Raw genomic sequence first — 72,089 nt, 5'->3', positions numbered from 1 at the left:
ATAAATTTTAAAAAATTCAAAATATGAAATACATCAAAAGCAAAATTTGAAAACCTAAAGTAAATGATCAAGTGAGTTTATTTAGCACCAGTAAATAGAGATTTTTTATTTACAATACCTTAATGACACCGAGTGAATGTGTAGCTTTAGAAATCTGTATGTTTGGTTGCAAAGTGAGTACTGTGACTCATAAAATTTTGTTGCTAAAACCCGAAACTGCAAATATTATAAATAGAGTGCTGATATAAACTATAACAAAATGACCTGTTTGTATTTTTTTGTTAAAGAATAAAGCTGTTTATTTTCAAGCAATACTACTCTAAAAAATCTAAAAATATGATATTTTCTTGTGCCTGAATAGCTACTCAAAACACAATCAGATAAAATTTTGTGAAGAAAATGACTCGAAAACTTCTATATTTTACAGTAAAATTCTTTGTTGCAAAATTTTGCTACAAATTTTATATGGTTACTTTTTTATAAATAACTAGCATATCTTTATTGAAGAGGCAAAATGTGTTTGTTGTAAGTTACATAGTTACACAATTTAAAAATTACTTGAAATGATCAATCATGTTAGGTAACTCACCTCAAAAATATAAGTGTATGAAAACACAAAATCTAAACTCGTTCGATGCCATTTCACTTTGCGAAATTTGTGCAAAGCTCATAGAGGACTTTGACATCAGACAAATGCTCCCTTCTGATGGATTAGAATTTGATCTGATAAACTCGGCTAAACTCTTTGCAGTCGAGGTAAACATCTTCAGCACCCTTCAATACACAACCACATGGGTCTCTGTTATGAAAATTATTTACTAATTTTCACTGCTTGCTCTCGCTCTGACGCGCACTACAACTTTTCGCCTTTACATTAGTATTTACATGTCAAGGATGGGTTGTTTATACAAAGATGATGAAATGAATAGTTTTTATTGTAACTAGTTGAATACGCATGAATTGAAAAGTGATAGAAACCGAATTTGAGCTTACTTTAACAAGTTTTGTTCAGAGGGAATCATCACCAATCTTGGAAAGGTCATATAGTGCAATTTCAAATCAATGAAACGGTAGAGAGCACATTATTCAAGAGTGGGCAACTTCAAAGCCATTCAAAACATGGAAACACAGTGATTGTCTATAGTTCAATGTTAAATGCTGCAAATCATTTTGTGGAGATCTTACAGTCAAGAGAGTTGTCCTATTTTTCTAATATCTGCTCACATTTGCCAATCAGGCTAGAGAGAACAATTCCAAGCTTCAACTATCCATTACCCATATACTTATTTGAAATATGACGTGTTAACTTATGCTATACTGAATGACAAATACATGTACATAAAAATATATATTAAACATTTTTCTACAATTGTAGATCATTTATATCAGTAATTATCTCTGTAGTAAGTTTTCTGCTCAGCGCATAACGTACATATACAAACATCCTGTTAAAAACCAAACCATGAACTTTTGTTGACGCACCTACAAATAAAGTTTACTATAGTAGTTGATCCTTAAACATTTATGATGCCACTAAAAGTTTAAGTGATTGGTTAAAATTTTATTTTTGGAAGGAAGATGTGACTAACATTGAATGATAAAATTTAGTCAACAAAGTTCGCACGCTGCTGAGATGAAAATTTTAAGATTGTTTTAGCAATATAATTTCAGACTCATAAATTATCCTTAATAACGTTATGCACAAATTAACAGCAAAAATAACAAATGTATATATTTTATTATCAAGGTGAACAGACTGATAAGTATAGATAAACTAAAGCATAGACCCAATAAGTATTTATCACCATTATATCTGAATGCATAACAACATCTGTAACACCATTGTGAGCATATTCAATATAATACGCAACTAGCTAACTCAACAAGCTCCCAATTATTAAATCAATAATACCATACTTTAGTTTTTGAACAAAACAAGATCCATCTATTTTTAAAGCTGGTGTGTGTAAATTTATTTATTTTGTTGCTGAAAATAAATTTTAAGTCAAGTCAGAATTGAGATGATATGCTTCCCGTCAACTAAACTTAAATGTCAAGTATCTAGCATTAAACATCCTACAGGTGCGAGTTGTATTACCCTAGCTGTAGAACTTGAAACAACTCTTTGAAACTAATTCACAAAATGTTAATAAGTTGTCATTAAAGTATTGTGCATCTAGCAAACTCATGTTTTTGAATAGCTTCTACAGATGTTCATTGTGTATTTCCTGTTAACTACAAATGTCTTGTTGTACATAAAAAGAATATTAGTTTGGATATCTAAATAATGCATTAATTTTTTTCAGCTGTCTGATAGTTAGTAATGTCTGATATAAACAATGGAGTTTAGTAAATGTGCTGACACTCATCCCAAACAGTTGCAAATCTTTGTTGTACCCAATTTGCATGAAAATTCTAAAATGTTTGTTTTGGAAACAAACTTGAGACAACCTTAAACTGGCTTTGTTCATGTGCCAAATCCTATGCGCAGAAGGTCACAGTATACTTAATTCAAGGCAAAGTCTGGTTCAGAGTAAATTTCCAAACATGCAGTTAAAAGGAAACAAATCTTGATAGTGAAAATCTTTAAAAGATTTTATGCACTGACGAGTAGCACAATACTAGTAATAGCCGCCACACAAGTTGCATGAACCAACTTTAAATAGATGAAGCAATGTTTGAGGTAAAACGATCTTAGGCTAAGGAACAAATAAATGATTTTACTTCAAGTAATCCTTATCTTAGACAACTCAGACATTCAGACAAGTTTTGTAACTATGTATTTTGGTTGTTTGTTTACCATAGTATTGTTTATGGTAAATAGGAGTTCAATTAATATGATTTAATGCTAAAAAATTGAAATATGCATATTAAAATTAAATTGATTAGTTCTAGGTCAAACAAAATAAACTCCAACTTTCAGCAATAAATAAATGTGATGGTAGCTTGTGTCAATGTCAGTCCTTTGTATAGAAGCTGCAGTTATAAAATTGAGGTTGGCTTGTTTTATTTACCCTATTTAATAGATTTTATCCACAATATGTTAGCTTTTGTTAAAAAAAATTAAACGTGTTCATTAGGCATGTATTTTATTTGCGTCCAAATTTTGTCCTAAAGCAGTTTTGACAAGAACAACTCAAAAAGTTGTTGTCTGTAGTTTTATTCAAATACTGCCTTCTTCCGTATGGTACTAATCATCTTCATTTCTGAAACAATTAAACTGTTTAGCAAAGAAGGTCAATCTACTATGTTTTAAATAATTATTGAGAGAGAACATGGTTTACTTGGTTGGTGATCTTTGATAGCTAGCAAAGACAGCAAACTAGTATTACAACAAAATTAGAAAAAACTCAAAGTTGTAATAATAGTACTAGGAATTACCCTGTCATACAGCCCACGACCAAAGTGATATCGGAAAAAAGAAAGGGTACTGATGGTTGAGAAATGCAATATTAGCAGTCAAATGGCACTGCAGTGCAATAGGATAACTGCAATGGTAGCTGTAATGTACTGGGTGTGGGTGTTATTATATACAACAAACAGCAATAATGAAAGGAAAATATTATATGTTTATATCTCTCCCCTGCAATAGGAGAAATGCAATATTGGCCAATATTAGAAGTAGAATGCACTGATATTATTAGAATAACCAATATTATTAATATAGTAATACAGTAATAATAAAAAACCAATGCCCAACTTTGTTTACATTTTAAAACGTCATGGCTAACAATATCAAGAAGTTGTGATAATCTCATAAGAACCGTTAGAGAATAAAATCATTGTCATTTCCTTTACTTTCATTGCTTTGGACATCAGTTAGAATACCAAAGTACTCAAGTTTCCAAAATGTCAGTTACTTTGAAATCGGCAAAAAAGAAACGATTTCTGTACTTCTACGTTAATTACAGAAATCTTTGGCAATTCGACAATGCTATAGACTGGTAAAATTTGCCTGTTATTTTTTTCATGAAACACGCACAACTTAATGGTTCTATTCTCTGTCACTCGACGTTTTGTTTGCAGGTCTTAATTTTGATAAAAGTAAGGCTTGGCCAGTTTTAATAAAGATTTTCGGCCAAATTAATCTGTCTATTTGTGTATAATCTGATCAGATGGGTAAGGTTTAGGAATATGTCGACAATTTTCAACGACTTGGTAACATATTTAAATAGGCTTACTATAATATGTGTTTTGCATAGTTATTATACTTTGACGACTCTACAAAAAAATGGTTAAATTTGTTGATGAGATTTTGATACAAGGATTTGCGACGTTGTTGATGAATAATTTTCGTAAGTTGTGTGCACATGCATTTATCATAAAAACTCTCAAACTTCGCTCCCGCTCATTTGGTCGTTGGATAAAAAGTATTTAGCAGTTTGATTGAGAGTTACATGGACTTTGATTTCTAATCAGCTTGCTAACCTCCAGTCTAATTTTAATCCATAATAGTTTTAATATACCTTCAATTATATATTACAGCGCTTTGTCAATTTACAGCAAAAAAGCTTAAGTATATGTCTAGCCAAAAATATGAACACTTTGAAAATCAGATTATAAAAATCAAATTCACTTTCTTTAATTTTGCTAAACATCTCAACCTAGTAAATTTTCGTAAAGTAAAAAATTATTTAAGATGCAATATTTAGCCTTTGAAAAACTTTTTAATAGCTGTGTAATATAGCTGATCAATTATGTTCTGCATGTGCATTTAAATATATTTAATTACTGTTGTAATGAAACACTGATTTAGTCAACACAGTTTCTATAAGTCAATAAGTGAGCAGCTCATCGAATTGTTATTATGACAAATGTATCGCATCTATATTCACAAAATCATCTGTCATGAATCTTTATCATTTCGGTTTATTAATTTTCAATCATACTAGCATCGGTAATCTTATTCACACCCGCCTTTATATTTCTTTTCATATCTTTATTTATAGCCTTGAATAAATTCATTTCTAAAATACGTATGTATAAAGCTTTTGATAGAATAAACAGACCCCCCCCCCTCAGCTGGTCTTATTGGAGTAACATGGATTTTTTGTAAATTCTGATTGTTCTGAAAATAACATGTAAAAAAACAGAAAAAGAACTAACCTAAAACCGCCACAATCAGCTGTAATCTGAAAATATGTTTAACATTTTTTCTGTGATGATCTGTGAGAATATATATTTAACTCGTCAAATATGTTTAACTCTTTTTCTGTAATGATCTGTGAGAACATATATTTAACTTGTCAAATATTTTCAACATTTTTAATAGATGTTGCAATTCAAAACTAACTCTTTACTACTTTAAAAACTTTACAGTAACAAAATGTCCAGAAGAAAAACAATAAAGTTGTCCCAGACATCTACCAAATGCCACCATGAGTTTAAAAATATTTGAATATTATTGCAATACTTGCTACTACATTACTTGATAGAAAAATTGTCTCAAACAGAAATATGATATTCAAAATATGCATTAAATCTTTACTATAATAAGCGCCATTTCTGTTCGAAGCCACATTAAAGGTGTTAGGAAAAAAGATTGTCTCACACGGGAATCAAACTTGAGTATACAGGTTTGCCAGCCAAGCACCCTACCTGCATTACAAAACTATCTTGCCAATGTTTACATTTTTATGCACATAGCTGTTGCACATGACGATCTCTCATGATGCAGCAGACTACTAGGGTCATAGTATTAATAATTAACATTTATAGAATTTATCTAAAGTTTTTTAAACCTCCAAGTTTAGTGTACACTAAACTAGTTTTATACTAAATTACATACCTACATATAACTTTGCTGTTGAAGTAGACCAGAATTCAAAGATTTTTGGCACTTTTTATAGACATAGACTTCCATTCATCATAGAGATTACACTGATCTAAAACTCTGATCATAGCTTTAAGATTCATTGTAATAAGCAACCGAAATAAATATGAATCTAAAATATATTAGAAAATATTTGCAAGTCGGAATAGAAAGTATGCAAAAAGAAATTTCAGTTGTGTTTATAATGCAACAATGTGGCTACATTCTTAAAATTCATTTGTTAAAAGGAACAGCTGAGCAACTAAAATCAAAGAATTTTCAAGAGAAAGTTAAAAATAATGATCATTATTATTCCAAAGGGATGAAGGTTTAGCCTAAGTTTGTACATTCACTTGGGTGCTGCACTTCTAAAATAAAACCAAGGTAAGCATATTTTGATTTTCGATAACATGTAAGAGGTTTCTGAATTTAAGTTGAATTTGTGTTGAAGACTTTTCTTCTCTTAGCTGTTATACATCTGGAGTTTCAGTAGGCTTGCGAAAAGTTGTAAAAACTTACCAATTAATACAATAGCATGTATTTACAATTTATACTATAATAATGCAATGTCCGTCTGTTCATTTATCTATCTGAAGCCACTCCAAGAGCGCTAGAAAAAAAGTTGCTTCACGTGAGAGTTCAACTCAGATACTCCAATTAAAGATCTGCCTAGGAACCACTAACTCAGTAGCTTTGCCACTTCACAAATTAATTATACACATTCCGATTACTCATTGTGATCTCTCACGGTTCACAGGACTGTAAAGCGTGCTAGTGCACTTGTGATTATAAAAGACTTAATAAGGACTCAGCATAACTTGGTTTTTGAGTCTGTTGTGAACTAAGCTTTGCTTTGATCAGCGTTTAAGCAGTGAATAGTCAGAAACTGTTATTACAAGCCTAAAAGTATCAGTCAACTACTAGAAGTACTTTACATAAATGAAATATAAAAATAGTGAAATGACAACTTCAAATTTCAAGAATGTTTTAATAATTATGAACTAAAATGTGAATCCCACTTATGCCAAAAATAATTTTGAATATCATATCAATAATATACTGCAGATATATTCGGAATATGTGCAATAATATGTCTTGTGCATGTTTATTTGACTGTTCAACTTTGACCTTCCTTAAATATTTCAACTAGGAACTCAAGAACTCGGAATTTAGAAGCTGTGTGAGCAACCTCTCAAAGATCAAGTATGTTGTCTACTTAGCTGATGACAACAAGCAGAGGCTGTGATTTTAAGTCTTTTTGCACAAATGTTATCTCTGCATTTTGGGTGGACATGTTTTGGCCCAGTGACATGGAAATCTTGATGACTGGAGCCATACTCAGTTGCGGAGGGCAGTTTAAGGTTGGATGTTATTCCTGCCACCACCAGTGTCTGTCTGTCAGTCTGTGCGTTACTACATTTTTAGCCAATTTTTTTCCAAACTTCTTACCCATATACACATAGTTCATACACCTACCAAATTGTAAAAATTTATTTGGTTTAAAAACTCCCTCTGGTTTCTAAAAAATCTTACCTGCAGGCTATCTGATCAAAGCTGAAATAACTCCCAGGCATAGCCGAGCTTACAGTTAGTTTGTGATAGAGAAATTAACTTAATGCGATTTGACGACAGGCCAGCAGAGCGTAGCGTTTAGCAAATAAGTAAGTTGTCACTGTTAACGTTGAATCCTTATTTAAGTCAGTCTTACATTGCTGTTGACGAACTTGGTTAACTAAAATTTTACCAATGGTAGGTTTAATGTAGATATAGATAAACACACTTCATATAACCATAGCTACTGGCAACTTTTTGATTGTAGGTTTCAGGGTGGTGACAACTCCACTCTTGGGAAAACTTTTGCAGCTTTTTCACTTTTTTAATATGCCTAGCCTAGTTTCTTCTTTGCAACTACAAGTGCAATTAAATACAACGCAAGGAAATAAAACTGTTCACTTTTACTCAAAAACATAAGCACAAGGTCTCAACAATTGATACATGAACTTGTAGGCAGGTCAAATCAAGGTCAAGTTCTCATAGCGTTTGCTGAAGTATGTAAGGTCAAGACTGGCTTGTTGTATGCGCAATACTCAATAATTTTTTGTTTTCAGAGAGTAGATTTTTGTTAAGAAAGCCAAAAAGTTGCCTTGGGCTATTCAGCAGTTATGGAAAAACTAGCAAAAAAGTGGTTGATTTGGTTTTTAGGTGACTAATATTTCTTCACCTGTGGTGGCAGAGCACAGAGACCAGGGCATCAGTTTTGGGATCGGCTAGGCAGCTGATCCCAAAACTGACGCTCTTGCCGGGCTGAGTTCTGACACAGCAAAAGACTTGGCCATACGTGAGCTGGCCCAGCCCACCGAGCTGACCAAACAAAAAACCAATAGGACCAAGACTATAAAAAGGGTGGAGCCTAACGCATGAGCTCACTTATAGAAGGAGCCCATATGAGCCAAGGAAGGCAGAGATAGCTGGCAGCATAGAGTTATCTCCCCCTAGAGTGATAACTGTGCCTTCAACAACACGAGCGTTTCCGGTGCCAACAAGGAGCGTTTAGGCCACGCCCCTTTTTTGTGCTAGTCAGTCGTAGTGATTGACAGAACAATAACATCAGCCATGAGAATGATCATGAATTTCCACAGTTAAGATAGTAATTATTGCTCATATTAAAGAAATGATGATTATAGTTTACTACTCTAATATATGCTTATTATTTAAAGCAATTCAATACCTACATGCCTTGCAAAGGCACTGAATAGATAGTGTAAGTAAATGAGTTAATGCAATCAATGATATACAGCCCCCCACATGGGGGCTGTAAATCATTGGTTACTCATAGATAAGATAGATAGTCATACTGGGGTTGTATTACATTGGTGTGATGAGAACCCAACTAACAACGACATTCCTGGGATGTTCCGTAACGTTACGCTGAAATAACGTTCCTAAAAAAACATTGTCATAACGTTCTACAAACGTTATTTGATGATCATTGTAGAATTATGTTCCAGCAATGTTGCAGGAAGGTTGCATAGAATGTTGTGCAATAATATTATCATAACGTTCAGCAGAATGTTACAGGAATATACTTTGGAAACGTTATCATAACGTCGTTAGCGAACATTATTAATGAATGTCCCAGGAATGTCCCAGCAACGTTACTCTGGAATGTTCGAGTGAAAACATTCATATAACATTGGCTTGAAATGTAACTGGAATATTTTGGGGTGACATCATATTTACATTCAAATAATTGTCCCAACAATGTTTCAGGAATGTTACTTTTGAATGTTCGAGAGTTGATGTTCATATAACATTGGCTTGTAATGTAGTTAGAACATTATGGTGTTACATCAATTCTACTTTCAAATGAATGTCCTAGCAATGTTACAGAAATGTTACTTTTGAATGTTCGAAGGTTAACATTCATATAACATTGGCTTGCAATGTAACTAGAATATTATGGTGTGACGGCATATTTAACTTCAAATGAATGTCTTAGGAACGTCCCAGGAACGTTACTCTGGAATGTTCGAGTGAAAACATTCATATAACATTGGCTAGCAATGTAGCTAGAATATTATGGTGTGACATCATCATTAACTTCAAATGAATGTCCCAGAAATGTCACAGGAACGTTACTCTGCAATGTTCGAGTGCTAACATTCATATAACATTGGCTTGCTATGTAGTTGGAATATTATGGTGTGACATCATACTTACATTCAAATGAATGTCCCAGGAATATTCATTAAATATTACCTTTGAATGTTCCAGCGTAAACATTTATATAACATTGCCTTGCAATGTAGTTAGAACATTATGGTGTTATATCGTTTTTACTTTCAAATAAATGTCCCAGCAATGTTACAAAAACATTACTTTGGGATGTTGGAGTGTAAAAATGTGTATAAAATGGGCTTGCTATGTTGCTATAACATTATGGTGTAACATATGTACATAGTTGTATAACTGGTTCTATTAGAGCTTTTGTTGGTAGTTTAATAAATAGGCGAACAACAAACAATTAAAAAAAAGATTAATTTTACTTTTACCCATTTTGCCATCCTCCTATGCAAATATTGTTTTGACTAAAACCAATTGATAGCAATCATTTGTCTTTTTCATCATAACAGCTGTTTGCAATCATTTTACTTTTCTCATTTTTGTATGGGAATTATTAATAGCTCTATCGATATTCATTATTTTGAGAAATCGAGCACAATGGTACAGAGAGTTTTAGACATTAGCCAAATGTGATTAATTATGAGTTGCAATCAGGAACATTATGGTCAGGCAAGTGTATCCTGACCATGACGGTTTCCACCGCTAGTGGTCGCTTCTAGATCCCAAATTTTCAACTGGGATATATGCAATAATATTTAGAAAGAAACCTATTTAAACAAATTAGAAGCTTGCATCTAAAAGCAACAATGCTGTTGACATATTTGCTCGGAGCACGCCACACAATATTTATATTTTGCATACAAAATTACATAGAAGTTACCTTCTCATTTTGCAGCAAGATACAGTAACTTCAAGTGATGTTTTAATAATTTGGGAGTTGTACCACTACGCTTTAACAGAAGGACAACTTTTAGTTTCACATTAACTCGTTTTTATTAAATTGCTATAATAGTTGGTGCTTGCAGTTTTTTGAAACTAACATAGTTAAACTGCAGTAGTCAATAAAATGGAAAGTAAGATTATTGACTTGCTAAAATTCACGAAAAGAAAGACACTGTATTCACTTTGCATACAGTTTATAGATGCTATTAACTGAAGATCCTAAATACTAGGTATGTAAAATAATACTACAAAGTTTATAGCAAGAATGACAGACTATCGCTGTATGCGTTTTGACCATAAACTCATTAGTAATGTAGTTAAAACCTCATTAGTAACCTGTTAAAAATTTGAGATAAATGCAAATATAGTTGAAAAGAGCAAATTTCAAAAATAATACCAACTGGTACTGGTACTAACTTCAGAGAGCGCTGAAAAAGTAAAACATTGGCTAATTTGATAACAGGCCAACGCAAAGAAGTTTGAATGCAAACAAAGAGTTTCTAAAGAGGAAAGTGTAGCAGTAATATAAATGTAACGAGGTTATAAAGCTGCAGCACTTACTAGTTCACAGTAGTTGCATCTGTTTAGACTGTTCTACATATACATTTGGTAAATAGGCATAAAGCATTCAGCTACAATTGTAGTTCTTAGAAGTAATGATGATGCAAAAAACAGTCTTTATATAAATTGACAAACGACATTTTATTAACAAGTACTTTGATTCTATGCGTGTAACATCAACTGATATGTTTTAGGGGAATTAATAATACTACGGCAAAGTTTTAAAAATTGTAGCATTAAGTTTTGAAATTCCAAAAACGATAATTCAATAGGCTTGCCAGATATTTGTTTTTTCATCATTAAAAGCTTTTACAAATTATATAGACGAAATACAAGTAAGTTTAATATGTGTATTAGTACATTTTAAACAAATTTTTCATGTTTACATTATGTTTTGTAAGTTAAATGTTTTCAACTAATTGATTAAAAATGTATTTTGTTGAAATTATTTCAAAAGACTTGAGTCTGCTGTTGTGAGCCTGTGCAATATTTTTAAACATTTTTGGTTTGAGTTTTGATTTATTATACCAAAACAACATTGTTTGAATACTTTCAAATTACAATTCAATACTCGATTTATTCATACATTTTATTTGCATAACATAGTACCGAAAGTATATACCTTTCATTCCGCTAAATAATTTAGTTCTGTCATAATGTTAGAATAATAATAAATGATGATTTTACCAAATATGGCAGTTTTCATCAATTTAGTAGTTATACTAAAGACCTGGTAAGGAGTTGTTATACTGTGGTGTATTTTATCAGGATGTTTCATAGCTTCTGTTGTTGTCAGGTTTCAACTCTTTTGCAGAATCACATTGTACTAAGCATAAGTTTTAGGGTGCAGTAAGAGAAGTTACCGGAGGTTGTATCAGATAATTGCTAGTAATTCTAGAGAAATGCTATGAGGCATGATTAACACCTCATAGATGCAACCTTCCAAGGAGGGAAAACTCTAACTGGAAAAAACTGGGTAATCTGTTATTGAAATAGATTGCAGCTGAGTACATGCTTGAACTGAATCAGTGTTTTTGCATTACATAGAAAAATACATGTGCATGTAGAGAGCTCCAAGTCAAGTCATGTTTATGAAAATCTTTAACAAGTTCACATTAAATTAGTTTAAAAAAATTCATTTTTATCATGTTGCAGTTCAGATCCCAATAGGACCCTGAAGGATAAGCTAGATTAATTTGGCTTTAGAATTGTTAAAATACATCATATATAGATTTGATACTAAGCAAAATGGCTATAGTACAATGCAACCACAAATGGTTTTTCTATTGTCTGTTTGGGTAATAGGGTTTGTGCATTTAAAGTATATCATAATCCATTTACCATAAAGATAATGTTCAAGTAAAATGTTTAGACTAGCAGTTAGTATCGCTACGGCTCAGTAGTCCACATCAGACAGCTCTTAGCTTTAGGAATCAGGGTTGTATATTAGAAGACACAACATCATTGTTCAGGCTTGTCGACACATTTGGTTTTTGCTTGCCTACTTGCTATCATTTTCCATGTGATTTTATTTGCGTGTTTTATGCGAAATTTTGTGTCAACACTATGTACATAACCATAATCTGCAAATGGAGCGTTTATTTTCTGTTTTTTTTTTGCATATCTGGCTAGTTGATGTTCTAAACCAGTCAATCACAGATGTCACTAAAATAATAGACATGGGCTTACATGTGATTCTTGATAGACTACAAAAGTAAGCTGAGCCTAATGAATAAACAACAGTCTATATATATATATATATATATATATATATATATATATATATATATATATATATATATATATATATATATATATATATATATATATATATATATATCATATTTAAATATCTCCCTTTCTTCTCCAGAAAGGGAGATATTTAAATATCTCCCTTTCTGGAGAAGAAATTGAAAAATGCTGGAATGTAAGAACAACTGTAATCCCAGTAGTCATTGGGGCACTGGGCGCAATAACACCGGCGCGTAAAATATGGCTTGCCCAAATACCAACAGCAATCAACTCAGGTGAGTTGCAGAAAAGTGCGCTATTGGGAACAGCTAAGATCTTGAGGCGAGTGCTCAAACTCCCAGGTCTCTGGTAGGAGACCCGAGTTAGAGCAGAATTTACCACCCAAACGGGATATCCGGGGTGAGAAAACAATTTTTTTTATATATATATTGTGGAGGACTAGACAAATGTATTAACTATGCTCTTATCCTTAGATATCAATGTTCTGTATTACAACCTTATGTGTGCTTTTCTATTATAGCCTGTTATGTAACACTGCATGCCTCACAGGCCTGCCGCAACGTAATTAGGTGTTATGTAATTATTATGTAAGTGGGCGACGCTGTGCAACATGTATTCATGATTATATATAATAAATAGGCTAAATTCACTCACACCGACTGATCACGTTTATGCCTGCCTGGGTGGCTTAGTCAGGACCATTCTACCAAAACTGATCTAGCTTCAAGTAAGGACTGCTTGGGAGATACCTAAGGAAGGCTAAGGGTTGGCTACGCTACAACAGGACCTGATCAGAAATGCCATAGCATTAGAGATCAGGCCCTACAGTAAGCTAGGCCGGAACCTAGACTAGCCTAGATAGGGTCTCAGAGAGCAGGCTGTGTTAGCGTTCCAAGTGAGCCTGAGATTGGGGCAACCAGCCGTGGCCTGATCAGACTACTAGGTGTGTCAGGCAGGCCGACGAGGGGAAGGCCCAGAGTTCAGGCTGCACCGGCTTGTTAGGATAGTAAGGCTGGCTCAGCTACCGGGCCAAGCCATTACAATATATACATATATATATATATATATATATATGTGTATATATTGTAATGGCTTGGCCCGGTAGCTGAGCCAGCCTTACTATCCTAACAAGCCGGTGCAGCCTGAACTCTGGGCCTTCCCCTCGTCGGCCTGCCTGACACACCTAGTAGTCTGATCAGGCCACGGCTGGTTGCCTTGGCCTGATCAGACTACTAGGTGTGTTTGTGCAAAGCTCATCACTTTTGTGATTTGAGCACTCTGGTGCCAGCACATTGATTTTCTTAAAGTCTGTGAGGCAACCTAGTTGTTTCATGGCAGGAAATCAACTCTCATTGGTAATGGGATTTGTGTCCCTTGCCTAAGCTCTGAGCTGCACTGATGAGGCTTCAATAGCCAAAACAGTACTGTCTGTAGCATGAGTATATATATATATATATATATATATATATATATATATATATATATATATATATATATATATATATATATTAATCTGTGTCCAAGTGTAGTCCTGTTATAGCAATGATAATAATTACCATCTAGCTTCAGGGCTCATAGCCTCACTAGCTGAATGCCTGGCATTGCAGGGGTAATAAAACAACTTATAAACAGTTGCAGTTAATGTACTGTAATTGTAATGTAGTAGGTAATGTAGTGTTTATAAGCAGTTCTATTACCCTTGCAACGCAGGGCATTCACCTAGTAATAAATGAAGCGTTGTGCATGTCTTGACAATGTTCTAATGAACTGGAATGTTTTGCAGAGATAAATTAATCATATTAGCAATGAGCATATTAGTCTTATTAACAATGAACAAGATGAATGTTTGAAATATGTGACATATTATCTGAAAACCTACCTCAAAGAAGAATAATGGCTAATTTTGTGAATACTTTTTACAGAAGCAGCGGACCATTTTAACCTTAGCTCAAGTGTTGTTTTTGTAGGCCCAAATTTATTTTGGCTTAGTGTAACTTTAACTTAAGTGACCTCATAACACCTTTCAGAGGTACATGTATATGGTTTCATTTGATACCATGCTTTCAAAGTTTGCTCCATAATCGAATTAAGGGCAAGTCAGTTAATGTCAACTCATGCATACCTCAGATGTTTAGATTTGTCACTCTGTAGCTTTTAAATGAAGTAGACGTATTGAAAGTGATTGTTAAGTATCCCTACCATAACTTTGCTAGTAGATGAACTAGGAAGCCTCATACTAAGTCATACACTGTGAAAAGAAGAAAAGCGATGAGACATGATCAAAGTCAACTAGCATTTGCAATGATTGGTGAAACATGTTTATTCATATAGAAGAGCAATAAAGGTGAAAAATTCAAACAGCAAGCAGTAAGCGCTGTAAAATAGTCAGCTTGTCTGAGGTTGGGTGAAAAAAATCTTCCATAACATGACAAAAGCAATCACAAAGATTCTGTTATAAATTCTGCTGATGTTCCAAGCTTTAGCTGTGGGTAACAATATCTGTAAAGGCAAAGGCTTACAAAGATGTTTGATGTCAGAGATAGTCATTGACTCCGCCCAATGCACTCGTGCAACTGCATCAAGCTTTGAAAATATAAATTCTAACTGTTTACATGTTTCAAAAAACAAATAAGTCTGGTAAATCTAAAATTTTACTGTGCAATCATCGGTGGAGTTGTAGGAAGTTGCAGCTATGTGATTGCAGCCAATTTCATGCGCAACTAAAATTGATAGTAGTTGCTGCAGTGCAAACACACCGTAAGACATTTCCACTGTAAGCTTATTGAGTGATGTCATAGCGAAGAGGCAAACTGGTAAACATGACTAAAATAGTAAACTTTTGATTGATTACTGTTCATGCAGTCATGGAGCTTACTCCATGAATAATACCTACTTTGGGACAGCCATAGCATTGCTCAATGAGCGAATGATGGAGATGCGATGCACATGAGACTGGTGGGTTTAAATATACCATAGTCATCTATTTTGGCAGCACAACTAAATGTCTGGCCAGGTGTTTAGTTGTTAAAGGTTGACTTGCAACAAAATTCACATTACCGTTATTTGATATGAAAGTATTCACTATGTCTTACTCTGTTGTGTTGTAGGTGCAAAAGATGTGGAAATGTGATTACAAGCTCTTAAAAGCTCAAAAACGAACATAAAATCGCAGCCCCACGAGACCGCCGTAGTTTGGATTCCCTTTCCAAAACGGCTCAAACGTGATGTAGTTGTGAGAGATGGATTCTGTTTACACTTTCATGCAATCTTATTCGTCAAAATGTTTTCGCAAATATACTTCACGCATTCAATCAAACTATGTCTATTGTTCTTACGCGTCAGTTTTATCGTCATTGTAATGCTGTCACTTTTAGCACTGATATCTTATAACTTATCGCAAAAGTTCATTAAATATTTTAACCTTACCCCGAAGGAGTACATATCATTGTCTGATAATCATGACGAGCCTGTTGGTCACCTTTGATGATCGAAAAGCGCTGCAAAATTTATTTGCGAAGTGTTGGGTCACATTATCAGATTATGACTTGCCAAATAGACCAGGCCGAAGCAAAACTGTAAAGTAGTGAGCATCTATATTTGATATGCGGTCTTTGGTAAAACCCAAAGTGTTTGTCATAAACTATTGCTACGATAAGTTTTATATTGAGCTTTGTATTGGCCTTTCCATTCACGTGAGAACATACGTGACAAGACAATAACCAAACTTCGTGGTTACGTCATCGAAATAAAGAGATTCTAAGCTATGGCGGCTTTTCGTTTTTGAGCTTTTAAGAGCTTGTAATCCCTTTTCACATATTTTGCACCTACAACATAACAGAGTAAAACATGGTGAATCTTTTAATACCAAATTACTGTAATGTGAATTTTATTGCAAGCCAACCTTTGACACAGCTGCAACTATAATAGAAGACAGCTTCAAAACAGTGCCATTATATGTTGTAGCCACATAAGTATCAAAATGATTAATAAAAATTTGTGTGTATTTCTATTTTCAGAATGGCTGTAACATATATGCAACATTCCAAAACATTATGGTTAGGATGATGGCCCATGCGCCACACGGTGAGATGGCATAGATAGTCAACGCATAGATAGTCAACGGAGTGAGCTCGTGTTAGCAGTCAGACATCCTCAGCCTGTGTAACAGTCCTTGACAGTGAGACCGTCTACTGTCGTGCTATTTGAAGGATGTGATTAATTCGCTCATCTCTTAGAGCTCAACTAGAGAAGAGTTCAACATGCTAGAGAATTAACAGACAATAGCTGCGTTTCCATGACGCTCATAATTTGCAAACTGAGCCAATCCACAAGTTATCTGCGTCATGGAAACAGCATAAATCCGCAAGCTAAGCGAGTTTTGCGATATAAAAAACATTATCGAATCCATTGTTCTTGCCAATTATGGAAACGGCACTAGTGTTATTAATGTGCATTAGAATACCGATGACAATCACATTAAAAACATTTTCACGATTCAGTCGTTTTTATTTCCATTTCAGCAGTCTCAATGTGCCAACCTTCCGAATCATTGCTGCTAAGCTCAGCGGGGACAAGACTGCTTAGCTATTGATTGAGTCATTAATTAGGCTAGTACTTGACCTCTGAGGTCAAGCCTGGTGTTAAATCCACATCAGCAAGTGTTTATTGAAACGCTTGATTGCAGAGTACAGTGTGTACATAGCAAAATGCTTAATTATTCATATTCTCTGATTGTAACACGCAGTCACTCGTACTAATTCCTCATTGAAGTTGAGAGCACTTTTGCAGGATTTTATTACATTCAATTTACTCTTTTCTACATTTCAAGTGAACTTAGGTACAATATACCAACATTTTACTCAATCGAGGCCTGCATTTGTTTCACCTATGTTGTCATTTAAGTTCCTTCTATTTTATTGTTTGCATGCAAAACTTTAGCACAGAATAGAAAACCATTTTAATATTTAACAAGGCTCTTTAAAACACAAACAAAATTATTATTAATGAAGTATCCTTATTCAGCTTTAGTCTTGCTTCATGCAATGAAAACAACTTCTCTATAAGATATCACTGTTTTTCTGCAACAATGCTTTATTCAGTTGCAGAATTTTTAAAAAACTTTAGCTGTTTTATGGTTATAAAATACCTGCAAATTTTCCAAATGTATAAAAGGAAACCTTATTGCAAATATCGTTCACAATAAACGAGCTGCTCTGTTTAAAGATCGGTCTATTGTTAGGGCAATGTTAAAAGGACTATAACTATGTTTCCATGGTGCGCAGTACTGCGATGCAGCCCCCTCCGAAGTCGAAGGGATTGACACGTTACCATGCTGCGCAGTGGTTTTCAGCAAATTAGCCAGAGAAGAGACATTGTATAAATCGAATCGCCTGATGGAGAAATTGAATCGATCATGGATACCGAACGTCAGAAAAGGTCTTTTTATGCTTCTGTCATCATTATACTTTTATTTACAATACACAATCACAATGTTTTACAAAACTTGAACACAATTTTTACAAAGTAATATATTTTTAATAAGAATTTTTTAAGCAATATATTATTTAAACGTTATTTAGGACGTGCCTCCTGTTTTTCGAAAGGTGTTGGCATCGATAACAAAGTCTGGGAAAGTAACCACCTCATCCTTGTGGGCGCAGACCATAATTAAATATAGGTGAAAGAAAATCAGATTAGAAAACAAGATTAGCAGGATAGCTTTTGTACTATTTCATGGCGCTCGAAGAATCCGTTTTCATGGCATGGGAGATATGTGCAGCCACCGCGCAGTTGCTGTTTCCTTGTTGCAAATTTGCACAGACTTCGCACTGATCAGTGCGCAGTGATTTCAGTGCGAAGACGCCGTTTCCATGATTCGGAAAGGGCGCAACTCCGAAGCACTGCGCATCATGGGAAAATAGTGTATGTCAAAAACCCTCCTAAGAAGGTTGAACTGGCTAATTTTGAGCACCTAATATTACTGCTGCAATATTTGGGTAGCCCTTTTGCTAGATTAATTAAACGCTCATGCTCTAATATTGTTCGATTCATTTTGGTTCAGTAAATGTTTGTTCCAGCTGTCTCAAGCCATTTTTAGTCCTAATAGTTCTATAAAACCACGGGTACGGGTACGCTGTAAGCCTCATAAGGACACAACAGAGAGCATTTAAATCCAAATTGTTGATTACAGCTGATGTCTGATCAGAACTTTGCAGGATAAAAATAAACTAACTTGAATTGCATAAAATTTGCAAAGTTCTCACAATTGTATTCACATAGTTAAACAGCTGCAAAATGGCTGAAGACTGTTTTGCCATAGATATGTTGGAGATTATATTCATGACCAGGGGAGTGTCCTACTACATGACTGACCCTGACACTATATTGAACTCATAAGTGATGTTACCACTTATACCCCATACAGAGTGAAGTAGCAGAGATAGCTCAATATGTATGTGTGCCTGTGTGTGTTGGTCTGCGTACTGCTACTCATGTTTAATTCTCAGCTTGACCTTTGGTGTATTTTAAATGCCAATGCGCTGGCTGAAGCTCACTACCCTTTCTTGAAGGTGACATTTACGAGCATATTTAAGACCTATTAGCTATAGGAGACTGGGCAATGCAAAGCAGTGATGTCCTACATGAATAACCGCATGCTTTGTGACAGAAGGGCAATGCTTTGTTCACTTGCAGCTGGTCAGGCAAGTGAGTCATCATTGTTTACACTGAAAGAATCAAGAGACATTTTTGTTGCTACACGTAATTTGATATAACTACTAAAGCACACAAGATATTTGTTTCAAATTTTAGATACAACGCTTATACACTATGTATTTCCTACCCTGCAAATTTGTAAACATGAAGTTGAATATTTCATATAAAAAATGCGAGTAAAAGTGTATATTGATGCAAATGTATTCCAAAAGATATTGCAAAATTATCAATGTTGCCATATGCTATGGGCTAACATGTCAGATAGCTAGGTGTACAAACTGATTTCAAATGCATACACACTGGTACATCGTACGCTGATTGCAGTCTGCCATGAATATAAATGTTGGGTCTTGGGTGTTATGCAAACAGCATCAGCAAACTCGTAGAAAACAAGCGACAAATGGTACACTTTTCTAGACATACTGTGAAAGGCTACACATGACTAAAGACGACCAGTCGGCTAAGCCTTGATCTGAGATTCCCTTGTTAGCTGCTACCTTTGTAGCCTCCTGATGAATTATAATCCTGAAATATCTGGAGGTGATATTTTAACTAACGTTGCGCTGTGCAGTGGAACGAGCATGGAAATCCCTGATGCAAATTGCTTTGTAAAACCGATGAAAGAGTTTTAGTGACCACCAGCTTGTGTATGTCTGCAGTGATTCCTTGTAAGTCGACACCCTGCCGTATGCTCAGTTCTGAGCCTAGACATATCTTTGTGATGACAGGATGAGGTGGAAACATACCACCTCTATCTTTTACACTGATTAGTATCGCATCAGGGGATGATGCGTAAACCTGGACAGGAGGCTATAAAGCTGGTGCAGTCATTGCAGTTGAGTTTTAAGCTCTGTACCTCATAACCTGCTAAATAAATATCATATGCTAATATTATTATAAAAAGCATATGTATCAACCATAAAATAAATTTAACTACATATCGCTGATCTGCTGCAGTATTATTTCAAGCCACTCTGCTTTCTGTATATCTGCTTTATACACTAACAATAAGTGAAAGTAGCTAATACCAAAATACATTTATATACCCAAATTATGCACCACAATATGAGCAGCCATGCAGTTTAGCATATGCAGCGAGGCTGCAATGTGTGCCAGATATTTTGTTTTGTAGAAAACCTGGAAATATTGGTCATATTTACCTACCGATGCACTCCACTATGTTCGAGCCAGACCTTGACAGTTCGATTTCCAGCTGTTCGCTTGATTTCAAATCATCATGGAAGTCATTGTCACCTTCTACATGACTCTTTCTTGGTTTAGATGAGAGAAGTAGAGGCAGGAGCCATCTGTGTCATTAAAATCACGTTTTAATTGCATAACACAATTGCAAAGAATGTTATTTTTAATAAATTTCGGTAGGTCTCAGGATCTTTTCATGAGTGACATCGGAATACTGTGCCAAAACTTATCCAAAGTTTCCAAACCAGCCATTGTACTTACCACTTAGATTTAATAGCAATTAATTTTAAAAATATTATTAAATTCACATAAAAGCTTTGCATCCATAAAGCTGGTTGCCGTATGACATTAATTAATACTCAGCATTTAGGTGACTGAATGGCATGTGGTAGAGTCGCAAGTGGTGATAAGTGAGCATGCTAGTCACAGTAAATGTAATAAACATGGGCTAGTTAAGTTGAATCAAAAAGCACTAGAAACAGTATTGCTGTTTTTCTAGCAAAAAAGCCATTTTAAAGCTGATCCAAAAAATAGGTGCGAGCTTAGCAACAAGGGTAGTTACCATTTTTAGAACACATTCTCCTATTCTGTAATATATTTGATTGTTAATGTGTTTGCTTGCAGATTTCGATGCCATCTACCAAGTCCAGCATACTAATAAGTTAAGACGAAGAATCATAGACTTTTAAAATACTATACTTTTAAAATTATAAAATAAAACACATTTGTCTACCTTTGGGTTGTTATGTATAGAGTTCCATTATAACATGTTTTATAGAGAAAACAAATAAAGCAATTGAGGATTTCAGGCCTATGCCAACAATAATAAGTCTGACAAATATACTGATGCTCAGCAAACCAAGCCAATCAATGATTAACCAGATTTTTGAGAATACAATAGAAACACTCATGAAGAGATCTGCCATCTTACAATATTCAGTTATGAGATACACAGTTTTACAAGCAACTTGTGTGGAGTATAGTATGGAAGTTAGTGATGTACTTGCGGTTATTATACAATGTATATAGTTAAAATCAATACACTCAGATTTTCAACAGTTTTGCTGGAAACAATTTGCTGTTAGAAAGTTGCTGGCAGCAAAATCACAAACTACTATCTACAACCACCACAAACATGCTGCTTCAGTAATGAACTTGTCAATTGAATAGTTCACTGATGACATAGAAATTGTAATGACCCTCTGTTTAAAGGATTATTAACTATAAGTGCTGGATTGGTGGTTCAAGTAGTTGGTTTATGATTTGCGAATTTATAAAGGACTGTATTTTAGGTGTAGATTTAATGTCAAGAATTAGACTGGTTTGTTTTAGTTAAAAAACTTTAAAACAGAATATATTTATTAAAAATTCAAACTTTCAATTGCAAAAACATGAAATATATGAAGGCTAATCAAGTCAATGGCCGATGCTCATTGCGCAAGTCTAAAAATATAAAGAGTGATACAAGAGCAGAGTGATACGTAGAGCGTGAGTAAAATATGGAGTTCGAATTGTTTCTGATCTACACAGGCTTATATATGTTTGCCTAATCAGTCAGGCAATCGTCACATCCGTAGATCACAGACGATTGGGCGCTGCAAAGCTTCCTAGGCAGTAAGCGAGTAAGTACAAGGAAGCAGATAACATTTATGCTAAGCAGTAAAATAGCAGGTGCTAGGAAGTTGGAATAATAAATCTGCAAGTAGCCTGGGCATGGCTCTCGTGGGGATTGGGAGAGAGAGCCTGGGACACATCGCAACACGCGGGGAAGACAACTCTAAAAGCCGACTTCTGAAGTCGCTAATATCACAATGGTTATTTCCGAAAGAGTATCATGTGACGGTCTTATTTATGATCTCCGCGAGTATTATGTATTATTTTTAATCTGAATTGGCAGCAAACAAACGCTGGTTAGTAAGTATGAAATGTTGGTTGCATAATAAATCAATAACGACAGTTATATTATTTCATATGTTCAATTCATTATGTTTTGATTTAATTATAATAAAAAATTGAATCAATTGAATAAAAAAAATTCACAATAACAATACAAACATAGCAAACGAACAGCAATAGAACAACAAAAATGAATTGCACGCTGCTAGTAAAGAAAAGTTTATCTAGTAAAAAGTAATCTCAGTTTTATTTTACTCACGAGTATTATTATTCGCGACAGTTATTATGAACAACTCGGATCTACCACTGCAAAACGGTGCCATCTGAAAGCAAATACTCTTTCCGAAGCCAATAGGAAGAACTATAAATTGGTCAAAACCTGCGATAATATGTTGTAAAACTTGAGACTGTTTTGGTCTCAGTGTGACTATGCCTAGCTTTGATAGATGAATTTTGAATGGCTCCATTTTTATCAGTATAGGAAATGAAACTGCTAACGTGAAAACGCAAGAGAATAGTAGCCTATGGTTCCTATCGTTTTATTATCAAACGAGGTATTTCGTAACCACCCAGCCTATCAAAAAAATAGCGCTTTTTACTAGATCAAGTCACGTTACCGTGACAATAAGCTTTTAAACGCGCCACATCTAATACATCGGGAGATACGAATCTAACGACACGCTTCCATTAGTATCAGTCTGAGTGTCATATGTAACATATGTCGCTCGTTTTGCAGAAGTTATCTTACCTTTTTTTCGCTATGTGTCCCAGGCTCTCTCTCCATATCCACCACGAGAGCCATGCCCAGGCTAGCTAGCAAGAGTCCAGAAAGCTGTTTCCTAATCACATCAGAAATGGTTAAATAAAAGGGGATGAGTGGTTATGTAAGAGGTGTATAATACTCTTAAAGATGTAGTTGCGTCAAAAATGAAATTAGGACCCATAAAAGGCTAAAACATCAGCTACAATTTGATGCCATTTTTGTCTTTGTAGACCAACCCTGTCCAGAGATATATGCGTTTGAATGAGGCCCTCTTTTAAAAAGCTCACGTTCCAGCGGGTGCCAATTTCGTGACGTAACTAGTTTGTTTTCTGAAACGAAACCACGAGCGATAAATATGAGGTCGCTTCGTTAGCCAATCACGATCGCGAAGTTTTTATATAGACCGTAATAAATGTTATCACTCGTAAAACGCGTTGTCTGTGATCTCGAAGATTCTCATTGCTAGAGAATTCATGCTCATCGTTACTGATTCAACGCGTTTCAACAATTACTAAGTTATACATAGTTTTAAAATGGCTTCAAGTTCGAGCGACCGCTACTCAGAGTTATCTGAGCAACGTTTAGTAAAAGATTAGAGTAGACAGCCTATGGCCAAAGCTGACAGGTGTCAGCAGCGTTTTGCTGCAGAAGAAGACAGAATGGAGGTAAATTAACTTAGAGTCTTCTATACTTTAGTAAATGTAATATTTTTTAGTCATAAATACATATACTAATTAATAAAATGATAATTCTTTGCTATCTCCAATCATCGTTTCATAGCTTATCTGCCGTTTTACCTAGCTATAATATTTTTTTCGAATTTTCTTTGGTAAATTAGAGTCATGATTACAAATTATTTTCACACGTAGGAAGTGGGTAAAATCGATTGATCATTGCAAATCTTTAATTTCCAGAACCAAAGCTTCGAATCGTTGGCTTGGCGTACTTGTGCCTTTATTAAATGTTTATTCGTTTTTAAAATTACACTCGCAATTTATTTAACTCCCAATTTGGAAGCTGTCAATGGATACGCTTTAGAATGACATATCTATGAATGACATATTTATTGCATCTTCTTTGTTTACATTTACTTGTTTTACTGATTACAGAATGTTTATGTCGTCCCACCAGCCGAAGAAGCTCTGTCAGTGTGGAAACTGCTATAAAGGAGAAAGCAAGACTTGAATGCGTGCTGGAAGATGTTTTGTTTGAGTTTGTTGCAGTAGATGAATTTGTCTTATTGTATCAGCTAATACTATGTGAGTGGCCACGACTTGATGAAGATTTTTAATAAAAGCTTTATGCCGAGATGAAAATATTTTTGCTTGTAAAAATTATATAATAAAATAATATTGTTGAAGATAATGCAAAACATGATTTGCAGAATAATGTAGTGAATCGGATATGGTATATGGGTGTCCGCAGAACTGGAGAATGTGAGTTCAAATCTAGTTTGCAGCAGACTTCTCATCCTTAAAACTCTATCCCTGTCTATATTCTTTTCAAAGAGGTGGCTTGCTTATTTCAATTATTTAGCATTCGGTAAGAATACTAGTAAGAAACTAGTACGTAGGTAATAGGCGACATAATGTGGGCGGGGCTTATGGGAGGCTGTATATCGTTTATATGGGTAGCTGCAAAACTGTGCTGATACAAAGACCGCGTTCTGCATAAAGTGACTAGACAGCATTACCGTAGACCGGTAGAATTGGTAGTCGGGACCCAAATGTTTACACAACATTTGGAGAAAGTGAGTAGAACAAACTTTCAATTTTCGTTATTTGAGGCCTTTTAAACATTCATAATAATGCATCTGTAGCAGGATTTAAAATTTTATTCTAGCCAACACGAGCAAATACAAAATAAGATATATGCCAATAGAGCCGCGTAAGACTAGACTTGTATCGCAAATAGCCGATGTGAATACGAGAGATAGAGAGAGGTTGCCAAACGCGTGACATCATTTTTGGCGAGGCTGGGCACGTTTTTGTGGCCTGAGCGTTTTTACGGTGATCAGATTTTTTCGGTTTTAATCTTCAAATATCTTGGCAATGCGATCGCGTAACACAACAAACAACATATCAACTGATAGAGAAAAAAAATGCTTTCTTTTAAGATCAACTTAAATTTTGACGCAACTACATCTTTAAGACAGGATGCATAAATACTAATATAGAAGTTGAATAACATGATGAGTTCCTTTGTTTCACAATGACAAGTATTCATGGGGTGTGTAACTGAAGATTACAAATGCTGGTCGCTTCACAAAATGGCACCACAATGCACGATTATATTAGCTCAAAATTCAAAGGCAGACACTACCACTGAAGCTGCAATAAATTAGAACTGGAAACAATTGCCAAAAATGAGCTAAAGTCAGATATATGCTTCTACTGAGAATACCCTCTAGAGAAGAAAAAAAAACATCAGTTTCTATTAAGCCCCTACAACAAACTAATAAGCATTAAACCTGACACCACTGCCCTACTAGAGCAGATACACGATGTGACCAACCAACAATATTCGTTAAAATAGCTTTTGCATAACATAAGTTTCCTCCTAAAAGCAGAAAGCTAAATCTAACAGACTAAAGCTGCGGTCACAGCAGCCGATTTTGGGTCAATTCTCTGACCAATTTTTCTACTGACCGAGAATCGTATCGTGTGAACAGCGCAAACAAGCCTGATACCGATATAGTCCAAAGAGAAAATTTTTTTTCAAAGCCGATATTCTATTTGAGTAGCCAATGACATCTTTTTTACCGTGAGTCATAGTGTCATTAAAGCCTGGTTTCCATATGACAGCACAATGATCGTGCGCAGCCCAGTGATCGTGCACAATGCATTTTATAGGCCGCAATGCGGTGTTTCCATCTCGCGCGTAGGCACCACGCTTGCATTGGACAGAGTGGATAATTTCCTTACTTTTTCGTAGGAGAGACAGATTTTTTCGGAAAACAGCCCTCCGTTTGAATTATGGGATGGGTTGACAAGGTCTAGCGGTGTATTGTGGGATACATAATCGTGCGCACCCATCGCAAGGACCCATTCTGTTGGATCCTTGCGATTAGCGTACGCACGTCGCGCTATCATCGTGTGTTGAAGTTTCCATATCACAGCTGGCCTACGCACGCAGGACGTCGCGGCCTTGTGCTGTCATATGGAAATCAGGCTTTAATATGAACACCATATTTGTCTTCACACCTGTGTATGCTATTGTCATAGCTTCACTCATGAGTAACAGCAACCCGGAAAACTGCTGTTATTATAATAGTTGAAGCACATTATGTTAGCAAAAGATCGTCCTCCTTATGGTTATCCATTATTAGCGATGAGCAGTGCAAAATAATCAGGCAGCTTGCTAAAAAAGTTCACTAAAAACATTGTAGGAAACAGTCAGCAAAATTCAAGGAGTGACTCACTAAAATATATCAGCTAAAGTTATCTGACCCTGCAAATAAAAAACGGACAAAATCACCCACTCCCAGATCGAACTTGGCCTCTGCACAATGGCTGATCTGAACGCAGCTTAATACTAAAGCCTGGTTCACATATCGATTTCGAAACTCTGGCGGTAACTTGCGCAGCAAAACGCTTGCGGCACTAGGCTCGGTGGCATATGTTCACATATAAGCTACATCGCTAAACATAATCGAAGAATCACATAAAATGTTCGCTCGCCATGCCGTTTCTATAATGGTGACCTTCACCTGTACGAGCATTACATGAAGGTTTTGCCTGCGACATTTTGCGACATTTGAACAGCCCTAAACTATTGCGAGGCCGTCTGCAACTATCAGGGGTCCTTGGCTGTACCCGGCGCATAGGTTCCCATTTCACCGCTAATAGCATGCGGTGCTGTCGCCAGTACTTTGCGACGTGTATGGGAATGGGTGAGTGACCAGAGCACACATACACACACACAAACAAACTGCTTATGAATCATTCAATAAACTAGTGGACAACCAAAGCGACACAAATGATTGTCCATCCTGGTTAGGTTATTAAACTATTGAGGCACTCTGCTTGCGCAAACTCTAGTGCGTTCTATACAAGAGGTCAGAGGCTTTTCTGCTCCTTCCAACCTCGGACAAACAGCACAAATAAGCCTAATTGCCAAAGAAATAAGTATAACATCATAATTCATGTAGTAATTGGACAAGCACTGATCATTCTTAGTACCAAAGATGGCTGTGATTCTTTGTAAAGTGCTTAACCTCATCCTATTCTGATATTCAATATTCTAGAGCACTTGCACTATTTAATTGAAAAAATAAAATAAAAATCATGACTAGGCTGAATTATTAATAACAGTGACTATATACATGTAGAAACGTGTGTATACAAAGGTTACTGCTGCAGCAGAAGCTACTTTGAAAAACTATTGAAAAGGTTTTTATGGACGATACCAGTACAAATGTATAGCAATGAAGCACACCACGGTACTTTGTAGATTTAGCGATTGCTTTATAAAAAACCGAAAATAGGAATGTAGCAGGACATCTGAAATTGAAACGTCACATTAAAAGAGAGGTAATGGATTTTAAAATGACTTTATAAAAATGAAACAAATGGTAATATTAGTTAATAGTAAAAATTACATATACATTTAGTTAGTAACCTACAATCGCAATACGGATACCGAAAAAAAGATGGCCGAAAATCACAATCTTGTGGTTAGTTATGCGTGTTTGCAAACTTGCGATTACAATCTTCGCAAGTTTAAATCCTCTGCGAAGCGAATTTTTTATTACTAAAACTATCCGTATACAACTGGACCGACCGACTAACGCTCACATTTATATATAGATTGAATGTCATCCGCTGCTAACAGTATTGCATTGTAACATATTGCCACAATTTATTTTACCATTGCTTTAACTTATTGAATAACTATATTAATTACACTAACTATCATGGTTGTTTTACTTTAATTTTGGTCAGCTGCCAATGACATCTTCGATAACAGAATGACTTTGGAGAGACCTCTGCAAAAGGCTATGTAATATTGTATAGCCCTTCGGACCTCTATAGAACCTCTCAGCTATGTATGCATGTATGGACCACGTGATGTAATGGAAGGTGCACCAGTAATAGATTCGCTTACTTGAAACACAGCCTTTTAGTAATGTTGCAAAGGTGACACGCTAAAGCTGTGGTCACGCAATGACCGAACTGACTTAGGTTTGGAGGTTAGTTTACTTTGGGTCGGCTAAGCCACATGTCACATGGCATCCGAAGTCAGTTCGCCTCCTAGATACCATACGCATGGAGACAGGACACTGTTTCATTGGTAGTTTTTATGTATTTAAACTAAATATTTCTATTGTAAACAAAAAACTTTGAGGAACAATTATTAATTATTATTACACAGCAGACTTATCAGAAGATCGTTCACCTGCTCAGAATAAATCACTCGATAGAAAAATTTTGCCAAACCTTCCATCAACAAAATTATACCTTTTGTTAATATATGAATGTTTTTCTATGCTGAGTACATAACAAACAAAAACAGTCTTCATCATAGTACTGTGGTTTTACATAAATAAAACAGGCAACGATTATTCATCAGGATGAGTATGACACATTACTTATATTCTACAGGAAATAAAACCACAACCATTTTTTAACATTTATGCAAAACTCAAGCACAACATCTTACATTCATGCAACACAATCACAAGTCCGGGAGAGCCTGGTCATAAATTGTTTGATGTTGTTTATTTAACCAAATAAAAAGATCGTCCCATTTCTATTTATCTTTGCTCACACGCACGTAAATAGAAATGTGACGAGTGCTCGGTAGAATTTTAACCAGCCAATAAACGCAAGGGTTCGACCACAAAATTTTGAGCAGGATCGAAATGGTTCGTTTCAGCCAGAAATGTCTTCGGCTGAACAGTTTACAACTGACAGCGACGTTGTTTTGTGTCGTTTATTTCATTTCGGCTCTCACGTGACCACTGACCACCCTTAAAGAGTATTGATGAGTAAGAAATTTGTAAGCTGCGAGTCTAAGATACACCGGTAACTGCTCAGTTGAGCGATAATCCCATTGAAATACAATTCTTGGATAATACTGTGATAGTGTGGCATCATGTGGATCGATCACCCATAGACTCCCCTTCAATCTATTACATGTGTGTTTCTATTAATAAGACAAAACTGTCACCATAGAGCTATAAGCTGGGCTGACTAATACTTTTTAACGAATGCCATAGCTGTTTAGTAGTTAAAAGTTACCGGAGAAGTGGAATTGTCTGCTCCAAGGAGAGATAGCTTTATTGTTGCAACAGTATGTGTAGACGTGAACAGAGCCGTATAGCACACATGTGAGCTCTACGACCCTGAGAGTGAATTTTAAAAAGCTGAAGTTTTTGTTGTTGATGAAAAGCAGCTTAGCCTCCAAAGCTTTAGTTTTAGTCTTAAAGGTTGACTTGCGACAAAATTCACATTACAGTTATTTAGTATCAAAAGATTCACCATGTCTTACATTGTTGTGTTGTAGGTGCCAAATATGTGGAAATGTGATTACAAGCTCTTGAAAGCTCAAAAACAAAAAGCCGCCGTAAATTGGAATCTGTTTATTTCTCTGACGTAGTTCTGACAGTTTGGTTATTGTCTTGTTACATGATGTTCTCATGTGAATTGAAAGGCCGATAAAAAGCTCCATATAAAACTTATCGTAGCACTAGTTTATGACAAACACTTCGGGTTTTACCGAAGACCCCATATCAAATATAGATGCGCGCTACTTTCAATTTTGTTTTGGCTTGATCTAATCGTCACGTCGTAATCTGATCATGTGACCCAATACTTCGCAAATAATTTTTGCAGCAATTTTCGAATATCACATGTGACCAACAGGCTCGTCATGATTATCAGACAATGATATGTACGCCTTCGAACTAAGGATAGAAAGTTTAACGACTTTTTACGGTAAGTTATAATATATCAGAGCTAAAAGTGACTGCATTACAATGACGATAAAATAGACGCGTAAGAACAATAGACCTGGTTTTATTGAATGTGTGAAATATATTTGTGAAAATATTTCGACGAATGCGGTTGCATGAAAGTGTAAACAGAAACCATCCTGTAACAACTACGTCCCATTTGAGCCGCTTTGGAAAGAGAATTCAGACTACGGCGGTCTCATGTGGCTGCAATTAACTGTTGGTTTTTTTAGCTTTTAAAAGCTTTTAATCACATTCCCATATAATTTGCACCTACAACACAACAGAATAAGACATGGTGCATCTTTTGATATCAAATAACTGTAATGTGAATTTTGTTGAAAGTCAACCTTTAACAATAGGTCATATATAACAATCTTATTTTTTGTTCATGAAATGATGAGAACACCTATTGTAGGTTTTCGTAAACAGTGTTAAATAATACAGTGTGATATTCACTGTTCTTTTGAAACCTTTGGCTCAGTTTTTGTCGTTGCTTGTCACAGTAGATATTACAAATAATTAACAAAACAATCAAGTGTTCAGTTATTGTTATTAGCTTGCTTATATGACATTGTCAATTTACTAAACAAATCTTCCTTTTGCAATTAGAAAAATAGTTTGCGCCCATCTGGGGCATTGGTCAGTAATGACACAAGAAACAACCATCGTAACCGAGACTGTCAACTTGCAGAAAATTCTCACATAGATGATTTATACAGCTTAAAGGCAATTACGCGGCTATATCAAACAGTCAGTTCACATACCCGTTGAAATGATTGTTGTATTGTCAGATTTGCTCTTTACAAAATAAGAAAAAGGGGGATGCACCTTCAAAAAAATTTCCAAACCTTTATGCAATCTTGTTGTTGAATTTAACTCGAAGAGAGATTATCTCATTTATATCAAATTGTAAAAATCACAATTAGATAAATTACAGAATTTAAAAATTACAGTTACTACATGGTCATGTCATAATAATTAGTCTACATGTATTTGCTAGAATAGACCATGGATCCGCATAAAGTTACTTCCACTTGGCAATGCTTAAATAATTTTGGCAAAGATAAATTTTCTTAGAATTGTGTAACATATTAGCAGACAAATCACTGAAAATTATGTTTATTTGCAAGGAATGTTAGAAGTGAAAAGGTTGCTTTGCTTGTTGTCTGATGGATTATTTTTGGACTCAACAAAGTTTCATGCTGTAAATAAAAAATGATTATTGAGTCTTGACTGACAACTTGCAACTTCGTTTTTCTTTTCAGTCAGTACAATAAATAGTTGTGTAACATAAACATGATGTACTGCTCACAAAAGAATCACCTCAAAATCTCTTTCTCATAAAAGAGTCTTCAACTTATTCACTACGTAATTCATTTTAGGTTGAACATAATTAATTTGTATCAACAAAAGCCATTCAAACAGCTGCTCACAAAATGGGTCAGGCCAAACAAGGCAAGTCTTCGTCGGATGCGATGAAATTCGTATGCTCTCTACGAGCGCGTTTCAGAGCTTGTGTGCTTATAGACGTTGGGAATCATCCGCAATTAACGTTTCACATGAAATGAATACAAATGCTATATATATATAATACTTATAAGAATCCTTTACTGTCAGTTTCACATGAGCACACACTACAATAGTCTCCATACTAAGCATTTGAACCAAGAAAATTTGAATCCATTCACTTGTAGCTACAAAAAGAGAACCAAACCACATAATATAAAAAAGCTCCAATGAGGGGCTTCCGTCTGATTTAAATTGTCTGTAAGCCCCACAGAGGGGCTTATACTAGTGCATGAGTTAAATCGGTCACCACAAGGCAAATATGGTATTCATTATTCGATATCAAGTTGATTTCAACCCTTCGGGCACCATTTTCGCAGGTCTGCGAGTGTGCAGTGGCTTTGTGTAAGGCAGTTTTGTAACTGATCAACAATTTGAGGTTTCTTACCAAATAGCGTCAAATCACGTCCATTAGTAGTGAATAAATCACTCGGCGATATTTATTCAGAACTCTTTTAGCAGTTTTAACACAACATCATGAGTATAGGCAGCGGTAATCACATCGGTAGTTTCAGAAAAAATCACCAACTTGTCGGAATCTCCTTGTCGGTATTCGGCGTTAAGTATGACTCGCTTGGTCTTCCATAACCGTGGTTTTACGACGTTTTGTCAGTTTACGTCTATTAAATCTTTACAAAGAGATTAAACGCGTTTTTGTATTACTGTATAATGAACCAAAATATCAACCGAGATTGTTTGTGGGCATATACATAGAATTTACTTATAACTTTTTGGAATTTATGAAGTTCGATGCGTGGGAAAGCTAAAAATCCGCATCGTACTCCTTCGAAAGATTTCGAAGGTATGCATTTACATCGTATTATGCCTGAAAATATCGGACAAGGCAAAACTAGGAGGAGGAAATATCCGCCATATGATTTATTTTTCCGGTTGTTGTAGTTTAATTAATGATTTAACGATGCTTAACTCATCTGCAATACTTGCAATAAAATTAACAATATAGTAATAAATGATATTGACGCTCTTTGCGATCGTTATTGCTGGTGAGTAAAGTTTTTTGCATTGGTACAAATTCAAGTTTTTCTCCGTAAATAAAACCGAGTGTTAAAGACTGTGTTTCTAAATAATTGCACTCCATGGTGGTAAACTGCAGTGGATTATCGTTCTTGGATGCGTTTGACGTTGGAAAACAGCTTGAAAAGCATCAGCTTGCAAGTTTGAACGCCATTTCCTAAACTTAATTTGAAGAATTCTTTCTTTGCCATTATTTTTGTCTCCAAAATTGTCTCCATAAAGATGAAGATCTATACGCATATATCAAATGAGTAAAGACATGTTTGTTAGTCACTGAGCTACTAAACTTGTTATTCAGTTGGAAAATGTTGAGCAATATTAGTAGTGACCAACCAGCAGTTTTTAGTGGCCAGATTTAGGGTTTGCAACTACAACTACAACTATCGGTTCAATCTCAGTCCAAGTCCATAACCATTAGATTCTTACCATATAGATAGTTTATCGATTTGTTGTTTGCAAGATCTCTAATGTGGTTTGTTTGCGATTTTTTAGAATGAATCTCACAAGATCTGGCCATTATCCTTGCAACTAATCGTCTAATCGTTATCTAGTCAATCACCACTACTATGGTCAATTTGCCAACCATACACCGGTTCGGCTCAACAGTAAATTCTCCATAACCAATTGAATCGGTATCAATAAATGTGGGACAGGTGAGATCTAGACATATTTCTTGCATTTTTCCATCACTATTGCAAATTTTCCATGTCTGTGTTTTTATTATACATGTTGTAGGCTTACTAATATGTTATCAATATGCTTTAATTCAGCTACATGGAAAGTTTGTTTATTTGTGCCCTAAGCCCTTAACGTCGTGACAACCATATCAAATTCGATAAACATACCATATAATATTCAGTACATAAGACCAGTCCTTCTACTGCAATGTCGCCTCGCGCACTGACCAGTGTGTATTTATGCTACACCTACAAGCTTCCAGCTCGCTGCGCTTGAAGATGTTACCATAGAGCATTGGTGTTTGAATCCCAACAGTGACTTCGTTTCTTTCATGAATTTAAATAGTATTGCTGCGGTGTCTGCACAAAAATATGACAGTAATGTAATTCATGGCACGATTTCTAGTAAAATTCAACTTCAAAAACCGTTGCAAATCAAAATTACATGATATCACATATAGGAATTTATTTATAAAATAGTGAAATACCAGTAATCCTACTCAATGTGAGCTGATTGGAACACCAGGTCCCCATTATTCACCATTCGAAATGTCATCACTAGGATTCTCTTCTGGAATTACGTGATATGTTTTGAATTGGATGTTGGTTTTTGTAGTATCTGCCTACAAGGCCACACTTCAGTATTCCATTTGACACATCCACTATTGGGCATTCACACCTTTTTCTTGTACATGAATCACGATTTCTGACAGAAATCTGTCTTGCGGCATTGCTACTCTGTTGAATACCTATTATCCGAGGTAGCGGTTTTGTTCTTGTATTGAGGAGAACCAGTACGTTGGTTAAGGGCTTGTTTTTTGTTCTCTGTGATCTTCACTATAACATGCTACTCTCAGGCTTTTGTTGATTGTAGTATTCCCGACGGCGCCAAAAAAGGCGTCCTTACTGATGGTGTTTTGAATGCCATTTCTTCAGCTACGCATTGCCCGCCTCTGATCCCGATTGAACTATTAGCGAATAAAAGATTTGGGCCATGGAAGAGGTCACGGTATGTACATGTCAAAACCAGGATTTTCGAACCAAACTTCAGATCTCGACTTGTACTCTTGAATTTACGATAGATCTATAGTTACTCTCCCTTTAACTGTGATTTTTGTTATTGAAAGTTGGAAAAATTAGTTTCAAATTTAGAAATGCTGTAGTACAAAACGTAGATTTTTTTGGCAGATTGGAAGCACATTTCAACACTAACTACCTAGCACATCAGAATTTTAAGCAGAGAAAATATGGAAATCTAAGAGTTGTGTGCACGTGTACATAATTAAGAAAGCAACTCTTGAAAGTTTGCATTGTGTTAGATTATGTATAACTTGTGATAAGCATGTTATTTTGAGAATCGTGCTGCCTTTTACCAAAATGTCAACTTAGAGCTAGTAGTGCGATGTAATTTCTTTTTCTCTTTTTATGACATGATTTTCAGCTATTTGATTGTGATATAAGATAGGTATGATTGAAGAATTTGACAATATGTAAGAGGCAACAATAGCTGATTGACTATGTATTTTTAAAAGAGTGTACGCGCTAATTCAAACAAGCTTATAAAGGAAATTGAAAAGGCAGGCTGCTCGCATACTTCTAGATCAACTAAAACTTACAAAATCTTATCGTTTAATTTTTCATTAAATATCTGCACGGCGTTTCTTAAAGCTTTGGAACAATCTGCAATAGCATTAGCAGTGCTTCTCATTTACCTGCGTATATAGCTGTTTGCACATATAGCGTCTCATCAGAAAGGTTAACCTCCAAGTAAATAACTCGACTAATGCGGAGTTGTTAGCTTACAGTTTGTTATTATTTTTTAATGGATATGTCCAAGTTTGTGTTTTTTGCTACATGAGATTTACTAATTAATTTACCGCATTGCTATTCTACAACAACTCTTTTTAAATTTCAAATTATTAAAATGATAATTCAGCATAAGAACAATGCGACTAGGACATTAGTTGCTTCTGAAGAAACTTACTATTAGCGCAACCCTAAATATGATATGCTTGTGCATTTTTCATAATATGCCAATATGAAGTTGCAGCCTTATAGGAAGCTCAGTTATGAAGCCATTAAATAAAAAGCTGATTAGGATGATTTTGAAAATATGGTGGTTGTGCACTCTTGTATCCACCTGTGCCTATTATGAGGAATCGCGATTCCAAAAACTTGAATGAGTGGACAATATTACATTATTATAGAGTGCCCACAAATAGTGAAAAGAAAAGTATTGCTGGTACTATTTCATGTATCTAGCAAGTGACACTGTGATGTGGCAGATCAACCTCGATGTTCATAATTACTTTGTTAACAGGTTGTTGCCATATTTAGTTTATACTCATATTTGCTTTGTTTGTATTTTGTACTTTTTAGCAGTTCTCATCTGCTAATATAAATGCTTCTTCACATTTCAGGGCTTAAAGGATTGTACTGTAATCTGAATTGTTGGATGAAAGAACAGCCTTCGCCACCACAATCCAAGGACGGACGAGCTGGAAAAACTTTAGTCTAATGTGGTAAAGCATTTGGTGGACTGTAGCATTATTCACAAATATGATCATAGCTTTGCTTGTTTGTCTCTGTGTATCATTGATATATAATTTATTCTGGTGTAAAGGTTGTGGTATTTTTCTGCCATGTTTTGATGATGACAATATATATAGAGTTTAGTCATTTTATAGCTATATTTTTATTGTGTTTCATATTATTTTTTGTTATTATATCATGCAACTGTTTGTACCAAAATATACAGCTTCGGAACCATGCCCTAACTATTGAGATGCTCACAAAGATTATTTTAAGAATAATCTAGTAAAAGTCTTTGTATATATCTAAGGTGCAATATTTGTTGAATGTCCGTCAGCCTTGAGAAGAGATGTTGTGTGAAGGTCAAGCATGGCACATTATAGAAAAATTAGGTTGCTTCGGAGACGTAATGTTGGCGGAATGTTGTATAGCTTAAGGAAAGAATATTGTCGACGGTTATGCTCGGTACATTATAGTAACATTGTACGCAATTCATTAGAGGAACATTCTGTGAAACATCAAAATGTTAGAAATTGTCTACACAGTTACATCCCACTAATGTTCTGCACGAAAACGTTCCTGGGATGTTGGCTAATATCTTTGAGGCAACATCATGAAAGGCATGCTTGTGGAATGTTCTGTAACATTCTCCCCATGTCGCAGGAATTTTGCACCAGATCATCTGCTGAATGTTCCATAATGGTGAAATGCCATACTGTTCCGAATATATTAGAAGACAATATTATGTGAATGCTTATACCCAGACATTTCAAAGTAGCAATCCTGTAACATTGCTGGGACATTCGATAACAATGTTTTGTAACAACGTTATAATAACGTTAGCAAACCTTTTCCTCGTTCTAACGTTCTAGCTAGAATGGTACAAAAACGCATGATTCATCTTTTGGAAGTTGTCCCCCTTTCATAACAAAAAATTATTTAAAATGTAACAAATTAAAAATGTTATAGATTTTTTATTACAGATATAAAAACAAACAAAATAATGAAAAAAATTAATAATAAATTTGAATGATTTATGTAAATGAAATGAAAATTCACTACAAATTTCAATTTTCGCACTTCATTAGACATATCGCAAAAATGACTAGGGTCCATTAGCTCTGTCTATCCGTTAAACGGGTCAAAGTGAAACGCAACAGTGGGAACTCATCGCAACTGACCAAGTCGCCACATATACGTGTTGTGTCAGATGGTTGGTTGATTGTGGTGATGGATGGATGGTTAGTCTATCTACCGATTGACTAACGCTCCGTGTCGTCTAACAAGCCGACGCGTATGTAAATCATTTCGTTAGTAGAGCGAAGCCATTGCTCATTAACTTGTTTGCCCTTATAATTATATTTCGTTTTAGCTCAACGAGATTACCGCGGCATGGAAAGCGATTCTCAGTAGCTTGGAATATTGTACAATAAAGATGGAAATCCCTACGCATCAATGTCCTGCCAATGTTCTATGCGTAACCTTCCTGGGATGTTAGCTAATAGCCTTGAGACAATATTATGTAAGAAATGTTCGTGGAATATTACGCAATGTTCTCCCAATATTGTGGGAATGTTATGCAGGATCATTTGCTAACATTCCAGCAACGTAATTCCCACATCGTTGCTGGGACGTTGTGGGAAATACGTCCCAGCAACGTATTTCCCGCAACGTTGTAGGGACATTATGGGAAATATGTTCCAGCAAAGTAATTCCCACAACATTGATGGAACGTTCTGAGAGTTACGTTCCAGCAATGTTTTTCCCACAACGTTGCTGGAACGTTGAAAATGTGTCTACAAATAATCTTGTGACAACGTTACGATGTAACGTTTCTGGGACTTTTCGGAACCTCCCTGGAACGTTCTGGGAACGTAAAATTGTTAGTTGGGAAGCTAATCGACTGCCATCAACTGAAAGTATTGACATTGTATGGTGATAGAGTGATTCATTGACACCACAGTCCACAAACAGCCCTTGCATGTAATATTAGATTTCAATACATATCAATCAAATACAAAGACTAGCTTGAAGCCAAGATGTCCACTAGTTGGTGGACATCTTTGCTTGATGTAAGCAAGCAAAAAGTTTGAAAATTAAAATGGCAAATGCTGTTATATGTTAAATAAAAATAAATTATACTAAATTATAATTATTTAAAAATAAAAGACTTTTTTATTACTTTATTTATTAAATCATTTTTTTATTGTAATCGTAGCTAAACAGATTATATTTAGCCATTACTTGCTAATTATTTCACATTTAAACACATTTGCAGTTTCATTTTGTTTCCTAATTCATTTCAACGAAAAACTTCTTTCATGATATGAAATTTTAAAGTTGTAGTTGTTAGAAAAAGCTTGAAAACATTTACAGTTGTTTTTGTTTTCTCTCTTTTCTTCATTTATTTCAATTACACAAAACATTTCTCATAATATGTAGTTTGAAAGTTAAAGTGGCAAATGTTGTTATATGTTAAATAAAAACAAATTATACTTAATTATACTAAATTATAATTATATGAAAATAAAATAGTCTTTTTTATTACCTTATTTATTAAATAATTTTTCATTGTAATCATAGCTAAACAGATTATATTTAGCCATTACTTGCTAATTATTTTACATTTAAACACATTTACAGTTTTATTTTTCTTCCTAATTTACATGTATTTCAACAAAACACTTCTTTCATGATATTAAATTTAAAAGTTGTAGTTGTTTGAAAAAGCTTGAAAATCTTTACAGTTGTTTTCTTTTTCCTCTTAATTCATTTAAACTGCTTAAAAATATTTTCTCATGATATGAAGTTTAAAAGTTAGAATGGTAAATAAATGTTATATAAAAACAAATTTTCTTTCCAAAGACTTTTTTATAACTCCATAGCATTTCCATAATTTATTTTTATATTATTTCCATTTTCATACCATTTCCATATTTCTAAAATAAAATTTCCATATCCATTTCCCTAAAATTATGGAAATATTTATGTTTATGGAAATGGATATGGAAAAGTAAACATTTCCATACTATGTTTAGCAATCCCTGGTAGGTATTGAATTGCTTTAAATAATAAGCATATATTAGAGTAATAAACTATAATCATCATTTCTTTAATATGAACATTAATTACTATCTCAACTGGAAATGCATGATCCTTGTTTAACCCTTTTCATGGCTGATGTTATTGATCTAGTCAATCACTATGACCGACTAGCACAAAAAAGGGGCGTGGCCTAAACGCTCCTTGTTGGCACCGGAAACCCTCGTGTAGTTATCACTCTAGGGGGAGATAACTCTATGGCTGGCAGTCTCTTTGCATGTTGCTCATTTTAATGTGCCCGCATTGATCACATGTACTCATATATATTTGTAAAATGTATATACATCTTGTTGTTTGCAATCAGTCGCTTTACTCTTGTGGAACAAGAAAGGGAGGCATACAGATACTGAGCCTTCCTTTAAACACAACAGTGATAATACTTCCGCCACTCATAAATACAAACTCATTATTGAAATGGTGTGTTTGCTAGTTGTGTTTAAAAGTTACATTAGTTGTGTACTGATAGAGTAAGCAGGTAGAGTTTTGTGATAGCAAAGAAACATCACTTGATTAGCCCTAGAAATATCTAAGCAGAAACTTACTAAGTTATACTTATATGAAAGTGATTCAACCGTCTAGTTGAGTGCTTTTGATCAGTGTAACAAACTTGAGAGCTTAAAATCAAATTAACTGTTGAACTAAAACAGAAAAGATAATTTAGCAACATTTGAATTAAAACTTGATGCTTCCTCAGATAAGATAGAAACAAATATTTCAATGTTCAAATAATTTATATTTAAATTAAACAAAAACTTAACAAATATGTTATGAAATATTGTCGTTTATGCTTCATTAACCACAATAAAACCAGATACAGCAAAATAGCATTAACTTATCAAGCTCAACAGCAAGCAGTCAGCAACTCTCCAGTGAGACTATCATCACGAGCAAGTGGACACTTGTGGAGCAAGTTTATTATCTGTATGTCTAGTCTGTAACAAAATGTATATAGTTATGGTTAGCATCATTTCTCACTGACTTAGTGCTCAAGTGAAGCTAAAATGATAGCAAACTGCAATACTGAGAACAAATAGCTAATTTTATGTAATATCATCTATTGTACGCTAGCTTGTTATAATGCATGTGTTTAAATGTATTCTTACATCTTAAACACATTTAATTTGTTTAAGAGATAATATCCTTAATTTTTGTCACTTTTAACATATTTAGATGCATTAATACCTCAGCTTAAAATCACTTTTATGTACCAATCTTTATATACACATGTGAGTGTCTATTTGTCTAGTTATTGCAATAAGTTTTTAGTAACAAAAATTCTGCAAAAAAACGTAACAAAAATTATATATTAAAATTATTATATATTATTTGTTTTGAATTATAAAAATATTATAATTTAACACACATTTATTCATTTAACTCTTTTGAGTAGATACAACATGTTCATCAATATTTAAACGAAGAGTCATCTGTTTGTTCTATACATGGATCCCTACATGTTTCATTATAAGTATTTAAAACCAATATATATATATAAACCAATATAATAAAATTATAAGTATTTAAAACCAATATATATATATAAACCAATATAATAAAATTATAAGTATTTAAAACCAATATATATATATAAACCAATATAATAAAATTATAAGTATTTAAAACCAATATATATATAAACCAATATAATAAAATTATAAGTATTTAAAACCAATATATATATAAACCAATATAATAAAATTATAAGTATTTAAAACCAATATATATATATAAACCAATATAATAAAATTATAAGTATTTAAAACCAAATCTCAAATATCGTTCACATCTAACTTTTAAAAGTAAAATAATTTAATAATCATTGTTTGGATGAAAAAAAACTTTTTACTTACAATATCTTCCATATCCACCATAACCACGTCCATATCCACCATATCCTCTTCCATATCCACCATATCCTCGTCCATATCCACCATAACCTCGCCCGTATCCACCATATCCACCATATCCTCTACCATATCCACCATATCCTCTACCATATCCACCTCTAAAATACATTATTTAAAAAATATAAAAATTCAGAAAAATATTCGACTTATGGACTAGTGCCATCTTAGTGATATAGAAAATTATTCAGCCTTTCACCAAATAAAAAAGAAGTGAATAAACTTACCCAAAACCATAACCAGCTGCAGTCTGGAGGAGAGCAAGGCAAAGAGCCATAAGTATTACCAAGACCTTCATATTAGCAATTTTTTTAGTTGTTGACAAGATGTTCTAAAATATAAAGATATTTAATCATTAAATAATATTTTGATAGTGTAGCAATAAATCTAGTTACCCCAAAAAATCTCTAACCCACTACTAGATTGAAGACAACATAAAAAACCTGTAAAGACCTAAGAAGATGAATTTATGAACAGTCTTAGACTAATATTTCAATAATAAAATGCTTCTAGGTGCAAGAAATTCCTAATTTAATGGGACTAAAAGCCTTAAATATTTATTCAAAAAATCATCAATGCTGTTTTCCTAAACAAATTCAGAAGAAAATTTATGTTATACTATCTTTTTTGCAAAGTTTACCTACAATTTTTGTGTAGCAAAAAATAGCAAGAGCAGTATATTGATAGTGGCACTCTGATATATTATATATACAAGCAGCTGATTCTACTGAGAACCCTTTGTATATTAAAGAAGGTACTTACAAATATTTCTGCTGTTGAAGTTGAACTGAACTCAGAGACTGATGCCACTCTATTTATACAAATAACCTCTCATTAATCATATGGATAAACATGAGTTCATGATCAAAGTCTTTCAAAGTCTTTGAAATGATCAATCAAAGAATTAATGAATTTAAAATAGATTTGAAATTATTTATAACTTGGCATAGTAAGATATGAAAGAATTTGTTTGGCTGAGTATACATATGAGTTGGCATGACTATGCATATTAACAAAAATGATGAGTAATACAGATCAAAGCATTTCAAACAATTTTTTTATTATTTTGGTATAACACTGGCTCCAATCATAAAATAAAATTACCAACTAAATACGATTCCTGTATTAGGATGTGAGAGTTCATGAATAGATTAAATCCCAATATTATTGTTGCTTGTTTCATGGAAAACTCCTGAATGTAAAAATAAATTTGAAGCTATTTATAACTTGGAATAAAAAGGAATACAGAAAGATTTTTGGCTGCCTTGACACATTCACTCGTATTGCTATACTAATATAGATCACAAAAATAGCAACACCACAGTTCAAAGGCTTTAAGCAAACAAAACTTTAATTCATTTCAAAGATGAATGCGGCACTCGTTTTGAATAGTTGGATTGAAATATGACCAGGATTTTTAAAGCAACTGAAATCTCTAAGTGAACTTGAGGCTAGGTGTAAATATTGTATGGTAATATACAATGTCGATGAATTAATACATCAATTTTTCACACTTTTTTCAGATATGATATATCAAAGTAGGGCTTTAGACCAAAGTGTAAGCGTTCTAGAAAACTCTTATAAAATGGCTCAGAACTTTTAATTAATCCAGGGACAAATGATGAAATACGAGTGGATCCAGTTGAGCCACTACTGGACATAAGTAGGAGATTGGGATCTATTTTGAACCAAGGTTTTGTTTTGGTATTCTTCTTTGACCTTTTGAACAATTATTGATTTGAAACTGATCAGAATTAAAAGTCACACACGTTATATAAGTGAAGTATGAAATTAGTTAATAAAGAATTTTAATTACATTGGCAACCATACTTCTAGAATAAGTTGTTTTTGCATGCCTTCTTAAACTGTCCTTCTCAATACATGTTTTGTAATATTTTTGTATATTTGCTATTTTAAACTAGAGATATTTTATCTATACTGGCTAAAAATATCACTTTTTTACAACCAAACGTAATTGCGCTATGCAGCCAGACGTTAAAAACTTCCAGGTTAACATGCTTGCGGATACAAAAACTCTATATTGTTGCTAGGAAGTGAGATAGTCTCAAAATTTAAGCACTATTTTAAATTGCACAATAAAAAAACTGAAGGCCAAATATTTTATATAAAGGGTCTCAGCTTTTGGCACATGATTGACTGATTGACGCTTCAACAAATTACTGATATTAAACAGATCACGATAATCGCTATTTATTACCGACAACCTGTTAATGTCGTTGAAGTAACCATGAATTGATAATAACTCAATGACTGGCAGTAGTGTGAGAATGCCAATAAATGAATAAAATTTCTGAAATGAAAAGAGCTCATGTGATTAATGTAATAGTGGTTCTTGACTTCATTTTTTGGACGAAGAAAGTATCAGAGAAAAATAACATTATGCGACACTTTTTAGTGTTACAACTACATTTTGTATGAAATAATGAGATAGAAAATAAGTGATCAATTACATTGTAACGTGAAGTAAACAATAGCTAGATTTCAGCATGTATAATTTGATGAATATACATCAAGTCAGAATGCATCGTTTCTCATCGGAATCATGGCGGGGTGGTTCAGCTAACTTTTAACAAGGTCAATTTGATGTGCATTTCCTGAATTGCCAATTGGTTTAGATTTTTGAAGGTATTTATATCATAGCTAAACCAATTATAAAGTATGTGACCAGGCAGTCAAAATGTACACCCGTGCTAAAACAACATTTTTGAGTTATTTAAAGATTTAAAATCAGCAATTTCCGAGGATTTTAATGCATTTTAATTTTTTTAAATTGGGTTATATATGCCCAGGTTATGCAAGATTTAGTAAAGAAGGTCTCGCGATGAACTAAAACTGTTGTTTTGAGTTCATATACATGTGTTATATGAACTCTTTAAAAAGTAATGTGAAACATCATTATGAAGCACATTTCATGTGATTTCCTGAGCTATAAACATTTTTATCAAAATATTGACGCATACTTGTAGGCAATGATGTTCCTCACCAAATAATATAGCTATAAAATTTTTTTACAAAGTTACAAAAAATATCTTTGACTTATATATAACGTCATCAAAGACATTTGAAAAGCTACAAGAGTTTCAATAAAAGGGTGAATTAATTAACCAATTAAGTTGCCAAGTTTGGATGTCCTTGCGCCATATTTAAGTTAGACTAAATTTTTTTTCTATTGACAGGAGTATTAAATGTGCATGATAGTTTATATAAGGTTCACATGATAAGTTATATAAAATTTACAAAACTGTTTACATAAATTTTACATGACTGATTATGTAACTTTAAAGATAGCTTATATAAAATATAATGATATTTTATACAAAGTTTACATTATAGTTCATTTACAGTACACTTGACTATGAACATAGAGCATATGTGATAACATATTCAATTGTTTTAAATATCTGTTGTAAAAATTGTTGCTAAAGTTATTAGTATAACATAGTGGTTTTTTTATTTTAAAGCATTGGTGTCTTAACTTTTTATCTCATAATTAACTTAATTGAGTCAAATTCTACAAAGGCTGTGAATGTAGAAAAAATAAAATTTGCAAAAATATCATTTTGAGTGAAACAAAATAAACACCAAAATTCAGCACGTAAGGTTCATCACTCTTCTTAAAAACACAGCTGAATGGCTTAAACTTGCTTTTGGCATTTACTAGTTATTAATAAATCAACTACATTTATACAATTCAGCTAAAAGAATATTTAATTTGTATTTAAATTGAGTGTGCAGCTGGCTGTTTTGTAAAAGAAATACTTCATTGTGATTTTAAATTTTAATAATGGATAGCTTTCATTATAGCAACATTTTATATTAAAAGGTGATTCAAACTGATTAGTAAAAAAAGTGCATTACTTGGCACATGTTTATAAAGTACACTAGTAGAATACACGGGTTCATTGGTAGCTGCTTCTGATCAGAATAGTAAATAACTGATAAGCTAATTTAGGAAAAACCTGCAGTTGAAATTTGTAGCTGGTTTTTACGTACCCAGGTTGAAAGCTATTTGTTAGTTGTTGTAATTATTAAACTCAAGTGTTTACACTCAAAATGTACTGCTAACTATTTTGCTTAATACCATATTTCACTTATGCTGTCAGGTTTCTATTTATGGACTTGGTTTATTTATGGATGAGACATAAAACAAATGAAGTTTTTTGTTAGGAAAAATTATATTTAAAATAACTAAAACCTCACTAAATAATTTTTAATATATCACAGTTATGCTTCATTGCCCATAATAAAACATAATATGGTTGGCCTATTTGAACTCTACTTTTAAAGAGTGAGCAACAGGCAGTCAGCTACTCTTGGATGAGCTTCAGAAGAAGAAAGGTGTTTGAGAAGAACTTTTGTCGTAGTATGTCTAGTCTGCAATAATAAGAGTAATTACAGGTAATACTGTGAATATTAAGGCTAAAGCTAAGCCAAGCCGAGGTAACAATAAAATGAAAATAAATAGAAAATTTTAATTTGTTTACATTTACTTTGAAACTGATATAGTAGAACAATGGCTAAAACGAATTTTTTAGTTTGCTGTTATACGTAATTAACCATCCACTGTTTATATGTTCACATAAACTTAATTGTTGCTAAAACAACTGGAATTCTTATTGTTTTTATAGTTTTGTGATAAGACATTTTTATCAGTATAAACTTTCTCAATTATTATTGTAACATAAGAACTGCAGCATATTTATACTTACAAAAGCCGCTGACATAAACCCGAATAGGTTAGCCTCTGAAACCTCCAAATCCACCTCTTCCGTATCTTCCATAGCCTCCATATCCTCCATATCCTCCATATCCTCTACCATATCCTCTACCATATCCTCCATAACCTCTACCAAATCCTCTACCATATCCACCCCTACATTGAATTTAAAAACATGTTAGAAATTAGGTACGATCCTATGTTTTAACATCATTCCAATGACATAATGGATTCTTATTAACTTTGTCACTTCATCTATGATAGAAGTATTAACACAAACTTACCCGAAACCACCGTATCCAACGGTAAGTTGCAGGAGAGCAAGACAGAGAATCATAAGGATTACCAAAAACTTCATATTCGATGACAATTGTTTGACTAGTTTCACAGTGAGAGTCTACAATAGATATAGTCTATATTCTCCAGTAAATTATCTGCTATTATCCATCAATCAAAATAACCACGAAAAACAGCCACATGCTTTAATGAAAAACTCAAATAGATTTAAGAATACTTTGATATTGTTAGCCAGTAAAATGACTGGTTTGACAGTAAGACTCTACAAAAGATGTATATAAACACAAGTAAATTTTTTATCAGTTTCCTTTGATCAAAACTTTTATGAATGTCGGTCAAATGGCTATCAGAAAAGCTGAAATATATTTTAAAAAGATTTGATACTATTAGTCAGTGAGTATCTTGACCAATGAAGTAGAAATGTGCTAGTTCTTTTCTTTTAGGCAAATCCAGTGCAGCATGTTATGTTAGTTCATTTTGAAATCTAAATGCTTTTGCAGTATTAAAGAGAATCAATGAGAACAATTAACTTATAATATTACTGTAGCAGTCATATCTTTTAGCACTTGAGCATAATGCTTGATTATTAGACTTACTTACAGATTCTTTGGTTGTTGAAGATGAACTGATCTCTAAGGCTGTTGTCACTCTTTTTATACATGTAAACACTCATCAATCATGTGCATAAACATGACGCAATGTCTGTGTTTTCATTATCATTTTAATAATCAATCAAAAACTCATGAGTTTGTAGCCTACTTGAAAATATTTATAACTTGGCTTCAAAAGGTATGCAGAAGAAATTTCAATTTGTTGACACTTGATTAGTATGGCTACATTTATTTGTGTCTTTTATTAAAATAGAAAATAGACAAATAAGATCAAAGCAATTTTCATTAAAAAAAATGTGTCCAAAACAAATGCCAAACCTTAAAAAATAATTGATCACACCTCCCTGGCCTGAGTGGTGGTATGCTAGAGTCTTTGAATAAAAGCTCATAAAACTAAAAACAGATTTGAAATTATTTATAGCTCAAAGAAAAATTTGAAAAAAATGTTTGGATGTGTTGCTGATGCAGTAATATGGCTATACTCACATAGATTGCACTTTCTAAAAATGTTTGGAACTCAGATCAAAGCATTTCAAACCAATAATATTTTGCATTGTATCCTTTATGATTCTGGTAGTAACTCTGACCAGCTGGATAAAGGTTTCACCAGACATTGGATGTAATAAGACTCTTTGTAAAATCAATGTCTTGTTTATTTTGATATACCAAAGTTTTTGTCAACATGATTAAAAGGTCAATCCGTTAAGAAGTTCACGAGGAAAAATCTTTACATTTTCGTTAAATATGAAAGCAAGTATTTTGATAGCAACTTAGTACATAGCAACATAGTATGTTGTAGCAACTTTGTACAGTTGTTTATGTAAATATCTGTAGGTATTGAGACTAGACAACGCTAAATTTTGACTCGGTATACACGTAATACACTGTATAAAGTTGCCACAAGCCGATCCAAATACTTGTCATTTTTGTTTAATTACTTAAACTGGTAGTAGTCATATAATTGTTGTTACATGTTTGAAACTAATAGTTAACCACTATAACAACCTTGAAAACGTAAAGTTCGAAAGTAGTGAGCGAAGAGTCTTGCTAACAAAAACCAAGCGTGAATTACATTAGCATCACATAATTTCAATCAGATTCCTTAAATGTGCAGGTATTAGGCTGAACAACACATAAAACATTTAACATTTTGTTTTGTAAACCTCTCATATACGGGACAGCTCAAATCTGACCTTCTTTTTGGTGCATTTATATTGAATATTTATGTTTCTTTGGAGATAATGATGAATTTTCTTAATATGTTCTGTAACTAGTTATATACATAGCATAGCAACAAAAAACAAACATATATCAAAAACATCCAACTTTCATGCTGATAGGGTTGAAAGTTTTACTATAGTATAGTGTTATCCTTATAGTGACAGCTTTAGCTTGTCTATATTAATAAAATAACAGAAAGTTCAGCAAGGTATTTATAGCTGTCATTTTATCAACTTTATAGATGCCATGGTTATTAGAACATGCTAAAACTTATTAATAATGTGCCAATAATCTCTGATATTAAAAGGAACATCACAAACCCTAAATATTACCAAAAGTCAAGGCAAATTTTTTTCATACTTTAAAATAAAATCAATGTGCTTTACAACAGTTCAATATGCTCCTTGGCATATCTGCTATTGCTATAGGCTAAAATCTATTATTGATGTGTCGTGAAGTTGCTGATATTAAAAAATATATTATAAACCCTAAATATTACCAGATATCAAGGCATATTGATTCAATAGTCAGAAATAAAATCTATGTGTTTCACAGTAGCTGATATCCTTCTTGGCGTGTGCTATTGATTGAGTTTACACAAACTAATTTGAGTAGAGGTGAATAAATATGTAGTTGCTCAACTAATAGGCAAAAGAGTTTACACAACATTGTTATGAATTTGAGAGCTATAACGGTTTATGTTAAATGATTAATATATAGTAAGTGACATTTTTAGCAAATAATTTTTCTGAGGCCATTATGTCAACTAAAAAACAAAGAACTTCATTTTTAGTGACAAGTTAAAGTTCATAGGTTTTAGAAATTACCTAAGTGGCAAAATCTGGTATAAGTTTGGGATATTTCATCTTGACTGGCACTTTCTCCCATTATCACAGAAAAGAGTATGTCTTAGGACATCCTAGTTTATTCCCAATAATTATAGAAGTTGAATGGTTGTGCAACGCTCTTATACTTGGCCCTGGGCCCACATGCATCATTCATTCTGCCGAAAAGCCTTCACAGCGCCTTGTTTTAGTACATTTACAAAAACGTCGATCGCAAATCACAGAGGTAACAAATTTACTCAAAGTTTTTGCTCAATAAATTTAGGATACTGTGTTATTATATTGCCAACAAATTCTATTTAGTTCATGTTTTTTACTTCGAATTCACAGCATAATATTCCAATTATTTTATTTTAGGTTTATGATAGATGAGAAGTAAAATTGCAAACAGGAACATAAACACATTTTTGCTTGTCTAATTCTTCAGCATTATGTGTAGATATTTGTGATAACTATATTTTGTGTTAGATAAAAAGTGTTTGTGTTTGGGTGAAACTGCAAGAATGATAGAGCTTTTTTGAGGTCCGATTCACAAAGACAAAACACAATAAACACCTATTTTGTTTGTCAAATGTGTTGATTTTTGTGCAGAATTTTCTACTGATTCCAAACTAGTTTGAATTGAATTTCTATGACATAAGCAGTAATACAGGGTTCGCAATAAAAATAGCAAGCGTATGTCAGCCAAAAAATGTTTGGCATTAATTAACTCCATCAGAACAAGTATAAAATTCTACGATGATTAAGGTAGCTTATAAGAATTTTAGATTTTAGATTAAAATTAACCATAAAAATAACTAGATTTAGAACCAAAGCTATTTCTCTATGGCGTTTTATATTGAGAATAATTTGTTGAGCTCAAAAAAATTGCTTTATGTTAAAACTTGTGGCTAGACCATTCTATCAGAGCCAAAACTTTGAATTTCCCAAAATTTGGAAACAACTGGTTTTTGGAAATGAACTCATTGTATGTACACTCAAGAATTTCAACTTGTTGATCTACATCATCGAATACTTTAAAAATTGTTTCGATTACTTACTCAATATTTTAAAGGTTATAAAGTTATTTTCCGTTACTTAAATGTCTACTTGTTAATATAGTTGATAAGAAAATAATTGAAAGCTCAATCTTTTTTGCATTTTATTTCTAAAGAACAAAGTCTATTATTTCTAACAAAATAGCAGTTATCTTGTTTAGTTTTTAGGACACCAGACTACAAAGTTCATTAAAACTCTTTTCTAAAATTTTCATTCCAAGAACTAAAGTCAAATATGTTTGTAAATATACTTCAAAACACCAAGAAAACTAAAAATTAAGGTGAAGGCTCAACGAGCTAGTAGGCATCTATACACTCTATGTAATGGTTAACAAGTATTTTACTTGTTGACATGTAATTCCAACTAAAACATAGAGGCTTTCAACAAATTTTGAATTGCTGAAAATTCAAAGTGATCCAACAAGCATTAAACAAGAAGTTTTTTGCAGAGAAACTTGAGACTGCCATTGTTATATGTATTGGTTTTTGATGCACGGATTATAAGCGCTAGAAGTAGTTCCAAACTAACAGCTAAATATATGCAGTGTTCAAATTGTTTGTTGTTTAATTTAATATATGTATTTAAATAAAGATTAACTAGTGCTTAAATTAGATGATTTTCTCAGTCAGTAGTATACACTTCTAATTCATGCAGTAATCCAGCTAAACATCTTCAAATGAATGCAAAGAGAATCATAAAAGTTATTTTTTTGAATGTAGAATGACAAGTATGGGCATACCACTAAAACAGACTTCTACCAATTACTATTTACTATGATAATGCTGGGCGTTGCCCGGGTAGTAAAAAGTTGTTGGATAGAATGTTGGTTTTTATTTAACATAAAAAACATTTACGATTATAACTTTTAAACTTCATATCATGAGAAAAGTGTTTTTTGCAGTTCAAATAAGTTAAGAGAAAAATAAAACAAACGTAAAGGTGTTTAAATGTGAAATAATTAGCAAGTAATAGCTAAATAGTCTGTTTTATTACAATGATTACTACAAAAAATTATTTGACATGATACAATTGTTATGAGCTAAAAAAGACAAAATAAAAATTATGATTATTTTCAAGTAATAATAACAACGATTAGATACAAGTGTGTGTAAAAAATTTACTGTGGTAACCAAAACTATCCATCAAACCTTTAAACAACGACACCAGTACCTCTCGATAAAAATATTAAAATGAAACATCGAAATCCTTTTGTCGGATGTTTTGTCTGATTCAACAGCGACAGAATGTAGATGAGAGAATGTAGATGAGAGAATGTAGATGTAGATGAGAGAATGTAGATGAGAGAATGTAGATGAGAGAATGTAGATGAGAGAATGTAGATGAGAGAATGTAGATGAGAGAATGTAGATGAGAGAATGTAGATGAGAGAATGTAGATGAGAGAATGTAGATGTAGATGAGAGAATGTAGATGAGAGAATGTAGATGAGAGAATGTAGATGAGAGAATGTAGATGAGAGAATGTAGATGAGAGAATGTAGATGAGAGAATGTAGATGAGAGAATGTAGATGAGAGAATGTAGATGAGAGAATGTAGATGAGAGAATGTAGATGAGAGAATGTAGATGAGAGAATGTAGATGAGAGAATGTAGATGAGAGAATGTAGATGAGAGAATGTAGATGAGAGAATGTAGATGAGAGAATGTAGATGCAATTGAGATGTAAAAGCTTTAAATTTGGTAGTTCTTAGCGATTGCCATGAGGGAGAGCCAGAAAGTAGAAGTGGCAGTAGAACATTTGAAATTGAAACGTCACATTTGAAAATTACAAACCAGAGAAATACATGTAGGTAATGAATTCTGAAAAGACTTTGAAAAATTAAAAAAATAAAAACAATGCAAAAGATAATATTACTCAATAACACAACACGCATCCCCATTTAGTGAAAACGCTGCTGTAGATAAAATAGCTAAGAATATTTAGAGCCTTATGGTTGGTGCGTGTTTGCAAACATGTGGTTGCAATCTTCCTGAGTTCAAATCTAGTACAGAGCTTAAAACGAAGCTCTTAAAACTTTATTGGCGTAACTGTGCAGACCGCAAACTCTGAGATGTATATATAGATACACAAACTTTCTAATAAATAAAAATCAATTCATAAAAAAGCTTATCTTAGATTAGCTTCTCCTTTTTTTTAACCAGGTCAATGTGTTATACACCCGCTGGATCAACATTTTTGATTGTTTACTGATTAAGTTAAAATGAGATTCATAATGTTATAGTTTAGTAAGCTACTAAATATTTAAACTAATAACAATGAAAGGATAAAGAAGACTCGCTTTGAAGCATCCTAAAGGTCTAGGAACATGGAAGTTCATTTTAAAGGCTTTATAGACATCTAATAAATTGTTCTATCAAATACCGTAACTGTGACAACTATTTGATGCAACATAAAACAAACATTTTGTTTTGTAAATATAAATATCTAAAACAAGGCAATTTTACGACTATAGCAAGTATTGCGCAATCAAATGAGTTAACCAATTATTTTTTTTGTCTATATATTAGGTTGTTGTAATTTAATTTGACCAGAAAAAAAATCCTATTTTATTAACAAAATCATTTTTTCTAACAAACTAGGGTAAAAAACTAATATGATTGATATTTTTTCTTCAAGACAAACTAGGCAGTAAAACACTGTATTTTAATATTGTATTTATAGGGGATTAATCCTTTAAAATTTTATTGATCACACTTCACCACTACAAAGCACATGATTTCTATTTGACTGTGCAACATACAAAGGTAATAGGTTTACTACCAGATACTTATTAGGCTCTGACTACTAGAAAGAGGCAAATGTTGCCCAGTGCTCATTCACCTGACACACTCTCATTTACATATCTCACAGCACATTAACAAAAATGTGCCAAACTTGATAACCTGCTTAAAACTCTTTTTTGGCACAAATGAGATGATATTTATATAAATTGACAGATATGTCTGTTTTAAGTTTATGTTTTAGGCACCTATTTGTCAAAAAATGAACATCAAAGAATGGGAAAAATGTCTGTTTGGACCCTCATTGATGTTGTTGGAGAGCAGTTGACTAATAGCTGGCATACTTGCATACTGTTGTGAGATTTTAATATAGCCAGACAAGCCGACATCTCCTGTTTAAATTATCAAACTATTAAAACAGGCTAACAATCAGTAAGGAACTATTACTGGTAATATCATGTATACATGTAAATGATGATAAATGTTCATATAATATGGGCGTGTTCATAAATAACGATTGGACATTTAGAGTTACTTGATGCCAACTACACATGCACATTTGCTTCCGTTATAAAACTTTTTGAGCTAATCGATCTAGTGTTTTCTTGGTTTTCAAATAATATAAAGTTCACTGCTTTCAAAATAGTAGTTTTGGAGCTATGAAGTGCAACATGTGTAAATATTGGGACATCACAAAACTTTTTTTGTGGCTTGTATTCAACTTTGTAAAACTTCTGTGAGTTGGCTGAGTTTTAAAGCATAAGATATTCAAAGATCCCTGACCACATATGCTGGTTGTTGATTAACTTAGACTTTAGCTTTACCTAATTCAATGTCTCAAACAGTTATCTTGGAAGGTGTGAATCATGGGACACTACAATCATGAATGACAACACATGTCTGAAAATGATTTACAAATATCAAGTTACTTAAATACCTATGTCCCTGTTTTTTATTTAAATAATGAAAAACAGACATGATTATACAAGGAAAAGAGCATCATACTATTTTTATTGGTTAGGTAATACATTGTAGTGACAATATATGGTAAAATAATAACAATACATGTTTCTACTAAAACTATTAAGTATAAAAAAAAATGCAGCATGCATTTACAATGCAGTATGTTTTACTGAAAGAAATGTAGTAGTACAACTATTTAACATGTTCCAAGGTTTTTTTTTATAAAATATACTATTACCGTTTTTTTAGATGTGGACAGATCTTAAAAAACTATGACGCACCAATTTCACACCTTGGCTAACCCGACCATGTGCAACTTTATAAGGCCCTGTTGGAAAAAGATGGTAAACAAGCTGTGTGCCTTTTAAAGCTATTATATTTTCCCATCACTGGTCAAAATATTATTGTTTCTCTAAAGTTTTATCAGGTTTTACTAAAACACTTGTAGCAGTTGAGCTTTTATTTTGGTTTAACTCTGGCTCCAATCATAACAGGAAAATGCCAACCTGATATGATTCTTGTTTTAAGATGTGAGAGTTCATGAATAGATTAAATCCCAATATTATTGTTGCTTATTTCACAGAGAACTCCTAAATGTAAAAATAGATTTAAAGCTATGTATTACTTGGCATAAAAAAGAATACAGAAAGTTTTTGGCTGCCTTGACAGATTCACTCGTATTATTATACAAATAGAAATCACAAAAAATACCAACACCACATTTCAAAGGTTTTAAGCAAACAAAACTTTAAATCATTTCAAAGATGACTGCGGTGATAGTTTTGAATAGTTGGATTGAAATATGACCAGGATTTCACATGTGACTGAAATCTCTCTCTGAACTTGAAGCTAGGTGTAATTATTGTATAGTAATATACAACGTCGATGAATTAACAATTGAATTTTCAAACTTTTCTATCAGATATGATATAGCAAAGTAGGGCTATAGACCAAAGTGTAAGCTTTCTAGAAAACTTTTATATAATGGTTCAGAACTTTCGATTAATACAAGGACAAATTATTTAATATGACTGTAGCCAACTTGAAAACTGCTACTTTTAGTTACTATTTAAAAGTCATTTGTTTAACCATAGTTTGAGTTTTGATAAGCTGATCATGTGACATAATCAACAGAAATAATAAACTAAATGACTGAGGTAGCCAGGGTTACAGTGAAAAAAGGTGATGTGTACTACTTTAAAGGAAGCAGCAATAAAGAATATGACTCCGTGAGTCAGCATGCTCCAAGAGGCAGTTCAAATAAATATAATAGTATTGACAGAACGGCTCTAAGATACACCTGATAGATATAAGGAATGAGTAAGCTACAATTTTAACTGTAGTGACTGATGAATCATCTTGCTATTAAATGCTGTGAAGGAAGAAGTGATGTCATGCATCTTGAGATAACAGGGACAGGTATCAAGATGGTAGTTATAGCAGAGTACAGAATTATAGCTACAATGGGCACAGTAAGATGTGTGAAACATCAGTAGACAGAAGATAGCTAAAACAGCAGTTACGCTATGGCAGTTGAGAAGGCAGTATTGAAGGTTTAGTAGAGTGAGAGATACTAGTATGGATATGGGGGGGAACAGGAAGAGTCCCAGTAATATAAAAGGTTTAGAAGTCAAGTGACTACAGTATGAATAGATATCAGAGTAGTAGTAGTCCAAGTGATGAATAAGACAGTTGTTATGGGAAGTAAAATATGAGTAGATATGAAGAGAGGAACAGAGGCTATGGAAATGGTAGCAATGCATAAATTAGTTACAGAGGCACCAAAATGATAGCAAAGGTAGCAGCATGAGCAGAAATTTTCGATTTTCAGTCTTTAAAGGCAAGTATAGCGCAAACTAATGGCTCGGCCAAAACTTGTGTTGTTTGATAGTTAGAGACAAGGAATATGATTTTACTTATGTTAGGAAAACTAAGAAAACAAGTGAGTGTTGCATTTTAAAAACCATCAACTATTTTACCCTCTTCCTTGGTAGTGGTTCGATCTGTAGATAGAACCACTAACAGTTGTAATATGCCCAGTAACAAAGAGCTACTGGGCATAAATAGGAAATTGGGATCTATCTTGAACAAAAGCTTTGTTCTGTCGCTTTGCTTGATCATTTGAACAATTATTGATCTGAAACTGATCAGAATTCAAAAGTGACACGCCTTATATAAATTAAACACAACAATGGTTAATGAAAAATCTGCATTACATTGATAATCATATCTCTATTGTAAATTTCTTTCTACATGCACTTCTCAAACTTATTTTCTCAATAAGTGTTTGAAGTCACAATGAACTAGTGATAGGTCACTGACTGGCGGTAGAGTGTGGGAATGCCAATGAGTGAATAACATTTCCAAAATGAAATGAGCTCACATCAATAATGTAGCAGTAGTTCTTAACTTCATTTTTCTATCGGAGAAAGTATCAGAAATAAATAACATCACGCAACATTTTTTAATGTCATACCTACATTATTTTCGAAACAATGAACTAATAATTAAGTGTCCATTTACATTGTAACATGAAGTAAACAATAGCTAGATTGCAGCATGTATAATTTGATGAATATACATTTAGGCAAAAGACATCATTTCTCAGCCAAATCTTGTGGTTCAGCCAACATTTAACAAGGTCAATCTGCTCTGCACAACTTGAGTTCCTTTTTGGTTTAGATTATTGAAGGTATTTATATCACAGCAAAAAGGATTATAAATTATATGAACTCTTTAAAAAAGAGTGTGAAACTTCGTTATGGAGCATTTTTATGTGAATTCCTGAGCTATAAACATTTTATTAAAATATTGATGCATAGCATACACGTAAGTAACAATATGTTTTAACAAATATTATAACCATAACAGTTTTAACTAGGCACCAAAAACACATTTTGAGTTGTATATAACCTCATTAAAGATATTTTGAAAAATGCCAAAGTTTAAAAAAGTGAAATTAACTAACTATTGGAGCCGTCATGTTTAAATGTCTTTATTCCATATTTAAGCTTGACTGATTTTTTTTACTGACATAAGTATAAAATGTAAATGATATTTTATATAAGGGTTGCATGATAATTTATATAAACTTCACATGATAATTTATATAAAGCTCATATGATAGTTATTATAAGATTTTCATGATAATTTACACAAAAATTTTGTAATAATTTATATAAACTTTACATAATAGTTAATATTAAATATAATGATAGTTTATATAAAATTTACATGATGGTTTATTTACAATACACTTGACTATAAACTTACAATTATCTGCAATAACATACTTAATTGTTGTATCTCTTGTAAAATTTGTTGCTGAAATTATTATTACAGGTAGTTGTCTTTGTTATTTTTAAGTATCAGTGAAGAGCCATATATTGTAACTTTTTTATCTTCTAATTAACTCGATTAAATTAAATTCTACAAAAGCTGTAATTTTAAATAAGCAATAAAACTCACAGACAAAAAAATTTCATTTTGAAATTTGAAGCAAAAAAAACATCAAATTTCAGCAAGGCAGGTTCAGCACTTTCTACAAAAATGCAGCTGTGTGGCTTAAAGATGCTTTTGGTATTTCCTAGTTTTCAAAAAAATTAGCTACAAGTTATAATATTCCGCTAAATAAAAGAAATTGTATTCAAGTTGACTGTGCAGCTGCTTCGTAAAAGTCACAAAAAATAGTTCATTGTGTGTTTACACTGCAATGATGATTTACTTTTATTGTAGCAGAATTTTATACTAATTTGTGATTTGGACTGTCAGACTTTTATTTCCAAACTTGGTTTATATATAGACATAAAACAAATGCAGTTTTTTGGTTCCAAAGAATTATATTTGAAATAACCATAAACCTCACAAAATAAATTCAAAAATATCACAGTTATGTTTTACTGATCATAATAAAACATAATAATGCTGGCCTATACGAACTTTACTTCTAAAGAGTCAACAAAAGGCAGTTTGCTACTCTTGGATGAGCTCCAGAATAAGGTAGGCGTTAGAGAAGAACTTTTGTCGTCGTATGTCTAGTCTGTAATAGTAAGAGTAATTACAGGTAATACTGTGAATATTGAGGCTAAAGCTAAGCCAAACCGAGGTAACAATAAAATGATAATGAATAGACAAATTAAATTTTTTTACATTTACTGTAAAGCTGGTATAGTGAAACAATGGCTAAAAAGACTTTTTGTAGTTTGTTGTTATAGGTGGTTAATCATCAACTGTTTGTATGCACACATAAATTTGGCTGTTGTAATTTGAAACAACTAAAATTCTTATTGTTTTAATAGTTTTGTGATGAGACACTTTCATCAGTATAAAGTTTCCCAATTGTTATTGTAACATAAAAACTGCAGCGTATTTATACTTACAAAAGCCGCTGATATAATCCCAAATATGTTAACCTCTGAAACCTCCAAATCCACCTCTTCCATATCTTCCGTAGCCTCCATATCCTCCGTATCCTCCATATCCTCTACCATATCCTCCATATCCTCTACCATATCCTCTACCATATCCACCCCTACATTTAATTTAAAATCATGCTTGAAATCTGGCATGATCCTATGTTCTGACATCATTCCAATAGCAAAATGTATTCTTATTAACTTTGTCACTTCATGTGTGATAGAAGTGCTAACAAAGACTTACCCGAAACCACCGTATCCAACAGTAAGTTGCAGGAGAGCAAGACAGAGAATCATGAGGATTACCAAAAACTTCATCTTTGATGATATTTGTTTGACTAGTTTCACAGTGAGAGTCTACAATAGATATAGTCTATATTCTCCAGTAAATTGTTTACTATTATCCATCAATCAAAATAATTGTGAAAGGCAGTCAGTCACATGACTCAAGAAAAGCTCATATAGAGTTAGAAATATTTTGATATTGTCAGTCAGTAAAATTCTTGTCCACTTAACAATGTTTTAGACAAGTTTTTTGTAGATTTATCATAAAGTTTAGGCGCTTTCTATTATTTTTAATTGTTGTTGATGTTTGAGGTGATCTGACTGCCCCGAGGTTTTAAGATTAGAATCGACAAAGCCTGATTGTTGTTAAACATTCAGATTATGCAGTATTGTGATTATGAATCCTATAGTTGCAAAGAGGTCTAGAGATTAGAGACGCTTAATGCTTAAACTTGAACACAATAGCCAAATTTCAACTATAAACTATCAACTATGGCAATTAGAGCAGCTAGTGATGTAATTTCACATTCATTTTTATGGACTTTTTCTTCCGTTCCGTAAAAAATGTTGTCAATTTTAATTTTAAGACTTCTGGTTCGATCATCGCACACATCAAAAAAATTCAATTTGGCAAACGATAGAAAAATGCTGAAATAAGCAAGAATACCAAGCAAACTTCAAGCATCATGTTAGGCTATCTCAATTATCAACTCTAAACACAGTTTTAGTGCTGAAGAGAATCCGCAAGAACGAAGCATTTATAATTGCGATTTAAGAGCCATATCTTTAAGCACTTGAGTATAGTGAGTACTGCTTGATTATTAAACTGTGTACTTACGGATTCTTTGATTGTTGAAGATGAACTGAACTCTGAGGCTGTTGACACCCTTTTTATACATGTAAACACTCATCAATCATGTGCATAAACATGAAGCAATGTCTGTGTTTTCATTAGCATTTTTAATAATCATTCAAAAACTCATGTGTCTGGAGCCTACTTAAAAATATTTTATAACTTGGCACCTAAAGTTATGCAGAAAAAAATTCATTTTGTTGTCACTTGAAGAGTACGACTAGATTTATTTGTGTCGTTGATTAGAAATAGAAAATAAACTAACAAGATTGAAGCATTTTTGATGAAAAAGTTTGTCAGAGGCAAATTCCAAACTTTAAAAGATGATTGATTACGCCTCACTGGCACGAGTGTTGGTATGCTGAAGTCTTTGAATAAGATCTCATGAAACTAAAAATAGAATTTAAATTATTTATGATTTGAATAAAAAAGTTTGAAAAGATGTTTGGATGTGTTGTTGATGTAGTGCTATGGCTACAGTCACGTAGATTGCACTTTCTAAAAATGTTTGGAACTCAGATCAAAGCATTTTAACCAATAATATTTTATATTGTAGCCTGTATGACTCTGGTAGTAACTCTTACCAGCTGGATAAAGGTTTCACCAAACATTGGATGTGATAAGACTTTTTGTGAAGCCAATGCCTTGTTTATTTTGATATACCATAGTTTTTGTTAACATGATTAAAGGTCAATATGTTTGGAAGTTCACGAGGAATAATCTTTACATTTTCGTTAAATATGAAAGCAAGTATTTTGCTAGCGTTGTAGCAACTTTGTACATTCTTTTTTCTTAATACCTGTAGGTATTGAGAATAGTCCTTCATCTTGTAATGTTTGTATTGGTCTCAAATTTCATAGCTAACTAATTAAGTATAGATATTTGTAGTTATATATGTATGCTGAATAAGAATTTATAGTAAAATGGAGTATAACGCTAAAAATGAATATTTGCTCTTGCTTACGCACTTTTCACAAAATTTCTGATGTGGAATGCTGGCCTGAAAGAAGTTAGTCATCATATCTCTGCTATACGCTGTGAAAATGTTTTTGGCAAACCAATTTTTGGCGTCATTGTTATTTTGACGTACGTTGTAAGCACATCAACCACCAAATTTGAACTCAAGTAAAAGTTTTCTTGAAGTTTTATGGTGAAATGAAACTTGTATGGTGAGGTGAAAATCTCTTCAGGTTTAACTTTGTAAGGTGAAAAAATCATAAATCAGGGTAATCGTATCCTGAAAGTGCACTGTACATGTACAAAAACATTGATTATGGTTCACAGAGGAAACAAATTCACTCAAAGTTTTTGCACAATAAACTTAGGATATTGGGTTATTATATTGCTAAAAATTCTATTCTGTTCATTTTTATTTTAATCTGAATTGCAACATAATATTTCAATCATTTTATTTCTGGTTTACAATAGATAACAAGGAAAATGGCAAATAAGAATATTAACACATTTTTGCTTGTCTAATTCTTCCGCATTATGCCTGAATATTTATAGCTATATTGTATGTGTTTTGATAAAACGGCAAATATGATAACTTTTTTGCAGTCAGAATTAACAAAGATAAAAAATAATAAACTCTGATTTTGTTCGTCAAATGCATTGATTGCTGTGCAGAATTTTCTGCTGATTCCAAACTAGTTTAAATTTAAACTCTTTGACAGAAGCAGTAATACAAACTTTACAATAAAAGTGGTAAGACTATGTCAGCCTAAAATATTTGGCATTAATTAATTTCATCAAAAAAAGTAAAAAATTCTATGGCAAATGAGTTAGCTTATAAAAATCGTAACCTATTTATTTTCCACCAATAGAGCATTTCATTCGAATTTACTGAATTTGTATTAAAGTTCAATGTAAAAATAACTAGATTTGAAACCAAAACTATGTCTTTTTCCATTTATACTGAAAATAACTTGTTTTGAGCTAAAAGAATTACTTCATTTTAAAACCTGAGCTAGACTATTCCATCAAAGTCAAAATATTGAACTTACCAAAATATTAAAACAACTGTTTTTAGAAATGAACTCATCATATGTACGCTCAAGAATATCAACCTCATAGTCTACATAATGAAATACTAAAAATCTTGTTTTTTAATTGTTTACTCAATTCTTTAAAGGTTATAAAGTACTGTTGTGTTACTAAAATGTCTACTCATCAATTTAGTTCATAAGAAAAAAGTTGTCAGCTCTATTTTCTTGCATTTCCTTTTTATAAAACAAAGTCCACCATTTCTAATATAGTTAGCAGTTATCTTGTTCAGTCTTTTGGACACGGTTTTTTAAGATTTTTAATAATTTTTTTTGAGCAAAAAGAATTACTATATTCTAAAACTTGAGGCTAGACTATTTTATTGAAGCCAAAATATTGAATTTAACAAAATATGGAACCAACTGCTCTTTAGAAATGAACTCATTGTATGTACACTCAAGAATTTCAACCTCCTAGTCTACATAATGAATTACTAAAAATCATTTTTTACTTGAATGTTAACTCAAACTGTTAAAGGTTATAAGGTACTTTTCTGTTACTAAAATGTCTACTCATTAATCTAGTTGATATAGGAGCAGATTTGGCAGCTCAATCATTTGCATCTAATTTCTATCAAACAAAATCCATCATTTCTAATATAATAGCAATAATCTTGTTCAATCTTTTGAACATCAGTCTATTAGATTTTAGAAAACTCTTATCTAAGAATTTCGTTCTATAAGAAGCAATATTAATTATTAACAAAAAGTTCATCACTATTAAGCAATAACGATACTGTAGATAAAATAGCTAAGAATGATAAGAACCTTGTGGTTAGGTGCGTGTTTGAAAACTTGTGGTTGCAATCTTCATGAGTTCAAATCCAGTACAAAGCATTTTTTTCCTCTTAAAACTTTATCGGCGTAACTGAACAGATGATATACCTTGAGATTAATATATTTTGATGCACAAATCTTTTAATAGACGAAGAACAGCTTATAAAAACAGTTATTTTTGCTAAAGAGAACTTTTCCTCTTTCAACCAGCTCAATGTGTTGTACACCAGCTAGATCAATGTTTTAAATTGCTTACTGATTATTTTGCATAAAATTCTTAACATCATAGTTGAATAAACTGTAAAATATTTTAACTAATAAGGACGGAAGAATAAAAAATACTGATTTTGAAGCGTCCCAAAGGTTTAGGTGACTTGAAAGTTCATATCAAATGATTTTTTCTAACAAATATTGTAACTGTGACAGCCATTTGATCCAAAATAAAACAAATGTTTTGTTTTGTAAACATCCAAAACAGTACAATTGTTCAAATATTGTTACAAATATTAAATAAGTAACTTATAAGGTAGACCAGTTCTTTTTTTTCTGTTTCTTTGCGTAAATGCAATTTCACTAAAGCATTCTTTTTTCTAACAAACAAAAGTAAAACATCTAGTACGATAATACTTTCTTCTTCAAAGAAAATTTGGCACTGAAATACTGTATGTTAGTATTATACTTATGTGCAATTAATTCTTCAAAATTTTCTTGATCACACCTACTACTACAAACCAAATGATTTCCATTCGACTGTGTAACCTACGAAGGTATGGGCATACCACCAGATACTCATTTGACTCTGACTATTAGGAAGAGGCAAATGTTGCCCAGTGCTCATTCACCTGACCCACTCTCTTTTACATATATCACAGCACATTAATGAAAAGCGCCAAACTTGACAACCTGCTGAAACTTTTTTTTGGCACAAATGAGATGATATTTATATAGATTGACAAATTTGTCTATTTCGAGTTCATACTTTTGGCACCAAACTGCCAAAAAATGAACTTCAAAGAATGGTTAAAGTGTCTGTTTGGACCCTCATTGATGTTGTTGGGGAGCAGTTGACTGATAGCTGGCATACTTGCATACTGTTGTAAAATTGTAGTGTAGCCAGATAAGCAGATGTATGTTTAAATTATCGAACTATTACACAGGCTAAAGTAAGGAACTATCAGTAAGGAATCAGTAAGGAACTATTACTGGTAATATCATGTATAAATGATGATAAATGCTAAAATAATATGGGCGTGTTTATAAATAATGATGGGACAATTAGAGTTATTTGATGCCGACTAAACACACACATTTGCTTACATTATAATATTCTTCTAACTAATTGACGCAGTATTTTCTTAGATTTTAGATAATGTAAAACCTACTGCTTTCAAAATAGTAGTTCCCGAGCTATGAAGCTCAACATGCATAAATAATGGGACATCACAAAAACTTGTTTTTGTGCCTTGTATTCAATTTTGTAAAACTTCTGTGAGTTGGCTGAGTTTTTAGGCATAAGATTTTCAAAGAACATTGGCCGCATATGCTGGTTGTTTGAAGCTTGGACTTTAGCTTTACCTAATTAAATGTCTCAAACAGCTATCTTGGAAGATGTGAATGATGGGACATTTCTGAAAATGATTTTAAATATCAAGTTACTTAAAGAACTATGTCCACATTTTTTATTTTAACTGTAAAACACACATCATTGTACAAGAAAAAGAGCATAATACTATTGTTATTGATTATGTAATACATTTTAGTTACAATATGTCGTAAAATAATAAAAATACATGTTTCTATTGGAACTATTAAGTAAAGGAAAAATGCAGCATGTATTTACAAATCAGTCTGCTTTACTGAGAGAAATATAGTGGTAAAACTATGTATCATGTTCCAGGTTTTTTTTATAAAAATATACTATTCTCGTTTATTTAGACGTGGAAAGATATTAAAAAGCTATGACACACCAATTTCACATCTTCCCTAGCTTGGCCATATGCAGATTCCTAAGCTCCTGTTAGAACAGGATGGTAAACAAGCTGTGTGCCTTTTAAAGCTATTATATTTTCCAATCGCTGGTTCAGATACTCTTTTTTCTCTAAGGTTTTATCAGATTTTACTAAAACAACTGTAGAAGTTGAGCTTTTGTTTTAGTTTAACTCTGGCTCCAATCATAACAGAAAAATGCTAACCTGAATTGATTTTTGTATTAGGATGCGAGAGTTTGTGAATAGATTAAATCCCAATATTATTGTTGCTTATTTCATAGAGAACTCCTAAATGTAAAAATAGACTAGAAGCTATGCATTATTTGGCATAAAAAAGGAATACAGAAAGATTTTTGGCTGCCTTGACACATTCACTTGTATTGCTATACTAATATAGATCACAAAAAATACCAACACCACATATCAAAGGTTTTAAGCAAACAAAACTTTAAATCATTTCAAAGATGACTTTTCAAATATGGCAATAGTTTTGAATAGTTGGATTGAAATATGATCGTGATTTCACATGTGATGAAACTTCTATCTGAACTTGAGGCTAGATGTAATTATTGTATAGTAATTTACAATGTGAGGAATTAATACATTGAATTTCACACTTTTTTTTCAAATATGATGTAGGAAATTAGAGCGTTAGACCAAAGTGTAAGCTTTTTAGAAAGCTTTTATAAAACGGTTCAGAGCTTTCAATTAATGCGAGAACAATTGATGTAATATGACTGTAGCCATTTGAGCCCACTACGGGACATAAAAAGAAAATGGTGATTTATTTTAAACAAAAGCTTTGTTCTGTGGTTTTTGTTTGATCATTTGAACAATTATTGATCTGAAACTGATCGCAATTAAAAAGTCACACACCTCATATAAATTAAATACAACAATCATTAATGAAAAATCTGAATTACATTGATAATCACATCTCTATAGTTAATTTCTTTATACATGCAATTATCCAATTTTCCTCCTCAATAAACGTTTTTAATACTGCTGTATATTTGCTATCTAAAACTGGAGATATTTAACTATACATGTATGTATACTGGCTAAAAAGTAAAACTTTAATACACCAATACCTAATTGTACTATGCAGACAGAAGTTAAAAACTTCTAGTTTAATATTGTCCTAAGAATTCTATATTGTTAAATAAAGAAATAAATTATTTTCAAATTTTCAGCACAAGTTTAACTTGCACAAAAAAGCAGCTAAACTCCTAATATGTTATATATAAAACCTATATAAGACCTCAGCTTCTTGCACATGATCGACGTGTCAATAGATTTCTTGTACTAAACAAATTTAGATGATTGCCATTTATTATCTAAAATCTGGTAAAGTCTTTGAAGTTCCAATGAACTAGTGATGAGTCACTGACTGGCGGTTGAGTGTGGAAATTCTAATGAGTGAATATAATTTTCGAAATGAAAAGAGCTCACATCATTAATGTAGCAGTAGTTGTTGACTTCAATTTTTTTTATCGAAGAAAGTATCAAAGACAAAATAGCCTCATGCGACACTTCTTAATGTTATATCTAAATTTTGTTTGAAACAATTAGCTAATAATTACGTGTCCAGTTACATTGTAACATGAAATAAACAATAGCTAGATTGCAGCATGTATAATTTGATGAATATACATTTAGGCAAAAGACATCGTTTCTCAGCAGAATCTTGATAGTGTGGTTCCGCCAACATTTAACAAGGTCAACCTGATGAGCACTTCCTGATTTGCTATTTGGTTTAGATTTTTAAAAGTATTATCAGTATCATAGCTAAACAAATTATAAATTATATGAACTCTTTAAAGAAGAATGCGAAACATCATTATGATGCATTTTATGTGATTTCTTGAGCTATAAACATTTTATCAAAATATTGATACATAGGTAAGACTTTTTAACAAGACTCCAAATGAATTTTTTGAGTTGTATATACATGTAATATATATATATATATATATATATATATATATATATATATATATATATATATATATATATATATATATATATGTAACATCATTAAATATATTTGAAAAACTACAAAAGTTTTAATAAAGTAAACTAACCAACCAATCCGTCATATTTGAATGTCGTTATTCCATATTTAAGCTTGGCTGAACTTTTTATTCCTGACAGAAGAATAAAATGTGGATGATATCTTATATAAGAGTTGCATGATAATTTATATAAACTTTACATGATAATTTATATAAAACTTACATGATGGTTTATTTACAATTTTTATTTTTAAGTATCACTGAAGAGCCATCTATTCTAACTTTTTATCTCATGTCTAACTTGATTAAATTAAACTTTACAACAGCTGTAATTTTAAGTAAGAAACAGAACTTACAAACAACAAAAATTCATTTTGATTAAAGCAAAATAGAAATCCAATTTGAGGGAAGCAGATTAACCACTTTCTATAAAAATGCAGTCGTGTGGCTTAAACATGCTTTTGGTACTCCTTAGTTTCCAAAAAAATCAACTACAAGTTATAATTTTCTGCTAAAAAAATTAATTTGTATTCAAGTTGACTGTGCAGCCACTTTGTAAAAACCTCAAAAAGTAGATCAATGTGACTTTACAGTTTAGTGATGATTAAACTTTCAAGTCACAATAATCTATAATGATCTACAATGGTCAATAATTTTCATTGTAGCAGAATTTCATATTAATAGATGATCCAAACTGTCAGACTTTTATTTCTGTACTTGGTCTATTGATAGACATAAAACAAATGCGGCTTTTGTCGAGAAGAACTATATTTAAAATAACCAAAACCTCACAAAATAATTTCTAAAATATCACAGTTATGTTTCATTGACCATAATAAAACATAATATGGTTGGCATGTTTGAACTCTACTTCTAAAAAGTCAGCAACAGGCAGTCAGCTACTCTTGGATGAGCTTCAGAAGAACGTCGATGTTTGAGTAGATTTTTGTCATTGTCTGTCTAGTCTGCAATAATAAGAGTAATTACAGGTATTACTGTGGATATCAAAGCTAAAGCTAAACCAAACCAAGGTAACAATAAAATAATAATAAATAAAAAAATTTAATTTTTTCACATTTACTTCGAAGCTGGTATAGTAGAACAAAGGCTAAAAAAGATTTTTTGGCTTGCTGTTGTACATGGTTAATCATCAAATATTTGTATGTATACATTAATTTTGTTGTTGCTATAAGTTGAGACAACTTGAATCCTTAATGTTTTGATAGTATTGTGATAAGACACTTGTATCAGTATGAAGTTCACCAATTATTATTGTAACATAAAAACTACAGCGTATTTATACTTACAAAAGCCGCTGATAATCCCAAATATGTTAGCCTCTGAAACCTCCAAATCCACCTCTTCCGTATCTTCCGTAGCCTCCGTATCCTCTACCATATCCTCTGCCAAATCCTCTACCATATCCTCCATATCCTCTACCATATCCTCTACCAAATCCTCTACCATATCCACCCCTACATTGAATTTAAAACCATGCTTGATATCTGACATGATCTGATGTCCTTATATCATTTCAACAGTATGAAGTATTTATATTCCTTTTGTCATTTTATGCGTGGTGGATCTGCTAAAAAACTTACCCAAAGCCACCGTATCCAACTGTAAGTTGCAGGAGAGCAAGACAGAGAGTCATAAGGATTACCAAGATCTTCATCTTTGCAAATATTTCTTTGACTAGTTTGACAGTAAGTCTACAAAAGATATAGTCTATATTCTCTAGTGAATTGTTTACTATTTTCCATCAATAAAAATAATCATGAATTCACATGATTCAAGAAAAGTTCGAATAGAGTTAAAAATATTTTGATATTGTCAGTCAGTAAATCTCTTGACTACTTGAAAATGTTTTTAGACAATATTTTTGTAGATTTATCAGAAAGTTTAGGCGCTTTCTATCATCTCCGATTGTTGTTGATGTTTGAGGTGATCTGACTGCCAGGATGTTTTAAGATTGAAATCGACAAAACCTCATTGTGGTTAAAATGCTTGGATTAAGCAATAGTGGGATTATGAATCCTATAGTTGCAAAAAGATCTAGAGAATAGAGACTCCTAATGCTTTAACTTGAACACAATAGCCAATATCAACTATAAACTATCAACTATGGCAATGACAGCAGCTAATAATGTAGTTTCACATTCATTCCTTTATTGATTTTTTCATTCACAATAAAATTTTGTCAATTTTAATTTTAAGTCATCTTATCCGATCATCTCACACATCAAAAAAATTGGAATTGGTTAACAATAGAAAAATGTTGAAATAAGCAAGCAAACAAAGCAAACTCTAAGCAGTATGTAATGCTATCTCATTTATCAACTCTAAACACAGTTTTAGTGTTGAACAGAATCCACAAGAACAATGCATTTATAATTGCGATGTAAGAGTCATATCTTTAAGTAAGATATGACATATCTTATAGTAAGTATCTCATATAATAGGTATCTTATACTCATATTTTATAGTGAGTACTGCTTGATTATTAAACTTTGTACTTACAGATTCTTCAGTTGTTGAAGATGAACTGAACTCTGAGGCTGTTGACACTCTTTTTATACATGTAAAAACTCATCAATCATGTGCATAAACATGAGGAAATGTCTGTGTTTTCATTAGCATTTTAATAATTAATCAAAAACTCAAGAGTCTGTAGCCTACCTGAAAATATTTATAACTTTATAAAGAAAAATTCATTTTGTTGACACTTGAAGTGTATGGCTAGATCTATTTGTGCCAATTATTAAAAATAGAAAATAAACTAACAAGATTGAAGCATTTTTGATGAAAAAGTTTGTCAGAGGCAAATTCCAAACTTTAAAAGATAATTGATTACGCCTCACTGGCACGAGTGTTGGTATGCTGGAGTCTTTGAATAAGATCTCATGAAACTAAAAATAGAATTTAAATTATTTATGATTTGAATAAAAAAGTTTGAAAAGATGTTTGGATGTGTTGCTGATGTAGTGGTATGGCTACATTCACATAGATTGCACTTTCTAAAAATTGTTTGGAACTCAGATCAAAGCTTTTCAAACCAATAATATTTTAAATTGTAGCCTGTATGATTCTGGTAGAAACTTTGACTAGCTTGTTAAAAGTTTGACCAGACCTTGGATGTAGCAAGACTCTTTGTGAAGCCTTGTTTATTTTGATATACCAAAAACTCTAACACAATTTAAAGGTCAATCTGTTAAGAAGTTCTTGGAGAATAGGCTTTATTTTTCGCTATATACTTGTATAAAAGGGAGTATTTTGATAGTGTGGTAGCAAATTTGTACAGCCCTTTATGTAAATACCTGTAGGTATTGAGACTAGATAAAACTGATTTTTGACTCGATATAATGCGTTGTATAAAGTTTCCACAAGCCGATCCAAATACTTGTCATACTTTTTTAATCAATTAAACAGGTAGTAATCATATAACTGTCACTACATGTTTAAAACTAATAGTTCACTACTGTAACAACCTTAAAAACCTAAAGTCTGAAAGTATTGAGGAAAGAGTCCTGATAACAAAAACCAAGGGTGAATCACATTGACGCATGAGTTTCCTTAAATGTGCAGGTGTTAGATCGAACAACACATAAAACATCTAACATTTTGTTTTGTAAACCTGTCGTATGTGGGACAGTTTTAATCGAGCCTTTTTTAGTGCATTTACATTTAGTACTTATGTTTTTTGAGTAATCAAAATTAACTTTCTTAATGCATACTGCAACTAGTTACATGCATAGCATACTAGCAGAAAAATAGACAAATATCAAAAACATATAATTTGAATGCTGATAGGGTTGAAAGTTTTACTATAATGTAGTGTTATTCTCATAGTGACAGCTTTAGCTTGTCTGTATCACTAGAATAGCAGGAAGTTCAGCCTGTATGTATAGCTGTCATTTAATCAATTCTATACATGCCATGACTATTAGAACATGCTAAAACTTTTTATTGATGTGCCGGAAAGTTTCAGATATTGAAAAAAAACATGATAAACCATAAATATTACTAAAGATCAAGGCAATTGGTAAGGTAACACATTGATTTTATTTCAATATATATATATATACTTTGAAGCAAAATAAATGCGCTTTGCAACAGCTTACATTTATATGCTCCTTTGCATATGCTATCAATTGAGCTTACGAAAATTCATACAAGTAAAGGTGAATAAATACTTACACTACAGCTGCTCAACTAATAAGCTGGAGAGTTTACATAATATTGTTATTAATTCATAACTATAAAGGTTTATGTTAAAGGATTAATATACAGTAAGTGAAATTTTTGAGCAAATAATATGTCTGAGGCAGATACATGTATGTCAACTAACCCACAAATGACCACATTTTCAGTGACAAATTAAAGTTCATAGGTTTTGGGAATTACCTAAGTTGCAAAATCTGGTTCAAGTTTGTGATATGTTATTTTGATTTGTACTCTCTTTCATTGTCACAGAAAATGGTATGTCATAGGTCATCCTAGTTTGTTCACATTAATTGTAAAGTCTCATTGGCTGTATAACTATATCATACTTGGCACTAGGCTCATGCATATCATTCTTTCTGGCGGAAAGCTTTTATAGCGTATCTTTTTAGCGCGTACACAAAAACATTGACCCCGGATCACAGAGGTAACATATTCACTCAAAATTTTGCACAACAAGTTCAGGTTATTGGGTTATCATTTTGCCAACAAATTCTATTCAGTTAACTTTTTTTACTCTGAATTTATGACATAATATTTCAAAAATTTATTTTTGGTTCATAATAGATGAAAAGGAAAACCATTTACAGGAACATTAACACATTTTTGCTTGTCCAATTCTTCAGCATTATGCCTAGATATTTGTGATAGTTATATTGTAGGTTAAATAATAGGGGTCTGTACTTTGGTGAAACTGCAAAAATAACTAGAAATTCCAATGTCATACAGCCCACGATCAAAGTGATATTGGCAAAAAGAAAGGGTATTGATGGTTGAGAAATGCAATATTAGCAGTCAAATAGGATAACTGCAATGGTAGCTGTAATGTACTGGGTGTGGGTTTTATTATATACAACAAATAGCAATAATGAAAGGAAAATATTATATGTTTATATCTCTCCTCCTGCAAAAAGAGAATTGCAATATTGGCCAATATTAGAAGTAAAATGCACTGATACTATTAGAATAACCAATATTATTTATATAGCAATAATATAAAACCAGTGCACAATTTTTTTTTACATTTCAAAACGGCATAGCTAACAATATCACGAAGTTGTGATATTTATATAGATTTTTAGAAAATCTGTACTACGTAGTCATTGTCCTGTAGTCATCCAAACTTATAATTAATTATTGTAATAATCTCATAAGAAACGTTAAAAAAATATCATCGTTATTTGCTGTACTTACACTGCGTTGGACATTAGTTAGAATGCAAAAGTATTCAAATGTGTAGGCAAATGAAAATATTGAAATCGGCAAAAATGAAACGATTTGTACTCCTATGTTAATTGCCGAAACCTTCGGCAATGCTATAGACTGGTGAAAAGTGCACGTTATTTTTTCGTGAAATGCGCAAGACTTTATCGTTCTATTATCTGTCGCTCGGCGTTTCAATTTCCGGTCTTAACTTTTATTAAACCAAGCTTTTCAAGCGTTTTGTGGCGATTTTCGTCCGAATTAATCTGTCTATTTGTGTATAATCCGATCAGATGGGTTAGTTTTAGGAATTTGTAGTAAACCTTCAAAAGCTTGGTAACATTTAAATAGGTTTAAATGTGTTTTGTATCGTTATTGTACTTTAACGACTTTACAAAATGATGCTTAAATTTGTTGATGAAATTTTTTGACGAGGGTTCGTCTCATTGTTGATGAATAATTTTCGTAAGTTGTGTGCTCATGCATTTATCATAAAAACTCCCACACTTCGCTCCGCTCGTTTGTTCGTGGGATAAATATTAATTCAAGCTGTAGACCTAAACTACTGTACATAATTTAAATAACAACAGCAATAATGAAATATGTTTATTAAATCTTTTATTATATTGAAATGCAATATTAAAAGTAAAATGGCAAGCTGCCGTGTAATACACAATTTGAAAGTTGGTTGTTGGTTAAAATAAATATTAATTCAAGCTGTAGACCTAAACTACTGTACGTAATTTAACTAACAACAGCGATAATGAAATATGTTTATTATAGCTCTGAAATGCAA

At 32.7% G+C, this 72,089-nt stretch overlaps 4 long non-coding RNA genes across 5 annotated transcripts; 1 reads left to right on the top strand and 3 right to left on the bottom strand.

Moving 5' to 3' along the window:
- Nucleotides 1–20,654: 20,654 nt before the first annotated feature.
- On the bottom strand, nt 20,655–32,325 carry LOC137394823 (uncharacterized). Its single transcript, XR_010978382.1, has 3 exons — nt 32,177–32,325; nt 23,250–23,340; nt 20,655–20,712 (listed from the first exon to the last, which is right to left on the bottom strand). It is a non-coding gene; the product is annotated as an uncharacterized lncRNA (long non-coding RNA).
- A 345-nt stretch (nt 32,326–32,670) lies between these two features.
- LOC137393525 (uncharacterized) lies at nt 32,671–36,271 on the top strand. 2 transcript variants are annotated; one of them, XR_010978303.1, is made up of 4 exons: nt 32,671–32,792; nt 33,316–33,476; nt 34,375–34,509; nt 35,921–36,271. It is a non-coding gene; the product is annotated as an uncharacterized lncRNA (long non-coding RNA). The 2 variants fall into 2 exon arrangements; XR_010978302.1 differs by lacking the exon at nt 32,671–32,792 and having other exon boundaries at nt 32,883–33,476.
- Nucleotides 36,272–57,442: 21,171 nt separating this feature from the next.
- LOC137395223 (uncharacterized) lies at nt 57,443–58,263 on the bottom strand. Its single transcript, XR_010978463.1, has 3 exons — nt 58,151–58,263; nt 57,871–58,022; nt 57,443–57,530 (listed from the first exon to the last, which is right to left on the bottom strand). It is a non-coding gene; the product is annotated as an uncharacterized lncRNA (long non-coding RNA).
- Nucleotides 58,264–66,626: 8,363 nt separating this feature from the next.
- LOC137395139 (uncharacterized) lies at nt 66,627–67,581 on the bottom strand. The gene is made up of 3 exons (XR_010978446.1): nt 67,471–67,581; nt 67,177–67,344; nt 66,627–66,834 (listed from the first exon to the last, which is right to left on the bottom strand). It is a non-coding gene; the product is annotated as an uncharacterized lncRNA (long non-coding RNA).
- Between the last annotated feature and the right edge of the window lie 4,508 nt (nt 67,582–72,089).

This window comes from Watersipora subatra, chromosome 4 (assembly GCF_963576615.1).
Source record: "Watersipora subatra chromosome 4, tzWatSuba1.1, whole genome shotgun sequence".
Classification (NCBI taxonomy): Eukaryota; Metazoa; Bryozoa; class Gymnolaemata; order Cheilostomatida; family Watersiporidae; genus Watersipora; species Watersipora subatra.
This window is presented reverse-complemented; position numbering and strand designations above follow the sequence as displayed.